General features: G+C 46.6%; 3 protein-coding genes across 5 annotated transcripts; all 3 read left to right on the top strand.

The window, feature by feature from the left end:
* The first annotated feature begins 4077 nt into the window (after nt 1-4077).
* Nucleotides 4078-16728, top strand: LOC116478109 (sialic acid-binding Ig-like lectin 6). 2 transcript variants are annotated; one of them, XM_032169001.2, is made up of 8 exons: nt 4078-4216; nt 4279-4638; nt 4839-5117; nt 5314-5361; nt 5817-6074; nt 7543-7636; nt 7968-8049; nt 15553-16728. In XM_032169001.2, the coding sequence occupies exons 1-8, from the start codon at nt 4183-4185 to the stop codon at nt 15724-15726; spliced, it is 1329 nt and encodes a 442-aa protein (XP_032024892.1). In that variant the 5' UTR covers nt 4078-4182; the 3' UTR covers nt 15727-16728. The 2 variants fall into 2 exon arrangements, with proteins under 2 accessions (XP_032024892.1, XP_032024893.1); XM_032169002.2 differs by having other exon boundaries at nt 4872-5117.
* A 19774-nt stretch (nt 16729-36502) lies between these two features.
* LOC116478108 (sialic acid-binding Ig-like lectin 8) lies at nt 36503-43982 on the top strand. 2 transcript variants are annotated; one of them, XM_032168999.2, is made up of 7 exons: nt 36503-37025; nt 37221-37499; nt 37729-37776; nt 39282-39551; nt 40186-40282; nt 40651-40747; nt 42338-43982. In XM_032168999.2, the coding sequence occupies exons 1-7, from the start codon at nt 36569-36571 to the stop codon at nt 42590-42592; spliced, it is 1503 nt and encodes a 500-aa protein (XP_032024890.1). In that variant the 5' UTR covers nt 36503-36568; the 3' UTR covers nt 42593-43982. The 2 variants fall into 2 exon arrangements, with proteins under 2 accessions (XP_032024890.1, XP_032024891.1); XM_032169000.2 differs by lacking the exon at nt 37221-37499.
* A 19671-nt stretch (nt 43983-63653) lies between these two features.
* Nucleotides 63654-69680, top strand: LOC116479414 (sialic acid-binding Ig-like lectin 13). Its single transcript, XM_032171517.2, has 8 exons — nt 63654-63687; nt 63750-64130; nt 64317-64595; nt 64822-64869; nt 67543-67797; nt 68130-68223; nt 68570-68650; nt 69450-69680. Exons 1-7 carry the CDS (start codon nt 63654-63656, stop codon nt 68625-68627), a joined length of 1149 nt encoding a protein of 382 aa, XP_032027408.1. The 3' UTR covers nt 68628-68650; nt 69450-69680.
* The last annotated feature ends 749 nt before the right edge of the window (nt 69681-70429 follow it).

Below are 70429 nucleotides of genomic sequence, written 5' to 3' on the forward strand. Positions count from 1 at the left end.
CCACAGAATATGCAAAGAAATTATTCTTCGTAAGTAAAAGAGAAATAAATTCATCCCAAGACAAACAAGTGCTGATGGAATTTATTACCACTAGACCAGCCCTGCAAAAAATACTCAAAGGAGTCCTAAACCTGGAAGCAAAAGGATGATTTTATCATCATGAAAACATATGAAAGTAAAAAATTCACTGGTAAAGCAATCATGCAAATGAGAACTAGAAAGGACTCAAATGGTACCACTACAGAAATCCACCAAATCACAAGGACAAACGATAAGATAAAAGGAAAGAAACAATGAATGTTTAAAACAAGAAAATGGTTAATAACCTGACAGAAAGAAAGCCTCACAAATCAATAATAACCATGTATGTAAATGGATTAAAGTATCCTTTTAAAAGATACAGAATGGCTGAATGGATTTTAAAAATGACTCAACCATATGCAGCTTAAAGAAACACACCTTGAGAAAAGACACATATAGACCAAAAGTAAAAGGATGGAGAAAGATATTCCACACAAATGGAAACCAATATTAAGCAGCAGTAACTATACTTAGATAAAACAGACCTTAGGTCAAGAGCAGTAGAAAAAGACAAAGAAGGTCATTACACAATGATGAAGGGATCAACCCAGCAAGAGGATATAACAATTCTGAATATATATGCACCCAGCAATGGAGCAGCCATATCTATAAAGCAAATATTACTAGATCTAAAGAGAGAGACAGAATGCAATACAATAATGGTGAGAAGCTTCAGCACCCTATTCTCAGTATTAGACAGATCATCTAGAAAGAAAATCACAAACAAACATCACATTTAAACCACACTATAGACCAAATGGAACTAACAGACTTTTACAGAACTTCTACCCAACAACTGCAGAATACATATTCTTTTCATCAGTACATGAAACATTCTCCAGGATACACCATATATTTGGCCACAAAATAAGTCTGTATAAATTTTAAAAAATCAATATTATACTAAATGTATACTCAGACCACAATGGAACAAAACAACAAGTCAGCACCAAGAGGAACTCTGGAAACAAGACAAATGCATGGAGATTAAACAATATGCTCTTAATGACCTACCAGGTGAAAATCTATACAGGAAAAACTAAAAAACACTGATGAAAGAAGTTGAAGATGACACAAACAAATGGAAAAACATCCCATACTCATGGACTAGAAGAATTAAGATAGTTAAGAAGACCACATTGGTCTATAGCAATCTAAAGATTTAATGTACTCCATATCAAAATACCAATGTCAGTCTTCACAGAATTGTAAGAAACAATTATAAAATTCATATGGATCCAAAAAGAGCCTGAATAGCCAAAGCTATCCTGAGCAAAAAGAACAAAGCTGGTGGCCTCACATTACCTGACTTCAAAGTATATTACAAGGCTATAATAACCAAAACAGCATGATACTGGTATAAAAATAGATGCACAGACCAATGGAATATAACCCAGAAATAAGGCCACATGTATACAGCCAAATGATTGTCAACAAAACTGACAAGAGCTTATATTGAGGAAAGGACACCTTCTTCGATAAATGGTGCTGGGAAAATTGTATACCCACACACAAAAGAATGAAACTGGATTCTTCTCTCTCACCATATAAAAAAAATCTCAAAATGAATCATAAACTTAAATGTAAGACCCAAAACTATATATATATACACATATATATGTATATATATATATACATATATATATACATATATATATATATGTATATATATATATATACAGCTACAAGAAAATCTAGGGAAAACTCTTTTGAACATTGGTCAGAAGAGTCAGAAATTATGACTAAGTTCTGAAAAGCACAGGCAACAAAAACAAAAATAAACAAATGGGACTTAATAAAACAAAAAGCTTCTGCCAGTAAAAGAAATAATCAGAGTGAAGAAACAACCCATTAAATTGGAGAAAATATTCGCAAACTATTCTTCTGACAGGAGGCTAACATCCAGACTATACAAGGAATTCAAACAACTCAACAGGAAAAAGCAAATAAGCCAAGTAAAAAGTGGGCAAATGACAGGAATAGAGTTCTCAAAAAATACATAAGAACAGCCAATATGAAAAAATGGTCAGCATCACTGATCGTCAGAGAAGTGCATATTGAAACCACAATGAGATACCATCTTACCCGGTCAGAATGACTATTACTAAAAAAACCAAAAAATAACAGATTTTGGCAAGGATGAGGAGAAAGATAACTCTTCTGTACTGTTGGTGGGAATTTAAAACTAGTACAGCCACTTTGGAAAACACTACAGACATTTCTCAGAAACTAAAAATAGAATTACTATTTGATCACGCAAGCAATCCCACTACTGGGTATCTACCCGAAGGGAAAGAAAGAAATACATCAAAGAGATACCTGCATTCACATGATTTTTGCTGCACTATTCACAATATCAAAGATATGGAATCAACCTAAGTGTCAATTAACAGATGAATGGATAAAGAAAATATGGTATATATACTATTTGGCCATTAAAAAGAATGAAATCGTGTCATTTGCAGCAACACGGGTGGAACTAGAATTCATTATCTAAATTGAAATAAGTCAGATACAAAAAGACAAATATTGCATGTTCTCACATGTGGGAGCTAAAAAAATATTATCACATGGAGGTAGATAGTAGAAAGACAACAGAGACTGGAAAGGGTCAGATAGGGGGAGGACGGAAGATAAAGAGCAGTGAGTGAAGTGCTACAAACATACAGTTAAAAGGAATAAATTCAGTGTTAGAAAGCAGAATAGTGTGATTTTAGTTAACAAGAATGTATTGCACTCAGGTGACAGGCACTCTAAATACCCTGAAATAATTACTACGCATTATATACATGCAACAAAATTTTACATCTACTCCTTAAGTTTGTGGAAATAAAAAAATTACAAATATGTAGTGGCAAATTCTAACACCATAGGTATTACAAATATATGGTGGCAAAAAATTACAAATATATGGTGGCAAATTCTAACACCATAGGTATTAAAGATTTGCCAGATGCATACAGCACAGAGGAAAATGGAAAGCCATGTGAGCTAGACCTAAAAATTTTAATTTTGTCTGGATATTCTGCTCATGTTGTCCAGAAATATGTCTTTTGTGCCACATTTAACTGTGAGAAGCAGATTTTTTACAGGAAAGAAATTGCTAATCTCCCTGATGAGAACCGAAAAAAAAATCTCTCCAGTCCACACTGCACTGAGTGGCAACATTAATTCAAAAGAAGTTTCTTCTGCACTGCAGTTCATAAAATATGTGTCCTCCCTTTTGATCTACATGAAGATGCTGCATGGTTCTTATTTTGGAGAAGTCATTGAAATTTTGTAAATCAGCGTACTAGCTGTCAAGGAAAAACCTCCATACTCACGTTTTTAAAAATATCCGGCACTCTACTGTGTCACATGGCAAACTCACCAGTGTCCACAGCTCTAAAGCTAGATAGTGTGGGTGTGTGCTGAGGATGGGAGGCTATGGATGGGGATCATCTCAGGAGTAGGGACCAGGTCCCTGGCATCTCTTCTCCAGCCCCACCTACATACAGATGCTCACTATGTGTTTGGTGAATGAATGAATGAATGAATGAATGAATGAATGAATGAATGAATGAGTGAATGAATGAGTGGCTACCACCCACACTGCACCTGGGACCCTTCTTCCTTTCACTGTCCCAGACACTCCCACAGACCCTGCAGAATCCTATATCCTGCAGGACTGACTTTCTCATGGCTTGGGATGAGGCTGTGACTCTCTGAGGCCAGGAGTGACCAGCTCCCAGGTGTAAACAGTGGTGCACAGAAAAGCACCTCAGCGGGGGACGGCCTTGGACATGGGTGTCACATTCCTCAGATGCCCTCGGAGGCCCTGCTCCAGGCTCTGTTGCTCACAGGAAGCCCCGAGGTGGGAGGCGGGACACAATCTCTGCTCCTCTGCTCTTCTTTGCGCAGGTGTCTGGGTCGCAAGGTTTCCGTCTGCTCTGTGCAGAGGGAGTGGAGCGCCGAGGGCTTGTGGCTTCGCAGTTCCTCTTCTGTGAACAGCCGAGATCACGCGCTCCTCCCCAGCCACCCGTTCCTCCCCGCAGTCCTTCCCCTCCACTCCCTTCCCCTTCTCTGCTCACGCAGGGAGCCCAGGAAGCCTCCGCCTCAGAGATGCTACCGCTGCTGCTGCCCCTGCTGTGGGCAGGTGAGTGGGCCAGGGGAGAGGTGCCCTGGGGCTGGGCCGAGCTGACCCTCATGTCTCCATAGGGGCCCTGGCTCAGGAGTGGAGATTCCAGCTGGAGGGGCCAGAGTCACTGACGGTGCAGGAGGGTCTGTGCGTCCTCCTACCCTGCAGATTGCCCACTACTTCTTCAGCCTGGTACTCTGATTATGGCTACTGGTTCCTGGAAGGGGCTGATGTTCCAGTGGCCACAAATGACCCACATGAAGAAGTGCAGGAGGAGACCCGGGACCGATTCCACCTCCTCTGGGATCCCAGAAGGAAGAACTGCTCCCTGAGCATCAGAGATGCCCGGAGGAGGGACAATGCTGCATACTTCTTTCAGTTGAAGTTGAAACGGACGAAATACGTTTATACATCTTCCAAGCTCTCTGTGCGTGTGATGGGTAAGGAACCAGCTCCAGGACTAGCCACAGGGGAAGGTCATGGGGGCCGTAGGGCAGGGCTGGGATGGGAGCCCCGTCTTGGGAGGTGGGTACCATTAAGCGTGTTGGGCTCAGGGGAGGAGCTGGACCAGAGACTGGGCTTCCCCCTGGGTGAAACCTCAGACCCCCATCCTGATCCTGCGTCCCCATCTCCTCACCAGCCCTGACCCACAGGCCCAACATCTCCATCCCAGGGACCCTGGAGTCTGGCTGTTCCAGGACCCTGACCTGCTCTGTGCCCTGGGCCTGTGAGCAGGGGACGCCCCCTATCTTCTCCTGGATGTCAGCTGCCCCCACCTCCCTGGGCCCCAGGACCACCCAGTCCTCGGTGCTCACAATCACCCCACAGCCCCAGGACCACAGCACCAACCTCACCTGTCAGGTGATGTTCCCTGGAGCCGGTGTGACCGTGGAGAGAACCATCCAGCTCAATGTCTCCTGTGAGTGCTGGGCCAGGACGCCCGGGTCCCTGAGGGTGTGGGGGGACAGGGCAGGGCTGAGCCAGAGCTTAAAGTTGAGGACCTGGTGGCCAAAGAGGAGAGCCCCCTTCCCTGTTTTCATGGCTCCTGAGGGGAAGGCCCCATGCCTACCATCCCTATTCAGGCATGTTGAGGCAGCCACCTCTTTCCACCCCAGATGCTCCACAGAAAGTGGCCGTCAGCATCTTCCAAGGAAACAGCACAGGTAGGAACCAGCCTGTCCTGTTCTCTCCGGGGCCAGATGGAAGCAGAGTGGGGACTAACGGGGATCAATATGAGAAGCCAGGACTAAGGCCTCCATAGACTTCAAAGTCCTGAACTGAGTCTTTGCTCACCCCCAGCCTTTGTCGCCTCATCCGCAGGAGCTGCGACACCCCTCGCACTGCCCCTTCTCTCTTGCTTGTTTTCCTACTGCCGCAGGCATCTCCATGGTCCAGGAATGGCACTTCTCTTCCACGACGCTGTCCACAGCCCCTGCTCCACTCTCTGCAGGACAGCCTGGGCAGCTCCAGGGAAATGGTCTGGGCTTTTCTGAAGACCTGAGGCCCCCACTTTACTAGTCTCCTCCTCAGAGCTAGTGTGGACCCCACAGGAGGAGAGGGACATCAGTGCCTTGCCCCTACACCCCGTCTCTCACTCTCTGCACCTCTCTCCCCAAAGCCTTCAAAATCCTGCAAAACACCTCGTCCCTCCCCGTCCTGGAGGGCCAGGCTCTGAGGCTGCTCTGTGATGCTGACAGCAACCCCCCTGCACACCTGAGCTGGTTCCAGGGCTTCCCCGCCCTGAACGCCACCCCCATCTCCAATACCGGGGTCCTGGAGCTGCCTCAAGTAGGGTCTGCAGAAGAAGGAGATTTCACCTGCCGTGCTCAGCATCCTCTGGGCTCCCTGCAAGTCTCTCTGAGTCTCTTTGTGCATCGTGAGTGTGGGGGAAGGTGTGCGAGAGTGTGGGCAGCTGGGCGAGAACTCCATAGTATTCAGAGAAGAGGCCCCCGCTAAGTCCTGTCCTCCCTCCCCAGACCCCTCACAACTGCTGGGACCCTCCTACCTCTGGGAGGCTTAGAGTCCACACTGCAGTGGCTCCTCCCTGCACTGGCAGCTTGGGGAGGGGATGCTGGAGGGATGGGAACAGCAGCCATGGCTCCTTCACAGTCACCCCCAGCCAGCTGGTCCCTTGGCCAACAGCTCCCTGAGCCTCTGCCAGGGATTCAGCTCAAGTCTCAGGCTCAGCTTTGAGGCCCAGAACATCCCAGAGCAGCTCTGTCCCAGCTGCTGCCAGGTCAGGAGTCTGCTAAGAGGTGACAATTGGGGGAAGAGAAGCCTGGGTCCTTGTATGAGTTTGCTAGGGCTGCCATAACAAAGCACTTCAAAGTGCATGACTTAAACAATAGGGATTTATTGTCTCATGGTTCTCAAGGTCAGAAGTCCAAGACCATGTATGGTGTTAGAGTTGGTTCCTTTCGAGGCTGTGAGGGAGAATCTCTTCCATGCTCCTTCCCTGGCTTCTGGTGGTTTCCTGGGAGTCTTTGGCATTCCTTGGCTTGAAGGAGCCTTGCCTCGACCTCTGACTTAATCTTCACATGGTGGTGTCTGTGTCCACATGTGCGTCTGTGTCCACATTTTCCCTTTTTTTTTTTTGAGAGAGAGAGTTTCACTCTGTTACCAGGTTGGAATGCAATGGTGCGATCTTGGCTCACTGCAACATGGTAATCTGACATGTGCAACCTCCACCTCCCGGGTTCAAAAGATTCTCCTGCCTCAGCCTCCCGAGTAGCTGGCACTACAGGCGCCCACCACCATGCCCAGCTAATTTTTATATTTTGGGTAGAGATGGGGTTTCACCATGTTGGCCAGGATGGTCTCGATCTCCTGACCTCGTGGTCTGCCGGCCCCGGCCTCCCAAAGTGATGGGATTACAGGTGTGAACCACCACACCCTACCCACATTTCCCCCTTTTTATAAGGACAACAGTCATATTGGATTAGGGCTCACCCTGATCCAGGAAGACCTCATTATAACTAATTACATCAGCTATGACCCTTCTCCAAATCAGCTCACGCTCTGAGGTGCTGGGGGTTAGGACTTCAAAATAGGAATTGTAGGGAGACAAAATTCAACCCCTAACTGCTCCAGAGAAATGAAGCTTTGAGAAGATGTTTCCAAGGCCCAGACCAGAGTGGCTGGGGACACAACATCCTCAGTCTTGCGGTTGGGGGAAGGGGGAGTCATGGAGAGAGAAGAGGCGGTTCTGGGTTCACAGGGCAGTGAAATGGTGAGTGACTGAGTCCTGGATGGGGGTGGTCACATTAGTGGAAGGTGAAGAGGAATGGCTGTTGGGAGGATGTCCTGGAATTGGAACTGGAGTTCACTCAAAATTCAAATTATAGGGAAACCAGAAGGCAGGGCTGGTGGTGTCCTGGGAGCAGTCTGGGGAGCTGGCATCACAGCCCTGGTTTTCCTCTGTGTTTGCTTCATCTTCAGGTGAGAGTGGACTCCAGGGAGGCACAGAAAGACTTGATGTGGGAAGGGCACACAGGTGGCAGAATCTCAGAAAACCTGAGTGGAGGAAAATGGGGTGCTTGGGAAAGTCGAGAGTGAGGAAAGGGAGGGTAGTGGTGGTGTGAATTACCCCGTTGACCAGCTGAACCAAGCATGGGGTCTCTTTGAAACCACGGTCCAACTCTTGGGCTCATGTGAGCACCTGGACCTCTTCATTACTTCTGTACTCTCCATAGGGTGTGGGGAGATGGTTCTCTTTTGGGGAAAGAGGCTCCAAATAACCAGGCTGAAAGGCTTAGGGCTGTTTCCTCAGAATGAAGACTAGAAGGAAGAAAGCAGCCCAGCCAGTGCAAAACACGGATGATGTGAACCTCGTCATGGTCTCAGGCTCCAGGGTGAGTGATAGAGACCTTAATTTCCATTCAGCATTATCCCTTTTGAATGCTGCCCTAAGTAAGGACCCTGAGGCATTTCTTCATTAACACCTGACATTCGCTGCAGTTCCACATGTGACTATTTTAAATTTTTGACTCAGTAATAATTTAAAAAGTATTGATTTCAATAATTTAAAATAGTCACATGTGAAACTGAATCTAATAGTTCTGATGAAATATGTAGTCCAGTTAATTTGTTGGGGGTATTTATGCTCCCCATGTGTCAGATTATCATATTTCCTGGAATATTAGCCTTTTCTTATGGCATTGATTATTGAGAAAAAGAAATGAACAAAACTTAGTCTGTGTCAGGTGCATTAAGTACAAGGAATGTGGTAGATACAAGCCCTAGACTAGACAGCCCAAATCAACCCAAAGTCGTTACTGCTCATCACTATTACAATATTACAGGCATCTCTAGCTGCCTGTAATATTTTTTCTTTGGCATTGACCTTGGAGAACCTGATGACTGTGTGTCTTGGGGATGGTTGTCTTATATGTTATCTTACCAAGGTTCTCTGAATTTCCTGAATGTGCATGCTGACCTCTCTAGAGAGGTTGGGGACATTTTTGTGGACAATATCCTCCAATATGTTGTTCAAATTGCCTGCTCTCTCTCCTTCTCTTTCAGGGATGCCAATGAGTTGTAGATTTGGTCTCTTTACATAATCCCACAGGTTTTGGAGGTTTTGTTCATTTTTAAAATTCTTTGTTCTTTTGTCTGCCTGAGTTAATTTGAAGAACCAGTCTTTGGGCTCTGATATTCTTTCCTCAGCTTGGTTTATTCTGCTGTTAATACTTCCGATTGTGTTATGAAATTTTTGTAGTGAGTTATTCAGCTCTATCAGCTCAGTTTGGTTCTTTCTTAAGATGGCTATTTCATCTTTCACCTCTTCAATTGTTTTACTGGATTCCTTCGATTCCCTGGAATGGGTTTCTACTTTCTCCCGAATCTCAATAATCTTGATTGTCATCCAGATTCTGAATTTTTCGTCTGTTATTTTATCCATTTCATTCAGTTTAAGAACTTTTGCTGGGGAACTAGTGTGGTCGTTATGAGGTAAGAAGACACTCTGGCTTTTAGATTTGCCAGAGTTCTTGCACTGGTTCTTTCTCATTTATCTGGGCTCATGTTCCCTTAATTGTGCTGTAATTTGAGTATAGTCAGTTGGCTTTGTTTCTGGATGTTTTCAGAAGGCCAAAGCTTTGTGCACGGTCTTTACTTGTTGCTAAATTATTGTCCTTAGTTTCACAGTGGGGTATATTAGCAAAGTATTTTTGGTGTTGAAGTTTGGATGTGCTTCAATAGATGGTGCTGAAGCACAATGGCTGGCAGGTAGGCTCTTGTTCAGCCACATGAATCCTCTGTATTTCCTCACATTTGCATCCATGCTCCCTCCCAGTGCTCTGAGACTGTGGGCTCCTCTCTCACTCAAGTACTGGCTACAGATCTTGACTTGGCACTCTGGCTGCACACTACAGCCCTGTGGTGAGCCCAGGCATTTTGTTTCCTCCCCAGCTTGGAGCAGCAGGGGCAGGGACCTTGGAAGTGCCAGTGGTAGAGGGCTTTTTCCTTGTCTCTTGGGGCTTCATCCTAGAGGAATGCAGAGCTGCTGCCAATTGGAATAATCACCCCAGGTTGAGGCAGCTGTGCTGTGAGCCCAAGCAGGTGGACTTACCTGGTAAAGAGTAACAGTTGGAGGCTCACAGGGAAGAGAGACTGGGCTCCTCTCTGTAGTGCAGCTGTGGCATGCTGGAGGTTCCACCAAATAAATCAGGCTCTTTGTTCCTTCCCTAGCCTGAGGGCAGCAAGGGCAGCATGGCTGCAGCAGCAATGGCAGAGGGGCTGCCAGCTGCTCTAAGAGCTCCACCCCAGAAAGACACGGAGCCACCGCCAATGGGAACGTTCATCTAGGGGTGGGGCCACTGTGCTGCAGGCCCCAGCCAGGGGCCCCGCCTGGTGAAGAGCAGGGAGTAGGGGGCCCACAGGGAAGCGAGACTGGGCTCCTCTCTGTATGGTGGTTGTAGTGTGTTGGAGGTGCCAGCAAAGTGATCAAGGTCTTTATTCTTTTCCCAGCCTGAAGGCATCAAGGGCAGTACCACTGCAGTGGCAATGGCAAAGAGCCTGTAGGTTGACCCTGGGATATCCTCCTCAGAGAAACACAGAACTGCCACCAACTCAGGTGGAGGCAGGGCAGCTGTGCTCGGGGCCCAGGTCAGGATGTCCTTCTCAGTGAGGAATAACAGGGGCAGGGACCCACACTGATAAAGTCTGGCTTATTTTCCATAAAGCAGCTCTAGTGTGTTGGAGGCCAGTGATAGTCCTTATGCTCTTTTCCCCTTCTCCAGCCTCGGGGGAGTAGGAGTGGGAGCTGTGGCAGCAGAAAAAATGGCAGCCTTGTCTGTTACCTCTGGGAGCCCTGTCCCAGGGAAATGGAGAGCTGCTGCTGGCCCAAGTGCTCAGGCAGGGGTGAGGTGGCTGTGCTGGGGTCCCAGGCCAGTGGGCTTTGTCTGGCGAGCTGTAGCAGAGGTGAGGTCTGCAATCCATCTGCTCCTCAGCACCATAAATGTGGTCCCTACCCTGAGAGCGTGTGAGAGAGCCTGGCCTCTCCCGTTGGTGAAGCTATGACACCTGGTGCCCAGCTGCTCATAGGTCCAAGACCCTTGGGGCTCCACATGGGCCTGAGCAGTGGCTCTGCCCAGACTCCACACAGCTCTCCATGTCAGTCTGGAGGCTTCGGGGGATCTCTCATGCCCAGGATTGCAAAGGTCCATCGCAGAAGTGTGGGTCCTTGGGGGCTGTCGCTCACTCACTGTTTCCCCATGGTGGGGAGCCTCCCTTGGCTCCGTGCCAATCCTGGGTAGGGAGCTGCTTTGTCTCATTCTTCTCTGCTCTCCGGGTCATGTTGCTTCCTTGATGAATTTCAGCGTGTCCTTCTGGATGGTCTAGTTGGCGAGCTAATGTTTACTTGCCACTCTATCTCCTCTGCATTAGAGTAGTGCACACTCTATAGTCAATTTTTTAAAAACTCTTATCTCACTAACTGGTAGTACAAGTACATGAAAAATCAGTCTACCATGGTGAATGTTACATGTGCAATTGCAAAGAATGTGTTTTCTGAAGATACTGGATGTAGTATTTTATAAATGTCAATTAGGTCAAGTTATTTTACACTAGTGTTCAAGCCTTCTATATCCTTAGTGATTTTCTGTCTATTTTTACAATTTACTTTCTTAAATCATGCTCTGTGATTGGTTGCATATGCACTTAGGATTTTTATATCTTTTAGTGAATTGACTTGTTTATCATTATGAAATGTCTTTATTTCTGTTAATATTTCTTTTCCTAAAATACACTGTCTGATTTAATATTGCCACTCTAGTGTTCTTAATATTAGTGCTTGTTATGTATTTTCCCTCCTCTTACTTTTAACACATGTGTGCCTTCATATGTATTGTGTCTGTCTTACAGATATCACAACATTTATTCTACTATTTTATCAAGTCTGCCAATATCTTCCTTTTAATTGGAGTGTTTAGACCACTTATATTTAATGTGATTATTGATTTGGCTCAGTTTAATTCTACCAGGTTGATCTTTGCTTTATATTTATATTTGTCCTCTTATATTTATCTCCCTTTTTTGCCTTTTTGGTAGTTTTAAAATATTACTACTTTTTTTTTTTTTTTTTTTTTTGAGATGGAGTCTCGCTCTGTCACCCAGGCTAGAGTGCAGTGGCGTGATCTCGGCTGGCTGCAAGCTCTGCCTCCTGGGTTCACGCCATTCTTCTGCCTCAGCCTCCTGAGTAGCTGGGACTACAGGTGCCCACCACCGCACCCAGCTAATTTTTTTTGTATTTTTAGTAGAGACAGGGTTTCACCGTGTTAGCCAGGATGGTCTCGATCTCCTGACCTTGTGATCTGCCCACCTTGGCCACCCATAGTGCTGGGATTACAGGCGTGAGCCACTGCGCCCAGCCGACCCTTACTTTTAACCTGTAACCCTTCTTGAGTCCTAACGGAAGGTTTGGGGTGTTTACTGGGCCTCTCATTAACAGACCCAGAACATCAAATTTGGTTTACCCAGTTCCATCAGACTGCTGAGAGGAGAGTTACTACTTTTATCCTCTAGCAGGGGTGTCCAGTCGTCTGGCTTCCCTAGGGCACATTTCTTTTCCTTATTAGTTTTCGGCAATTGGATTATGACATGCCTAGGTGTGGTTTTCTTTGTTTTTATCTTTCTTGGTATTTGCAGATATTCTTAGATATATGACTTGGTATTGTGAAAACATTTTAATCATTATTTTTTCCATAATTTTTCTGCCCCCTTCCCCTTTCTGGGATCTCAGTTGCACCTGTGTCAGAATGCTTGATATTGTCCCACAGGCCAGTGAGGCTGTGCTTATTTATTTTTCGTTTTTGTGTTTTCTTTGTGCTTCAGTTTGGAAAGTTTTTATTGTCTATGTTTTTAAGTTCATTGCTATTTTCTTCTGCCGTACCTAATCTGCTATTAGCTTTTCTTTTTAGATATTGCCATTTTTCATCTCTAGAAATTCAATTCAGTTTATTTTTTTTTTCCTGAGACAGGATCTCACTCTATCACCCAGGCTGGAGTGCAGTGACATGAACATGGCTCACTGCAGCCTCGATCTCCTAGGCTCAAGTGATCCTCCTGCCTCAGCCTTCCAAACAGCTATGACTACAGGCATGCACCACTGTGCCTGGCTAATTTTTTAGACAAATTTTTGTAAAGACAGAGTCTCACCATGTTGCCCAGGCTGGTCTCAAACTCATGGGCTCAAGCAATACTCCTGCCTCAGCTTCCCAAATTGCTGGACTTAATAGGTGTGAGCCACCACACCCAGCCCAGTTCTTCATAGTTTTCATTTCCTTATTATGTTCTGCTTTCCTTTAAGTTTTTGTTGTTATTTTTGAGAGAGGGTTTCACTCTTTTGCCCAGGGTGGAGTGCAATAGCATGTTCTCAGCTCACTGCAACCTCCACTTCCTGGGCTCAAGCAATTCTCCAGCCTCAGACTCCTGAGTAGTTGGGACTACAGGCGTGAGCCACCATATCTGGCTAATTTTTTCATGGGTTGGGGATTAGAGATGGGATTTCACCATGTTGCCCAGGCTGATCTCGAACTCCTGAGCTCAAAGCAATCTGCCCGCCTCAGCCTCCCAAAGTTCTGGGATTACAGGCATGAACAACCATACCTGGCCTAAGTCTTTGAATATGTGTATTTATAGCTGTTTTTAATCTTCTTTTCTGCTAATTCCATCATTTGGTGATATGTTTCTATTTACTGATATGCTTTTCATTGCTTACATTCCACAGCTTCTTCGCATAGGTAGTGATTTTGGTGGCATACTGGATGTCATATTATATTGTTGATTATCTGGATATTTTAATCTTCCTTTAAAAATTGTTGAGCTTTGTTCTCGAATGCAGTTAATTTACTCATGGATTGTCTTGACCCATTCAAAGATTTTTACAAAAGCTTTGGTAGGGTGAGTTTATATTTGCCTTCATTCCAGCTTTCTCATAGCTGTTCCTTCTCCAGAAGCACGTACCCAGGCTTTCAGCCTTTCACTCTGTGCATACAGCTTAGTATTCAGCCAAAGATTCAAGGGGACCTCTATGCATATTTTTTGGAGTTCTTTCTCTGTATAGCTTTTTCTCTCTGTACTCTGCTCTACAAATTCCACCCACATCATTCCCACTCGAACTGCAGTTGCTGCCTCCACAGTTTCATTAAGACTCTTGTGTTCTGCTTGGATTTATCCTCCACGTACTGCAGTTTGGAAATCGTCATTTGATCATGAGACTCACCTCATTGGTTTCCTTTCTTTCAGATGTCACAGTCCTGGATTGCCTGTTTTCCTTGTAAAACACATATTTCACATACTATGTATAGTTTTCTAATTATGCCGGGAGGGTGCCAGTTACTCTTCCATAGACTGAATGAGAACTGACCAAGAATAATTCAAGTCATGATTCCTGTTGTTCAGACCCTCAGGAAAAATTGGTGCTGGGGGAGGTAATACCTAGACTGTCTTCCAAAAGTCTGGGATGTGTGGATGGGGGAAGGTGGCCACGGGAAGCCCAGGGAGAGGCAACTTCCACCTGTCCTTTTCTTCATTCAATAGGGCTTTTGTGCTGATCTGTCATTTCTCCTACAGAAATTCACACCTTTAGTCTCGGACTTTGCCACTGGTTTGTGTAGCAAGAATGCAGGCAGGAAAATATTATCCCAATGATGGAGGAAAGACATGAGCAGAACATAAATCTCATTTCTGTAGCCATTCACCCACTGTCACCAATGCCTCCCTGAACACACACACATACACACACACACACACACACACACACTCCAGTATAAAATATTTTGTTTCCCCAGAGATTTCCCACTTTTTCTTATTTGCTCATTCCATAATTTCTTGTATTGCCTCTTGGTTTATTTGAAGGAATAACACACTTAGTGTGTGTTAAATCCCCACTTTGTTGGGAATCATTACATAATTTCTTTACCATGCTTTACTTTCAAGTTTTCAGGGGCGTTGGAAAGAGAAGGTACAGGAGAGGGCATCCGGTGGCCTGTACTGCAGGACCTGGTCTCTGTTCCATCCTCCAGTACCTGTCTAGGAATCAGATATGCCACTCCTGCCCCTGCTTTATATTTCAAAATATCTGCTATCATGAATTAAAAACGTGATTTTTTTTCCTGTTTTTAACTAACTGCATCTCATAGAAAACCACACTGCCTACTATCTGGGACTGTGTCTGCTTTCTTCATGGCTTAACATCTAGCACATGTCACATGACCTACACAAGAGTAAGCTGGTTCTGAGTCCTGCTCAGTAGTGCATTTATATAGATGTGTGTCTTTAGGCAATATGTGGAGCCTCTCTTAGCCTTAGTGTCCCTGTTTGTAAGATGAATGTAATCATGGAATCCACTCCAAAGCATTTTTTGAGAATAGAATATGACTGCTTAATGTAAACACTCACTAAGGGCTTGCCAATCTTAATTATTAAATATTTTAAAATAAATGAGTGCGGTGGACATGGTGGCTCATGCTTGTAATCCCAGCACTTTGGGAAGCCAAGGTGGGTGGATTCCTTGAGCCCAGGGGTTCAAGACTAGCCTGGGCAACATGGTGAAACTCCATCTCTACAAAAATTAGCCAGGTGTGGTGCATGCCTGTAGTCCCAGCTACACAGGAGGCTGAAGCAGAAGGATCACTCGAACTCAGGTGTTCGAGGCTGCATGAGCTGTGATCATGCCGCTGCACTCCAGCCTGGACAACAGAGACCCCATCTCAAAAATAAAATAAAATAAAATAAAATAATAAATGAATGGATAAATAATAAAGTTCCATCAGTTCTACTCCCTTTCTGATCCTTGGCTGCTTTCTTTGAGAACCGATTGTCCAGCCCTGAATCTTTTCTTTTCTTCCATTCAGGGTCATCAGCACCAGTTCCAGACAGGCATAGTTTCAGACCATCCTGCTGAGGCTGGCCCCATCTCAGAAGATGAGCAGGAGCTCCACTACGCTTTCCTACGCTTCCACAAGGTGCAACTTCAGGAACCAAAGGTCACCGACACTGAGTACTCAGAAATCAAGATACACAAGTGAGGAATTGTCCAAAGCCAAACCTTGATTGGAGAGAACATGGTACCTCTCAGTGTATTGGTTACTAGGGCTGCCACAGCGACGTACCACAAACTGAGTGACGTAAACACAGATCTTTATTTTCTTATAGTTTCAGATGTTAGAGGTCTGAGAACAAGGTGTTATCAGGGTTGGTTCCTTCTAAGGCCTGTCTCGTTGGCTTGTAGATGGCTGTCTCCTCCTTGTGTCTTCACATGGTCTTTCCTCTGAGTGTGTTTGTGTCCTAATCTTCTCTTCTTATAAAGACACTAGTTATATTGGATTAGGGCTTCCCCATGACATAATTTAAATAAATTAACTATTTAAAGACCCTCCAAATACAGTAACCTTCTGAGATATTGAGATTTAGGACTTCCAACATATGAATTTTAGAAGGGAACAACTTAGCCCATAACACTGTGTCCAATTCTTTTAAAATTAATGTTTTTGTTGTCAGTGGACTATATAAATTCCTTCATATATATGGCAGACCACAGGACTTCTGTCCAGGAGAACCGAGTTCAACTCCATCTATGCCAGCTATTGAGCAAGTCACTTTATCTCCCTGCTCTGTAAGGCAGGGAAATAATTTCCATCTAACCAGATTATTGTGAAAGGTCAAAGAAAGCATACAGCTAACATACAGCTTTGTTAGCTGTAAAACAGCTAACATACAGCTTTGTTAGCTGTAAAACAGCTAACATACAGCTTTGTTAGCTGTAAAACAGCTAACAAAGGCCCTGACACAAAGGTTTTCATAAAGTCTGTATATTATTGTAAATAAATGCCTTGTATCTGGCTTTGGTTAGCTTTTTTTTTTTTTTTTTTTTCCTGAGACAGAGTCTTGCTGTATCTCCCAGGCTGGAGTGCAGTGGTGCGATCTCGGCTTACTGCAAACTTTGCCCCCTGGATTCATGCCATTCTCCTGCCTCAGCCTCCCAAGTAGCTGGGACTACAGGCGCCCACCACCACACCCGGCTAATTTTTTGTATTTTTAGTAGAGATGGGGTTTCACCATGTTAGCTGGGATGGTCTTGATCTCCTGACCTGGTGATCCACCCTCCTCAGCCTCCCAAAGTGCTGGGATTACAGGCATGAGCCACCGCGCCTGGCTTTGGTTAGCTGTTTTAACAGACGGTTTCTGCTGGCAATTTTTTCTAAGGCTAAAAAGGAGTAGGCCCAGAGGCCACAGCACCAGGTGTCTGTGTCACCCCCTGTTCAGAACTCTTCATGACTCCCCAAAATAAGGTTTCCATCCATCATCTTTCTGCTCAAGCCTCTCTACATGATCTTGTCCATCCAGATTTCCCCAAATCAATTCCTCACCAGTCACCAATACCCCATGTCCATTTCTGCAGCTTCCTCTTACAAATCCCAGTCTCCACTCTTTCACTGAAACTGAAGAAAGCATTTAATGAAGACCAACTGTTAAGGAAAATTCTTAAGAGTAGCCACGAAAAATAAAAAGACAGATTACACTTAAAAGACCACAGTCAGCAGTGGCTCATGCCTGTAATCCCAGCACTTTGGGAGGCTGAGGTGGGTGGATCACTGGAGGTCAGGAGTTCGAGACTGGTCTGGCCAACATGGTGAAACACCATCTCTACTAAAATACAAAAATTAGCTGGGCATGGTGGTGCTTGCCTGTAATCCCAGGTACTTCAGCAGGCTGAAGCAAGAGAATTGCTTGAACCTGGGAGGTGGAGGTTGAAGTGAGCTGAGACTGCATCACTGCACTCCAGCCTGGGCGACAGAGCGAGACTCCAACTCAGAAAAAAACAAAACAAAACAGACAAACAAGCAAAAAACCACAATTAGACTGACAGCTGACTTTTTTAGGAGCAATATTGGAAGGCTAAATGCAATAGAAAGATGTCTTTGATGCCTTAAGAGAAATAAATGTTGCTTTAGAAAGCCTACTCAATGAAAACCCATTTTAAGACTGAAAGTGAAATATACATATTTTAAGGAAAACCAAAATATGTGAGTGTTAATAAAGAAAATATTTCTCAAATAAATTCTGAAATATATAATTCAGGTATTAGGAAAGTGATCCCAGATTAGATTTTTGAGATCCAAAAAAAAAAAAAAAAAAATGAAAACCTAAGAAAGTAGCAAATATGTGAGCAAAATGAAACAAATACTTGTTGTAAAAATAATGACGGTTTGTAGAGGGGTCAAACATCAAATGTAATATTGAAATACCAATATTATGTAGCCCACAAACTACAATAACATAAAGTTCAGAAGAGTGTAAATAGAACTTCTATTACATAAAGTCTTTATATTATTCCAGAGAAAAGTAAATGTTTTGATGAATGTTACATTTGGATAATTTATTATTGTAATGTCAAGGAAATTTAAAGAATTGAAGCCAAGTTTATCACCTCTGAACTAGAGGAAGTATAAAAGGTGCTAGAGACATTATTCAGTCAAACCAGAGAAGACAAGAAACGAGAGATTAAAGAAAAAAAGAATGAATAGAACATGTAGAATACAAGTATAAGATGCTGTATTTAGACTCCAATACATTCCAAAAATCACATTAAGCACAAGTGAATTAAATGCTACAGTTAAAATACCAGCATAGTAAGACTGGGGGAAAATGTAGCTATACATTGTTTACAAGAGATCTACATAAAAGATAAAGATGGGGAGGTTGTGTATAGAAGGATGAAAAAAGACATACCATGCAAACCCTAACCAAAAGAAACTGATGTAGTCAGTCAAGTTTCCACAGGAAAAAACAAGTCTGTAGGATGTATGTATTGAAAGATTCAGCTATTCACAATAGCAAAGACATGGAATCAACCTAAATGCCCACCAATGATAGAGTGGATAAAGAAAATATGGTACATATACTCAATGAAATACTATGCAGCCATAAAGAAGAATGAGATCATGTCCTTTGCAGGGACATGAATGAAGCTGGAAGCCATTATCCTTAGCAAACTGACACAGGAACAGAAAACCACATACCACATGTTGACACTTCTAAGGGGGAGCTAAATGATGAGAACACATGGACACATAGAGGGGAACAACACACACAGGGCCTTTTGGAGGGTAGAAGGGTGGGAGGAGGGACAGTATCAGGAAAAAATAACTAATGGGTACTAGGCTTAATACCTGGGTGATGAAACAATCTGTACAACAAACCCTCGTGACACAAATTTACCAATGTAACAAACCTACGCTTATACCCCTGAACTTAAAAGTTTTGTAAAAGGAACTTAAAAAAAGAAAGAAAGATTCATTGCAAGAAAATGGCATACGCTTTTGTGGGAGCTGGCTAGGCAAGCCCGAGATCCACAGGGAGGGTCATCGGGAAGTCCAAGCTAGGACTTTGTCATGAGCTCAAGCTGCAATCCACAGGCAGAATTTCTTCTTTCTCAGAGAAGCCTCAGCTCTGAAGGTCTTTCCACGGATTGAATCAGGCTTACCCAGATTATAAAGGATAATCTTCCTTAAACTGATTATAAATCTTAATCAGGTGTACAAAGCACCTTCACAGCAACACCTAGATTAATGTTTCATTGAATATCCCGGAGACTGTTACCTAGACACATTGACACATAAAACTGAATATGTCAATATCAGAAAATATGTCTATTACAAAAAGAAGTATTAATGGAGGTAAAAGGTACCACTTCATAAGGATTTATTTATTTTTTATTTATTTTATTTATTTATTTATTTTTTTTTTGAGACGGAGTCTGGCTCTGTCGCCCAGGCTGGAATGCAGTGGCGCAATCTCGGCTCACTGCAAGCTCCGCCTCCCGGGTTCACGCCATTCTCCTGCCTCAGCCTCTCCGAGTAGCTGGGACTACAGGCGCCCGCCACCACGCCCGGCTAATTTTTTTTGTATTTTTAATAGAGACGGGGTTTCACCGTGGTCTCGATCTCCTGACCTCGTGATCCGCCCGCCTCGGCCTCCCAAAGTGCTGGGATTACAAGCGTGAGCCACCACGCCCGGCCCATAAGGATTAAAGATTCAATCTACTAGGAAGATACATTTGAAATGTACCTGCACATGATAAAATAGCTTCAGAATATATAAGGCAAGAATAGACAAAGTGAAAACAAAATAGCCTAATCCACATTTATGGAGGGCAATTTTTAACACATATTTTACAATAACTGATGGTACACACAAACAAGAGAATTGCTAAGGATATGCAATATAGTATATGTAAATAACATGATTAACAAACTTGGTCTATGGCCATAGGTAGAAAATTGCTCCAAACAACTGCAGAAAACGTATTCTATTTGAGCACACATGGAGTATTGAAAAAATTTTTTTTACCATATACTGGGCCAAAAGTATATTTCAACATATGTCAGAGAAGTGAAACCATAGAGAATATGTTAATTGATTTCAATGTTATTAAGCTCAAAATAAGTAACAAAACATAACTATATGCCAATGTCTATCTAACTGTACATAATTAGTGGAAACTTAGAAAATCCCTTAAAATAAGTCATAGATTAAATAATCAAAACATAAGGCCAGGCGTGGTGGCTCATGCCTGTAATCCCAACACTTTGGGAGGCCGAGGTGGGCAATCATTTGAGGTCAGGATTTCAAGACTAGCCTGGGCAACATGGCGAAACCCTGTCTCTACTAAAAAAAAAAAAAATACAAAACTTAGCTGGGTATGGTGGCATGTGCCTGCAATCCCAGCTACTCAGCAGGCTGAAGCAGGAGAATTGCTTGAATCTGGGAGGCACTGGACTCCAGCCTGGGCAACAGTGAGACTCCATCTTAAAAAAAAAACATCATCATTATCATCATAACACAAATAAGAAATTATTTAAAACTGGATACTGAAAATACTATAAAATTTTAGAGTAAAACTAAAGCATTTATTAGAGGAACTGTATATAACCTTAAATGTATATACTAGGGTGGGAAAAGCTAAAATTTAATAAACTAAGCTTTAATTTCAAGAACTTAGAAAAAGAACAACAAAACCAAAAGGAATCGGAGGGAAGGAAATATCAAATGATAAGAGCACATAGCATAGAAAACATATTCAGTAGAAAGGAACAACATCACGAACTGCTAGTTCTTTGATACAAATAATAAAATGGGCAAACCTCAGTTGCAATTAATCCAGAAATATAGAAGGCAAAAATAACTAGTATGCAGGAATATAAGGGAGAAAACATTACTCAATGTAATGCAAAATAAACAGAAAGTAGTAAGCTGTATGAAAAGTTTTGAATATTTATATAAAATGGACACATTTCTAGGAAAAAATGTGTTAACTGACTCTGTAGGCATGGTTCAGTTTATATCTGTCCTTCTGACCTCTCAGTCTCAAAATGAAAAGCCAAATGTATTTATGAAATTCTGCCACTAGGGGGAGTTCCTTCAGCCCCGCTTTCAGGTTCACTGTAGTTGAGTTTGTCATGATGCAAAAGTCCACTCCTTGCTGTGCCAGTTGATTGAGCAGAACCACTTGAAAACCAAGATGAAATGTTTTCCTCCTCAAGCAATGGCCATAAAGAACTGCTCATGAGGTCACAGGTGTGATTTCATGAACAAATAAGGCAATATCCCAGGAGGAGTTGTAGGAATCTGGGCCACCTGCTCATGTCAATTGGTTGTGATTTCTGGACCTCTTGAAGCCCATCTTGAAGTCAGTTATATCATATCCAAATTCACTTCATAATGGATTATTGCTTCACATGCCCAACTTTTTAGCTTGATGGGTCACAGAGCACCTACTTCATGATGGGCAGTTTGTATCATATATTCATTTCATATCCCATAGTCAGGGGATCAGTCTCTACCAAGGCCTGGTAATAAGTCAGAAGCTCTTTCTCAAGAGATCCATCATGTTCTGAAAAACAGAGCATGGCTTTGCAACAAAAGTCCTAGGGGTCTTCACTCTGGGGCACACCAACATTCTTAATTATTCCAGATACTTCAAGTATAATTTAATCTTGAGTTATAAACCTCAAGTTGTAAAGCTTCTTATGCTACAGCCTGGACCTGCTGCAGAGCCTTTCCTTGAACTGAGAACAACTCCAAACTGGAAGTCTTAAGATTTATGTAGTAAGTGGGTTAGAGCATCCAATCATAGTTGTACATTTCTCCAAAATCCAAAGGTGCCTATCAAGAATTGAGCCTCTTTGGTAGGTGTAGGATGGCCTCTCATTTTGTCTCTGATCCTCTTTAAAGCCAATGCTCTCAACTTATCTCTAGGCATTAAGTAATGACACATTGCCTTTGACAATTCCATCATCCTGATTGAAAGCAGTGTGATTATATCCATTGGAGTATTTCTTTCTGTCATCCCCAATAAACTGATCATAAATCTTTTTTTTTTCTTTCTTGAGATGGAGTCTCGCTGTGTCGCCCAGGCTGGAGTGCAGTGGCGCAATCTGGGCTCACTGCAAGCTCCGCCTCCCGGGTTCACGCCATTCTCCTGCCTCAGCCTCTCCGAGTAGCTGGGACTACAGGCGCCCGCCACCATGCCCGGCTAATTTTTTGTATTTTTAGTAGAGACGGGGTTTCACCGTGGTCTCGATCTCCTGACCTCGTGATCCGCCCACCTCGGCCTCCCAACGTGCTGGGATTACAAGCGTGAGCCACCGCGCCCGGCCAAATAAATCTTAATCATATGTAGAAAGCACCTTCACAGCAACACCTAGATTAATGTTTCATTGAATGTTCTGGGGACTATAACCTAGACACATTGGCACATAAAACTGACCATCATAAGTATGTCAATATCAAAAATATATCTTTTACCAAAAGAAGTGTTAATGGAGATAAAAGGGCCAATTTTATAAGGATTAGATATTCAATATACCAGGAAGATACATTAGAAATTTACCTGCACATGATAAAATAGCTTCAGAATATGTAAGGCAAAAATAGGCAAAGAATGGCTTCAGAATATATAAGGTGAAAAAAAATAGGCTGAACCAGGTTAGTCTTCACAGTGCTTTTCATGGACACCTGTGCTGCCTTTACCAGTATACTACTTGAGGGGTAAGAGCAGGGGAGATGAAGGTACAGTTGAATTTTTGTCATTTTTTACTTTCCAACAGTTTTAACTCTCTAAACCTTTGGGTAATTTTTTCTCCATTATGCCAAGAAAGTTCTGGCATCATCCTCGTTAAATTTGGGTCATGTTGAGTCCATTTTCATTGGAATATAGCGATAATATTGTTTCAATCAAACATGAAGCAAATTCCTTCATCCACCTGAGAGCTTCTTGAGCCAAAACATTATATCTGTAATCTTTTGTTAGTACACCCATATCAACACATTTGGCTAAGCCAGTGTAGTATTTTATCTTTCTTGGTCTAAGATTCCTAGTGTCCACTTTAACATATATTTTTCAGGTATCTTCTCAGAAAAATCAGAGAATCCAATAATTCCTTTAGAATGTAAGATCTTCTCAAGGGTCAGGCATTGCATTTACCCCATAGAAGAGACTTGCATTTTATTCTTGGTCTGGAATGAATAGTGATTGGGATGGGTTTTGAAGAGACTCAGCACCTTCCTGTGCTTGGGCAATCTCTCCAAGCAGAATTATTAGAGTCTTTCAGTAAGGAAAGACTAATCTCTCCAGACCAAGGAAATCAGGCTATATTCTGGTATCCAGAGAGTTTCAAAAAGTCTTGGGGCAAGGGGGGTGAAGATTTTCAAATTTATCCAAAGACCATGCATAGGGGTCATCCACATGTTCTTGGGTACTTGATTTTCATGCAAGACCCCTTTCCAACTCCAAGCCCCTCAGTCCTTTCCAATAACTGCCCTAAATTTCCTATAAGAAGCGCAGGCAGATCTTTAAATTCGAATTATGTCGTAATTCTTCAACAAATACAATTAAATTTGGGGCCTGATTTTTTTTTTCCGCAAGATTGTCCCCCTAGTCGAATGACATGAAATTGTTTAAAGTCATAAGGCACTTCTGTAGTTTACAACCATAACTTGACCTAAGAGGTAAGACCTGAGCTTGGCACTTGCCCTTTGCAGGTTTTCCAGTAGAGTTAGGAGCAGAGAGTTTATCACACAGTCTTTGTGGTCATTAATGCTCACACCGCAGTGAATAGCGTCGCCATTCGATCCTTCAAGGCATTTGCTTAATAGACACTCAATCATAGGTAATTAATTAATCATGATGGCACTGTATATGGAATTCTATGCAACATTTAAAGGAGAAATCATATCAAACTTTCCCAGACTCCCTCAGTAAATAGAGAAGGAGAAAACACTCATTTCATGAGGCAAAATTCAAACCTGATACCAAAGCTTCACGAGGACATTACAAGAAAGAAAATTGCAGATCACTGCACCTCATGAACATAGAAAAGTCTTCATTTAAATATAAGTAAATCCAATCCAACAAATAAAATTGACGTAATACATGATGACCAAGTGGGGTTTCACATCCAAAAATAAATGTAATTCACCACACTAACGGAAAAAAGAGAAACGTCAAATGTGTCTCTTGATTACTCCAGAAATAACATTGGGCAGAATTTAAAACACATTTATAATTTAAAACAATCTCAACAAATTAGGACTGGAAGAGAAAAACTTCGATCTGATTAAGAGCATCTAAAATACCTGCAATTAGCATCATATGTAATAAATAAATATTGAATACTTTTTACCCTAAGATTGGGAGAAAGGAAGGAATATCTGCCCTATTATTTCTATTCGACATTGTAGTATAGATCCTAGCCAGTGAAATTAATTAAGAAATAAAAAATACAAGGCCGGGCACGGTGGCTCATGCCTGTAATCCCAGCACTTTGGGAGGCCAAGGCAGGTGGATCACCAGGTCAGGAGTTTGAGACCAGCCTGATCAACATGGTGAAACCCCATCTCTACTAAATATAAAAAAAAAAATTGACTGGGTGTGGTGGCGTATGCTTGTAATCCCAGCTACTCTGGAGGCACAGGCTGGAGAATCGCTTGAACCCGGGAGGCGCGGGTTGCAGTGAGCCGAGATCCTGCCACTGCACTCCAGCCTGGGTGACAAAGTGAGACTCCATCTCATAAAAAAAAATTAAATAAATAAATAAATACATACATGTGTATATTTTGGAACAAAAACTAGATTCGCAGGTGACATAATTATGCACGTGAAAAAGTATTAAAAATCTACAAAATAAGGAATTTTATATGAATCAAAAGACAAATGTCCAGGTGCAGTAGCTCACACCTGTAATCCCAGGAGAGCCTGACCCTGAACTCCTCCCAGCCCTTGAAACCTGGGGGACTTGAGCTGCCTCGAGTGCACTTCAGGGATGAAGGGGAATTCACCTGCCGAGCTCAGAACTCTCTGGGCTCCCAGCACATCTCCCTGAGGCTCTCCCTGCACAGTGAGCATCAAGGGGCTGCACACCAGACCCCTTCCCTCCCAACGCCCTTCACTCTCAGATTGCAGAGCAAGTTGCCCCCTGGGATCTTCAGGAGGATTAAGAGTGTCCTCAGCTCAGCAGCGAGCCAGAAATGTCCTGGGACCAAGAGCCCCTGCTTACTGTTGGACAGTCTTAGAAGGAGGTGTGATGAGCCCTGGGCTCATGTGTCACCACATCCAGTGACACAGGAAGGACCTGGAGAACCAATGTCCAACTCCTTCTGGCATGGGAAGACAAAGGAGCTTGGTTTAGCAGGTGAATCTGTCTCATCCCACTTTTTGCCAGGAAATCAGGGCCCATGGCGGTGGTGGTTCTGGTGGCCATCGGGGAGGCAGCTGAGAAGATCCTGATTCTCTGTCTCTGCCTCATCCTCCTCAGGTGAGCGCTGCCCCAGGGACCAACGGTAGGTGCGGGAAGAGCAGGGGCCATGACACTGAATTCTGGATCCCTGTGCTGGGGTGACCTGAATGAGTCAAGAGGTCCTGCAGTCAGCAGAGGCTGAGTTGTGGTGAAAATTCCACAGGGGCCCATGTTTATCCATGCCTGATGCTGGCCAAGAGTCCAGGGTCAGAGGTTCCTGCTATCACTGTGGAGGTCTTGGGGGCTAAGCCTGCTGTCTCCATCTCAGCCCCTTAGCAAGGCACAGTGAGATGAGTCTGCTGCCCTCTGCACTGGGATCCAGCCACACTCATGGGCTGTGGTCTCTTGACTCAGTGTCAGGACCCACAGGAGGAAGAAAGCAATCGCAGCAGGCATGGAGGCTGCAGACACCATCCAAAGTTCATCTCGCCAGTGAGTGTCCTCGGAGTCTCACCCTCCAACATCCCACTGAACACATCCCCAAAGGTGACCTCCAGGGCTGCTCTGCTCAGCATGGCCAAAGTTGAGCCACGCATCTTCCTCTCCAAACCCACTTCTCCTCCTGGGATCCCCATCTCACTGATGACACAGAGGCTGCATCTCTAAAACAAGAACCAAGATGTGGGTCTCCACCTTGACCTCCCTCCCTTCTCCAGATGCCATAAACCACTAGCTCTTGTCCCTCCTTCTCCTAAGAAGGGTTCATCTTGGAGCCCTTTTCTTCATCCTGGCCCTGGTTATTCCTAGGACCTCACCTCTTTCCTGGTAACCGAACTCTCCTTGCCTCCTGCCTCCATCTCTCCCCAACACAGACTCCAGGCTGTGCTTCCAGATGCCTCCACGTCCAGTGCCTCCACGGTCTGGGTGGCCCCGCTTCTTCTCCATTGCTGGAAAATGTGGTCCAAATGCAACAGCCTGGACTGAAGGCCGTGCACGGCCTGTCCCCTGCTGGACTCTGCTCCCGAATGGTGTGCAAATGGCAAAAAGCACATGAGAAGATGCTCAGCATCATTAGTCACTTGACAATCACAAAACCAAACTGCAAAGGAGATGCTACTTCACACTCATTAGGAAAGCTGTTAAAAATCAAAAACAAACAAAACCAGGCATACTTAAATATATAAATGCTTGGTATGATGATATTAATAGTTACAACTAAGTAGTTAGTTGCTTACCACCTGCATATAATGAATAGTTTGGATCTCAGAGAGGTAAGAAGAGGCCAGCGTGGTGGCTCACACCTGTAATCCCAGCAGTTTTGGAGGCGAAGGTGGGAGGATCTTTTGAGGTAAGGATTCGAGACCAGCCTGGCCGACATGGTGAAACCCACGTCTCCACTAAAAATACAAAAATTAGCCAAGCATGTGGTGAGTGCCTGTAATCCCAGCTACTGGGGAGGCTAACGCAGGAGAAACACTTGAACCCGGGAGGCAGAGGTTGCAGTGAGCCGAGATCACACCACTGCACTCCAGCCTGGGCAAGACAGTGAGACTCAGTCACAAAAAAAAAAAAAAAAAAACAAAAGTAAGAAGAGAGTCCTACTGTATTGTTGACATTTTCCTTTGTATGACCTTTTGAAGAGGGGCTAACTAGGTATTTTGATATGTGTATATAGAACCATCACAAATGTTAACAGCTACAAGAACAGACAGATACAAGTGTTTTGCATTGCATTTTGAATATCTTGAGTAGAGCAACCATTGATGACCTGTTTTTGAACTGATTTATAACTCTTTGTAAAAGTCTGAGTAAAACCAAACATACTTTTCTCTTGAAGAATAAGAAAGAAATATTACTTGTTTTCAAGGATGTGGACATATGGAACCCCATTTCCACTGCATGTAAGATGCTGTGACCCTGTGGAAAATGCTTTTGGATTCCCTCCAACAGTTAAGCATAGAAAAACCATGCAATTCAGCCATTCCACTCCTAGACATGTTCCCAAAGGAATTGAAAGCCTGGTCTTAAACAGATGTATGTTAACCAATGTTTATAGCCACATTATTTACAGTAGCTAAAGGGTGGAAAAAACTCAAGCATCCAATGACTGAGGAATGGATTGAGAAAAGATTCCATATGCAAAAAATGGGATATTCTCTAGCCTTAAGAAAGGAATGAAAAAAATCTGATACATGCTATAACATGGGTGAACCATGAAACAACCTGCCAAGTGAAAGAAGACACACAAAGTGACAAATAGTGTATGATTCTGCTTGTGTAGCCTTACCCAGCATCAGCAACTTCATAGAGACATACAGTAGAATGGTGGTTGCCAAAACTAGCAGACAGGCTAGGGACAGGGATTGATGATACCACTGGTGGAGAGTGTCTGTTTGGGATGATGAGGAAGTTTAGAAAATACAGTGGTGACATTGCACAACACGGTGAATGTGCTTAATGCCAATGAATCACACCCTACATAATGCTACAAATTGCAAATTATGTGTTACATATATTTTACCAAAATAAAAACAAGAAAACAAAAAATATCTCTGTCATCAAAGTGATGTGATTCTGAAGGCCAGAAGGAAAAAATAAAATGAGAGCATGTGGGATGGTTTTCTGTGGGGGAGGGGGTAAAGTCATGCAGGGAGGGGAGCTTGTAACAGATTGGAGACAGTGTCTCATCTGACAGTGAGAGGAGGTCAGGTCTGAGCAAAGGCGTGAAGGTGCTGAGCAGGCAGGCTCTGTGTCTGAATAGAGAAAAGCAGCCCAGGAAGAGGGAAGGGGAGCAGCAAGTGCATTGCTCAGAGACAGCAGCAGGCCTGGGCACTGTGGAAACAGCAGGAGCCCCATGTCTGAGAGCAGAGCGGGGTGGAGGAGGGAGCAGCAGGGAGGACAGGGCAGCCCACATCGGGCCCTGAGGCCACGCAGGAACCTGGAGCCTTTGGGGAGGGCAGAGGCTCGACTGGACTCTCACTCTAACAGGGCGGCTGGCTGCTCTGGTCAGAGCAGGCCTGCGTGGCTCATGGCAGCCACAGAGAGACTAGGAAGGCGCTGCTGGATCTTCCTGGAGGAGGGATGGAGGCTGACCCAGGAAGGCAGGGTGGGGTGAGGACTTGTGTTTTGAAGACGAAGAGGAAGGAAGAGGAAGAGGAAGATGAAGGAAGAGGAAGAGGAAGATGAAGGAAAGTTTTGTGCATCTTAGAGACCTGTTAAGTGGTTCAGACCAAAATGCTGATAGAAACACAAAGAGTGAAGGCCAGGCTGCTGAAGTGTCAGATGGAAATAATGGGGAATTTACCGGGAACTGGAGCAAAGGTCATACTTCTTGTGCCCTAGCAAAGAATTTAGCTGCCTTGTGTCATGTCCCAGGGCTTTGTGGAAATTTTAAGTTAACAGTAATGTCTTAGGGTACCTAGCAGAAGAAATTTCTCAACAACAAAGTGTTCAAGAAGAACTGTGCCTGCTTCTAACAACCTATGATCAGATATGGGAGCAAAGAAATTAAAGGTAGAAACTATGATTACAAGAGAAGCAGAGCAAAAACATTTGGAAAATCTGCAGTCCAGGCATGGTGGCTCACACTTGTAATCCCAACACTTTCGGAGGACAACATGAGAGTATTGCTTAAGGCTAAAAATTCAAGACCAGCCTGGGCAACATAGTGAGACCCTGTCTCGATTTAAAAAAGGAAAAAAGAAAATATTCAGCCTGACCATGTAGTAGAAAAAGAAGAAGGATTTTAAGCCAAGGAATAGAAGTAAGCTGTGGTGCAACCACCTGCTAGAGAGATTCACCTGACTAAAAAGGAGCCAAATGCTAATAGTCAAGACAATGAGAAGAAAGGCCTCAAAGGCATTTCAGAAGTCTTTGAAGCAGCTTCTCCCATCACAGGCCCAGAGACCTAGGAAGAAAGAATGGTTTCAGGGTTCAGGCCCAGGGAGCTGCTTCCCTGTGCCACCTCAGGAGGCTGCTCCCTGCATCTTGGCAGCTCCGGCTCCAACCTCAGCTCAAAGTCCCCCAGTGCAGCTTGGGCCGCTGGTCCAGAAGTCACAGCCATAAAGCTTGGTGGCTTCTCTGTGGTGTTAAGTCTGCAGGTACACAGAATGCAACAGTGAAGACGACTTGGTAGCTTCCACCTAGATTTCAAAGGATGTATGGGAAAACCCGGGTGCCCAGGCAGAAGCCTAATGGAGCTGCGGAAATGGGATCACTGCCCTCCAGACCCCAGAAGAGTACAGTCATCAACAGCTTGCAACCTCAACATGGGAAAGCTACAGGCACTCAACTCCAACCCATGAGAGCAGCCACATGGCCTACACCTGTCAAAGCCACAGGCAGAACTGCCCACAGACTTGGGAGCTCACCCCTTGCACCAGTGTGCCCAGGATGTGGGACACAAAGTCAAAGATTATTATTAAGCTCTGAGGTTTAATGTCTGCCTGCAGGAATTCGGAGTTGCATGGAGCCTGTTGCCACTTTTTTGGGGGCAATTTCTCCTTTTTGGAATGGGAATGCTTCCGCAGTGCCTGAACCACTAATGTATCTTGGAATTAAATAACTTGTTTCCTATTTCACAGGCTCATAGGTGGGAAAAACTTGCCTTCAGTCTCAGATGAGACTTTGCACTTTCAGTTGATACTGAGAAAAGTTAACATGTTGGAGGACTATTGGGAAGAGATTATTGTATTTTGCAATGTGAGGGAGAGATGAGATTTGAGGAGCCAAGGCAGACTGATACAGTCTTGATGTTTGTCCCCTCCAAATCTCATGATCCCCAGATGGCTGAATCCAAGGATATGGAACAGGTGGATATGGAGGGTGCACTGTATTCATTTGAAATGAGGTCACTTGGATGGGCCCTAGTTCAATATAACTTCTGTCCCTCTAGGAGAGAAGATTAGGACACAGAGACACACAGACCATGAGAGGACACAGAGAGAAGTCAGCAATACAAGCCATGCAAGGAGTTCTCAGAAGGAACCAACTCTGCTGACATGTTCAGCACAAGAACCGTGAGAAAAAAAAAAAATTGTTGTTTTAGCCACTCGGCCTGTGGCACGTTATTATGAGAGCTTGAGTGACTAACAAAGTGGATGAGAGAACAAGGACAAGGCGGGGACAGGAACAGCTAGGGGTCACCTCCTCCAGGAGGCCTCTCTTGACTTTCCTCCATTACGAAGAGCTGACCACTCCCTTCCCAGGTCCTGTCCTGAATATCTGTCCAGCATCTGGGTCCCTTAGGAGCCTCCCAGTGATTTTTTATTTCTTTCTTTTGTTTTTCTTTAGACAGAGTCTTGCTCTATCGCCCCTGCTGGAGTGTGGTGGTGCAATCTCAGCTCACTGCAACCTCCGCTGGGATTACAGGCCTGAGCCACCACACTCCACCCCTAATCACCCCTTCTAATAAAGACACAGCTCATGTAGGATGACAGCCCTCCCTAACAACTTCATTTTAACTTAGTCACCTTTTTATAAGTCCCTGTCTCCAAATATGGTCACATTCTGAGGTGCTGGGGGTTAGGACTTCAGCACAGGAATTTGTAGGGGACACAGTTCATCCCTGACACCCCGTAAGTGTGGACATCCAACGATGCACAGAGCGGGTAAGCCCCTTCCCAAGACAGCACCGTGGGTTTTACAGAGCCCAGCTCAAGCCAGCAGCCATCCAGCTACAGAGCCTTTACCCCTGAACTCTCTCTGCGAGGCCTCAGCTGAGGAAGCCCCAGGGCACCGTGGACCACCAGAAGCTCCTTACTGAGGGCAGGACTCTGAGTGACCCCTGAGGATGGTTAGGGCCAGACACGTGGATGCTCAGGGCCTGCCCAGGGACACAGAACACATTGGCCACGCCTGAGTCTGCAGAGAACGTCGCCTCCTCGTGCTGGGTTCTCCCTCAGGCTGAGGGGTGGGTGCTGTGATCCCTCCAGGGGACAGATGAGGAGACTGAGACTTGGAGGGAGAGGGCCCAGGACCCTCACACTCCAGAGCCAGCGCCTCCCCTAGCATCTGGGGCTCAGCCTTGCTCCCCATGCTGGGCTCACAGGGCCAGGGCTGTACAGTCACCACCAGGCATGCTGGGCAGGGGGCACTGAGAAGGTTAGGAAGGCTGGGGACCACCTGTGGGGCCACACGCTCACAGCACCTCAGAGTCCTGGTCCCGTCCACTCTGCCCGTGTATACCTGAGACCGCACCTTCTAGCTGCACAGGGCCCTCGGGGTTCCACAAGCTCTGCCTGTGTTTCCAGCATCACAGCCCTTACTAACAGGAGCTGGGGTGGCCCAGGGCTCCTCTGCCCCCTCGTTCATTAGGGAACTTCCCAAGGAAGGAGACAGAGTCTGTCACACTCTCCCCTTTGCCTCCACCCCCCTGAAAGGAGGAGCAGCTCCTGGTGTGGTTGTTGTGCTCATTCGTTGAACATCACCTCCCCCGCCTCAGAGGACCCCTCCCCATCTCTCATGCCTCGTGGTTCCTCCGCCAGCCCCTCCTGAGTCCCAGCCCTGGCAGGACTGACCCTCCCGAGCACCTAGAAGCTGTAATGGCCAGACAGTGCCTGCTTCCCTGGTGTGGACAGTGCTGCGGGAGGGAAAGGCTGTGGGCAGAGAACCTGCAGCTGTGGGTCGGGGCCTCTCTGCTGTGTGCAGTCCACACTGAAGACCCATCTGGAAAGTAGAATTGGCCACTCCCCAAGAGCCCTGACAGCTCTGGCAGCGTCGGGGCCAAGGTCCTCTTTTGTGGTCAGTTATTTTTCTGATCTTACCCGCAGGCTTCCTGTGGGGCCCTTCTAGGGCCCTGCGACACCAAGGCTCATCCTAAAGAAGTTCACACTGCAGTAGCTGCTGCCCCTACTGTGGGCAGGACAGTGGGCCTCGAGGAGAGGAACCGTGGGGCTGGGCTGGGCTGATCCTCATTTACCCACAGGGGCTCTGGCTCAGGATATGAGATCCCGGCGGGAAGCCCCAGAGTTGGTGCAGGTGCAGGAGGGTCTCTGTGACCACGCACTGCTCCATCTTCCACCCCCGTGGGTCCCTGTATGGCTCCAGCCCCGTCCAAAGCTACTGTCCCAGAAAGGGGACACTTCCATCAGGATCCTCAAGTGGCTGAAAGCAATCTAGATGGAAAAGAGCAGGAGGAGACCCAGGGCCGATTCCACCTGCTTCAGACCCCGGGCCAGCACCTGCTTTCTGGACGTCAGAGACACACAGAGGCGAGATGCAAGGACAGACCTCTTTAGGGAGAAAAGAGAGATCTATGTGAATGTAATTACAGAAATGCTCTATGTGCATGTGAAGGGTAAGGAATGAGGTTAAGAAAGGACACACGAATGGGGGTTCCCAGGGCAGTGAAGCTGACACATCAAATTAACTGTCACACTGCCCAAGGAGGCAGTGCTCAGCTCATACACAGAAACACACAGGTACACACAGATACTCCCTCTCCCTCACACACAGCGTCTCTCTCTCTCTCTCTCTCAATCACACACACACACACACACACACACACACACACCCAAGCATTGGGCATTCTGGATACTGAGATGCGCTGTGTCCTTCCCTTTGCCCTGGGAAGCTGGGTCTCCCCTGAAAAGGTGAATGGCACTAGTTGTCAGGTCAAAGAGACCCTGGGACATCGTCTTAGGATGAGAGAACTATTTGGGATGCCATTTTATGGATCCCTTGCCTGTCACTGTACATGTCTCTCTGGGCCACCTGTGTCCACGTGGGTCACCAATCCCCATGTCAGGATTCAATGATTCTCTGCTCCCTAAGCCACAGCCTGTGGTGTCCCACATGCCCTCCTTGCCATCCAGCAAGTGAACAGTGAGCGGCTATCGTGTCTCCCTATGAGATGGACCGGTGGTCAGTGTCAATATGTGAGAGCTGCAACAGCTCCTGCCCCTACATGGACCCCTCAGGGCTGCTGCTCCAACTTCCCCCTTCCCTTGTGGTGAACTTTCTCTGGGAAGCAAACAGGGAAGGGGATTCTGGGAATTGTAGTTCCAGCCTGGCTAAGTTGCTGGAGAGCAAGGCCTGCACAGGAGTCTTCACTGAAGGCTTCAATTACCATTTTAATGAAATCCTTTCGATGCAGCAGGCAGAAAATATAGTGAGACAAGTAAGCCTCCAATTTTCCCTTTTCTGTATTAGTTATGATTTGTGTTTGCTCCTGTTTTGGATATCTATCACAGCACATCAAACCACCCAAAACTCAGTGGCCAAAATCATCATTTTTCTCGTCTCATGGTGCTGTAAATGGGCTGGGACCCAGTTAGCCTGTTTCATTCCTAGTTTTTCTCTGGGCTCTTACAGGCAGATGCTCTGAGATGGAGGCCTGGACCAGGGCTGGATGCCTGGCACCTCAGTGTCCCTCCACACAGTGTGTCTCTCCGTAAGAGCACCCAGATTGCTTACACAGAAGCCCAGGGATCCATGAAGCTGAAGTGGATGTTGCCAAGTCTCCTTAATATCTGAGCCACGGAAGTCTCAGAATATCTTGTCTTTCATGCTCTATTGCTCAGAGCTGCCATGGGTCCAATTCAGAGTCAAGAAGAGGAGATAATAATAATAAACAACTCCATCTTGTGATGAGAGGGCACCATGTTTGTATAGGAGGGTGGGTCGTTTGGGGCTGTCTTTGGAGATGAGTTCCTACAGTGACTCCTCTGTCTGACTGTCAGATGCTTCCTCTATCTGATGAGAAGGTTTACCCTCTCAGTCAGGAGTGCTGGAGGATAAGAAGATGGGAACCTGCATGTAGAGGGGCAGCTCAGAACCTTCACCTTCTGTGCTCTTGGAGCAGTGACCACAGCCTGGCCTTGTCCATAGGACATTCAGGAGGGTTGGACAGAAGGACAAGAAACAGAGATCTGTCCCTTCTCTGAGTGCCTCCTCCCAGGTGGACCCGGGTTGTCCCCAGCACACCTGACATCTTGAGTGTCTGACTCTCACCTAGGCCCCCTGCTCTGTATGGTCAGGCCCCTCCACAGGGCTGCAGACATCACCAAAGTCAGGGCTCCACTCTGCATCAGCACCACGGACGTCATCCTCCTCCTTACCTGGGCATCCCCAGAAGAGCCAGATTCAGTCCCCCCACCCATCTTAGAGGTTAAGGTTTCAACATAGAAATTTGGGGGACACACATACATTGTGACCACAGCACTTATCATTCTGAACCCTGGTGTCCTCATCTGCAAATTGAGGAAGTGGAGTTCTGGGGCCTCTCAGGTCTTCTGGGTCATAAGTTGGTCCTAAGTACCTGTTTTACAGAGTTAGATTCTTTGTAGCTTTCCCCTGTCTCTCCTTTCCACGTTTCTCCTTTTCTTTGCAACTTGGGGACCCTGGAAGACATCTGTGCCATGGCTCAGCCCTTCTGACTATTGAGATGCTGCAGCTGTCTCTACTGGGCAAAGATAGGGGGCCCAGGAGGGAGAAGTGGCTGCAGGATGAGATACCAGCTACAAATGCAAGCACTGGTGATGGGGGTGGGAGTCCGCTATGCACACCCAAGCCCTGCATCTTCCCTTCTCAATTCTCACAGCCAAATGATGTACTCCAGGTTATAAGTAACGAGGGGAAGACAGGAGATGGGCAGACCCATGAAGCTGAGTGGAAGAAAGTAGAGTGTGATTTTCTGTGTATACAAAGTCTTCAGAAAAATGTGCAAAAGCTCAGTAAACACAGCCTGCTCAGATAATAAAACTACATAGAAAAGCATTGAGGCAATTTGCACCAAAGTGAGGCGAGGGGATCCTTTGGGTGGGAATGGGGCGTGACCCATAAGAAAGAGAAACAAATGAGCAGCGCTGGGGACTTTGTCAATGTGCCATTTCTAGGAGGAGGCTCATTGGATGTAAATCACTGAGGTCTTCTTTGGGGGTTGTTTTTATCCCTATTTCTTATATTTACCCCCCAAAAAATGTTTCAAGAAAACTGACCTGAGTCAAAGGAGGCTCCACCTCCCAGGATCCCCCTCAACTTCTTCCCAGCCCCCAGCCACACAGTTTAAAGTAATCTGTTGAATTCAGGTGCACATTTCTCCTCTCGTGAAATCCTGCCAGTCGCTGAAGGTGCACACCTCAGGGCTGGTGTTCTCGTTCCATGACTCCTGTTCACCTGGACCCCTGAGAGCAGAGCCTGCAGGGGCAAAACCCTGGGGACGGCAGACCCCACGTGCTGTGGAGTAACCAGGGGAAGTGTGGCTGAGTAAGATATGCGTGGTGAAGAAACCCATTCTGATACCCAGATAGCTGCAACCAAGGGAGAAGTATGTACCCTTTTCAAATTGACCCTTTCCCTTCTGACACTTCCCCTTTCCAAACCCCACACTACAACAGTTGCAACCTCAGTTTCCCAGGCCTCCGTGAGCCAGGCTTCCCACCGCCCCCCATCCTTCGTGTGTATCAACATGCAGAATCCTCACCTCCACAGCCCTGTGTCCCTCTGCTCAGTCCTCCTGAGACTGAACCCCCGACCTAGGGGAGGAAGACCCAACCTTGCCTGTGCCTCCCATGAAGCTCCCATCCTGGGGATCTCAGACGTCAGGAGCCTCCGTGTCTCCCCTCTGCACAGTGACTCCTTGGGGACAGTGTCTGGCTCTGCTGTGTTGACCTTGTTGTGCAAAGAGGAGGTGCCCACTTCGTTGCTGCTGAGAGAGGGAGGAGAGGCTGCCTGCTCACCTCACCTGCACCCCAGTCTCTCATGGCCCTGAGTTCCACCTTTGGCTGGTATGACCTCCACAAACAGTGACAGCCACAGGGGTGATTCAGGGGTCTGGCCAGATGGGACCCAATTTCACCTTGCAGAAAATGTTACCCAAATGGAAGGGCAAGTCCGGGAAGCAAGAAAGAGGGTGGGCCCTGCATAGGGTGGGAATCTGGGTGAGTCTCTCACCCTCTCTGTCCTCAGGGTTCCCAGGAGTGGACATGGGGTGGTGGACAGTGGATCTCCCAGGACTGACCCGGCCCTCACAGTGTCTGTGTGTGAAGTTCCTCCTCTGAGGAGGTCACTGTTCTGACTTCACCCCCAACCTCCTGCGGGACCTCCCCTAAGTCTTGAGCCCTCGGTTTCTGAGAGAAGAACCCTGAGGAACAGATGTTCCCTGGCGGCCCTGGCACCTCCAAACCCAGGCATGCTGCTGCTGCTGCTGCTGCTGCTGCCCCTGCTCTGGGGGACAAAGGGGATGGAGGGAGACAGACAATATGGGGATGGTTACTTGCTGCAAGTGCAGGAGCTGGTGACGGTGCAGGAGGGCCTGTGTGTCCATGTGCCCTGCTCCTTCTCCTACCCCCGAGATGGCTGGACTTCCTCTGACCCAGTTCATGTCTACTGGTTCCGGGCAGGAGACAGACCAAACCAAGACGCTCCAGTGGCCACAAACAACCCAGACAGAGAAGTGCAGGAAGAGACCCAGGGCCGATTTCAACTCCTTGGGGACATTTGGAGCAACGACTGCTCCCTGAGCATCAGAGACGCCAGCAAGAGGGATGAGGGGTCATATTTCTTTCGGCTAGAGAGAGGAAGCATGAAATGGAGTTACACATCACAGTTGAATTACAAAGTTAAGCAGCTGTCTGTGTTTGTGACAGGTAACGCACGGGCTCCAGGACAGAGCAAAGGGGAAGGTCATGGGGGGGCTGAAAGGCAGGGCTGGGATGGGGCCTGGGAGGGGGTTAGGATTGAAGCAAGTCAGGCTCTGGGGAGGAGCTGGACCAGAGCCTGAGCTTCCTCCAGGGCTGCACCTGAAGTACCTCCTCCTGATCCTGTGTCCCCATCTTCACCAGCCCTGACCCATAGGCCTGACATCCTCATCCTAGGGACCCTAGAGTCTGGCCACCCCAGGAACCTGATCTGCTCTGTGCCCTGGGCCTGTAAGCAGGGGACGCCCCCCATGATCTCCTGGATTGGGACCTCCGTGTCCTCCCCGGGCCCCACTACTGCCCGCTCCTCAGTGCTCACCCTTATCCCAAAGCCCCAGGACCACGGCACCAGCCTCGCCTGTCAGGTGACCTTGCCTGGGACAGGTGTGACCACAACCAGTACCATCCGACTCAATGTGTCCTGTGAGTGCTGGACCAAGACGCCCGGGTCCCTCATGGGTTGGGAGGTGTTCCTGAGGGCAAGGGATGGGGTTCAAGCCTGGACACTGGGTTCTGGGTCCCAGAATCTGGGCTGGGAGTGGGGTCAGGAGAATGCCGGCTCCATTTTCCCTGTATTTGCAGCTCCTGGGGAGACAGGGCCAATGTCCCCAGCCCTTATAGTAATGTAGGTCTTCATGTCTTTCTGTCCCAGACCCTCCTTGGAACTTGACGGTGACTGTCTTCCAAGGAGATGCCACAGGTAGGACGGAGCCCCGTCCCTGGGGTTGGGGGAGCAGGGCCTTCAGCTCAGGATGGGTCTGGGTCTCTCCTCACCCTAGACTCACTTTGGGAAACAGAGCTGCCATCGTGCGTGAGCCCAGGGCACAAGAGCCCACATCTCCAGCCCGCGTGGCCATCTGAGCCCCTGTCCCCATCCTGTCTCTGCTCCCCTCAGACTCCTCCACACACCCCCTCCTCGGCCCCACAGCAAGGACAGGGTGACATTCACACAGCCGGACCAGACTCCCGTTTTTTTGGTTTTTGTTCGTTTTTATGTTGGGACCAGACTTTCAAGATTCTTGTCAGGCATCTCCTGAATACTTCCTCTGTCTGATCTTTCTATTTTCCCAGTAGTTTCGATCTAAGTACTTCTGCACAGATGATACAGTCACATGGGCAGAAATTCAAAACGCACAGCAAAGTCTGTCCTCCGATGCCCATCCCCCTCCACGGAATTGACCAGTGTCCGTCCAGGCTGCCCTGAGTCTTGGTTTGTGCACCTGGAGGATCTCAGAGGTGGTTTGACATCGTAGTGAGACTGTCCGCCCCCTCCTCTAGGACCGTGTGTGATTTCGCTGCACAGATGGACTCTGACTTTGTGGCATCCCTTAAGGAAAATCATGGCACAAACATCCTTCCGCAGAAACTGTGCAGTGGATAGTCTTGTATCTACTTCCACAGGAATATCTAAGTGTATGGGATAAATTCCTAAAAGCAAAATATACCAGTGTCGTATGTTGTTTCTAATTTTGAAAGACGCAGTGAAGTTATTCTCAATTAAAAGTGGACAAGTTTACCTTCCCAGCACCGAGCCGTGAGAGTGTGGGTTTTCCAGCACTTCAGTCTATGTCTGTGTGTCAGTCCCTCTCACCAGTCTCTTTCTGTGTCCTTCCTCTGTCTCCGGATCCATTTGTCTCTCTGACCCTCTGTCTCTCTTTTTTTTTTTTTTTATACTTTAAGTTTTAGGATACATGTGCACAACGTGCAGGTTTGTTACATATGTATACATGTGCCATGTTGGTGTGCTGCACCCATTAACTCGTCATTTACCATTAGGTGTATCTCCTAATGCTGTCCCTCCCCCCTCCCCCCACCCCACAACAGTCCTCGGAGTGTGATGTTCCCCTTCCTATGTCCGTGTGTTCTCATTGTTCAATTCCCACCTATGAGTGAGAACATGCGGTGTTTGGTTTTTTGTCCTTGCAATAGTTTGCTGAGAATGATGGTTTCCAGATTCATCCATGTCCCTACAAAGGACATGAACTCATCATTTTTTATGGCTGCATAGTATTCCATGGTGTGTATGTGCCACATTTTCTTAATCCAGTCTATCATTGTTGGACATTTGGGTTGGTTCCAAGTCTTTGCTATTGTGAATAGTGCCACAATAAACATACGTGTGCATGTGTCTTTATAGCAGCATGATTTATAGTCCTTTGGGTATATACCCAGTAATGGGATGACCCGCTGTCTCTTTCTCTGCAGCATCCACAGCCCTGGGAAACGGCTCATCTCTTTCAGTCCTGGAGGGCCAGTCTCTGCGCCTGGTCTGTGCTGTCAACAGCAATCCCCCTGCCAGGCTGAGCTGGACCCGGGGGAGCCTGACCCTGTGCCCTTCACGGTCCTCAAACCCTGGGCTGCTGGAGCTGCCTCGAGTGCACCTGGGGGATGAAGGGGAATTCACCTGCCGAGCTCAGAACCCTCGGGGCTCCCAGCACATTTCCCTGAGCCTCTCCCTGCAGAATGAGGGCACAGGTGGGTAAGGGACGGGCTGGAGGAGAACACACCTGCCCCACCCTCATGGACCACCCACTGCCCCTGAGCTTCACGGGGGAGCTCAGCTCTGGTCTGTGCTCAGCTGTGAGGCCTGGAACTTCCCTGCGACCCAGAGCATCACTGTCCTCTCCCTGCCAGGAAAGGGGTGCGGGGTGGGGAGAGGGGGGGAGTGGGTCTTGGAGGGGAGGAGCTGGGGCCCTGACAGATGTGTTTGGGGGTACAAGCGCCTTGCTTTGCAGTGCTCAGACTAGGATGAGGCACGTGAGGCACTTGCCTTGGCACCAAATTTAAGAAGCCAAAGAAAAATCCAACTCAGAAAGCAAGTAAAGTAACATTGCAATGCCATGATCTTTTGAAAAAAATAAAATTGAATGCAAAATGATTCCACAAGAACACAATATCAAAATTTTAAATAAAGACAAGACAAGCTGCATCCAGCACTCTCATGCGTCACTGGCCTCAGAAGTAGTCTCCCTTCCTCCCTCCCATTCCTGTTCTGTGTCTGGGAAGGAGAAGAGCGGAATGGAAGTCTAGGGCCCTGCAGAGAGTGGGAGGGGAAGAGACCCAGTTCTCCGTGACATAAATCCCCAAAGCAACTCCAATCCATCTGCAGGCACCGCAAGGCTTGTATCAGAAGTGACACTGGCGGCGGTCGGGGGAGCTGGAGCCACAGCCCTGGCCTTCCTGTCGCTCTGCGTCATCTTCATCATGTGAGCATTGACCCTGGGGAGGGAGAGAGAGACCTGGGGCGGGGCAGGCCAGGAACAGAATCCCTGAAGCCAGAGCTGGAAGGACCTGGATGGGTCAAGAGCTTGGGGCAAGAATGAGCTCACGGGTGCACGGTGAGCACTTCACGAGCGTCCTTGTTTGTGGGGCTCCACATCTGTGGCAACCTCGGGCCCCACCATCCAGCAGGCAGGAGCCTCTGTTTTCACCGTTGGGGTCTCTGGAACTAGACCACCCCCGTTGCACCTCGGTCACCCCTCAAGCCCCCAGTAGGAAATACAGGGCAGGGTTTGGTCTGCGAACTGCACCCCGATCTGACCACACTGAAAGGCTCTCTGGTCTCTTCACTCAGAGTGAGGTCCTGCAGGAAGAAACCGGCAAGGCCAGCAGCAGGCGGGGGGGATACAGGCATGGAGGATGCAAAGGCCATCAGGGGCTCGGCCTCTCAGGTGAGTGATGTGGGAGTCTCCACACCCAGCATCCAGCCTGGACACCTCCCACAGGATGGCCCCCAGGATCGCTCTCTTTGGTATGGCCAAAGTCACTTCCTCATCTCCTCCTCCTTCCCACAAGCTGGCTTCTCCTATAGGACTCCCCATTTTGCTGACAGCATGGCAGTCCCTACCCCCAATTTTTCCCAGGCCAGGCACTGAGTAGGAGTTATCTCCTCTCTGTCCTCCTTTTCTTCTCTATAGCCCCGATTCACTATCTCTCCTCCATTTTTCCTCCCCAAGAATAGCTGGCATCTCTTCTCCCTGGCCCCAGCCATCCTGACCCCTCTTATTATTTTTCCTATTGGCGGGACCTGATTTCTTTGACCGGCTTGTCCTCCTTACGCCACTAACCTGTGAGCTTCCCCAGGGCAGGTATCATGTCTCAATCAAGGCCCTGTAATTCTCTCTCATTTACCCTCTTTTTGCCCATCATATCATAATTTACATGTAGATATTCATTTCTTATTTTTATTTTTTTCTCAAGGCAAAGTCTGGCTCTGTCACCTAGGCTGGTGTGCAGTGGGGCAATCTCGGCTCACTGCAACCTCTGCTTCCCAGGTTCAAGCAATTCTCCTGCCTCAGCCTCCCAAGTAGCTGGGATTACAGGCACACGCCACCAGGCCAGGCTAATTTTTATATTTTTAGTAGAGACGGGGTTTCACCATGTTGGCCAGGCTGGTCTTGAACTCCTGACCTCGTGATCCGCCTGCCTCAGCCTCCCAAAGTGTTAGGATTAGGGGCGTGAGCCACCGCACCCAAGCCAATATTCATTTCTTTAACAGTCATTTGTTGCCACCTCCCTCAATTAAAGACTGAGCTGCCACTTTGGGAGGCCAAGGCAGGAGGATCGCTTGAGACCAAGAGTTTGAGACCAGCCTGGGCAACATAATGAGATCCCATCTCTACAAAAAAAATGCAAAACTTAACCAGGCATGGTTGTGAGTTCCTGTAGTCCCAGCTACTTGGGGGGCTGAGATGGAATGATCCCTTGAGCCCAGGAGGTGGAGAGTGCAGTGAGCTGGGATTGCACCACTGCACTCCAGCCTGGGCAACAGAGCCAGACTCTGTCTCAAAAAAAAACAAAAAAACAAAACAAAACAAAACAAAAACAGTGAGCTACAGGAGGTCATGGCCCGCACCTACCTCGTCCATCACAGTTTATCCAGCACCGGCTCAGGGCCTCACACACGGGGGCCTCAGCAGGACTCCAGGCTTTGGGGTCAGAAGGAACAGACTGGATTGGGTCCTGCTGCAACAGCACTTTGGGTGCAGTGCTGACTGTTTCGACCTCAGTTTTCATATTTATAAAGTGGAGATAATGATAATATCTTACTATGGAGTTGTTGCTGGAAGTTAATGGGATTAGTAAACACTAAACAGGTGCTCAGTAAGTGTTAAATATTGGAGGAAAGCGTGAAAGACGCTTCGACAAAAATGCAGATGGGATGAATGGAGGACGGATCTCCCGGGCCTCGTTCCCAGACTCTCCCTGCCTCATCCTGGCCCCACTGCTCTGTTCCGACTCCCCCCTCTCTCTCTGTCCAGGGACCCCTGACTGAATCCTGGAAAGATGGCAGCCCCCCAAAGAAGCCTCCCCCAGCTGTTGCCCCCTCGTCATGGGAGGAAGGAGAGCTCCATTATGCAACCCTCAGCTTCCACAAAGTGAAGCGTCAGGACCCGCAGGGACAGGAGGCCATGGACAGTGAATACTCGGAGATCAAGATCCATAAGCGAGAAACTGCAGAGACTCAGGCCTGTTTGAGGAATCACAACCCCTCCAGCAAAGAAGTCAGAGGCTGATTCTCATAGAACAAGAACCCTCTAGAGCCCCATGCTATGCAGTGGGTCACCACGGCTCCCTCCTCCTGTCTAACCAAAACTTGGACCAACGTCTTCCGTTTCCCCGGCTACCCGGCTACCCGGCACCCATCCCTGCCCCTAGCTTCTACTACCCACCATTCTCCTCTCGACCTCTCTGAGGTTGACTATTTTAGATTCCACATAGAGATGAGGTCATGTGGTACTTGCCTCTCTGTGCCTGGCTCATTTCATACAACAAAATATCCCCTAGGTTCATCCATGATCTCTCAAATGACAGAATCATGCATTGAATATTTTTTTCTTTGAGAGATGGAGTTTCGCTCTGTTACCCAGGCTGGAATGCAGTGGTTCGATCTCTGCTCATTACAACCTCCACCTCCTGGGTTCAAATGATTCTCCTGCCTCAGCTTCCCAAGTAGCTGGGACTACAGGCGTGTGCCACCACTCCCAGCTAATTTTTGTGTTTTTTAGTAGAGACAGGGTTTCACTGTAAGTGGGCCAGGCTAGCCTCAAACTCCTGACCTCAAGTGATCTGCCTGCCTTGGCCTCCCAAAGTGCTGGGACTTCAGGCATGAACCACCACACCCAGCTTGCATTGAATATTTTCAAGGAGCTAAAAGAAGATTTTAAATGGTCTCACAAAAACATATAAATATTTGCGCAGATGGGTGTGCTAATCATTGTGACTTGATGGTTCCACGGTGTATCCGGGTGTGGAAACCTCACTGGGTCTGTCTCAAGGCCACTCGGCTACTCAGGGCAGGGCTGGAATTTAAAGCCCGTCCGATTCTGAGGTCTCTTCTCTCATCTAGCACTGAGTCAAGCAATCTGCAGGCCGGGCACCCCTTGGCCATAAGTTTTCAGGAAATAAATTCCTTCAGAGTATTGACTTTTACAAAAGAGGGAGCAGCAATGGCCTAGAGTCTCAGGAACAACACAGGTGCACTGAGGAGATGAAGGCCGGAACCCCTTGCCCAACTTGTATGGCGGATCTGTACTTATTTTGTTTACCCCCAATTTTTAAAATTTTTTCAAATTGCAGGTTGTTTGTTTGATACGGTTTGGCTGTGTCCCCACCCAAATCTTATCTAGAATTGTAATCAGAATTATAATCCCCGTGTGTTGGGGGAGGGACCTGGTGGGAGGTGATAAGATCATGGGGGTGGTTCCCCCATGCTGTTCCCCTGACAGTGAGTGTGTTATCACGAGATCTGATGGTTTTGTAAGTGGTGGTTTCCCCTGCTCTTCTCTCTTGCCTGCCACCATGTAACATGTGCCTGGTTCCCCTTCCGCCATGATTGTAAGTTTCCTGAGGCCTCCCCAGCCATTGGAACTGTGAGCCAATTAAACCTCTTTCATCTATAAATTACTCAGTCTTGGGTATTTCTTAATAGCAGTGTGAAAATAGGCTAATATATCGTTCTTTGAAATTTAAAAATAGCGTTAGCTTTTCAGTTGCATCACGCAGCTCTTATGTGTGCTGTTCCATGAGTTTTGCCAAACATGCACCCCTGTGTAACCAGCTCCTCAATCAAGGATAGAGAAATTTTCTTTCACTCCAGAAAGATCTTGGTGTCCTTCCTAGTCAATCCCTAGCTCTGAGAGCCACCACTTTCTGATTCCTGTCACCAGATATTACTTTCCATGTCCCTTGAACTTCATATAATTGGCATCACTCAGTGTGTATTCTTGTGTCTTTTGTTTTTCACTCAGTGTCGTGTTGTTGTTGTTGAAGACAGAGTCTCACTCTGTCACCCAGGCTGGAATGCAGTGGCGTGACCTCAGCTCACTGCAGCCTCCACCTCCCGAGTTCAAGTGATTCTCCTGTCTCAGCCTCCTGAGTAGCTGGAACTACAGGCGCACTCCACCACACCCAACTAATTTTTGTATTTTTAGTAGAGACATGGTTTCACCATGTTGGCCAGGATAGTCTCGATCTCCTGACCTTGTGATCCACCCACCTTGGCCTCCCAAAGTGCTGGGATTACAGGCATGAGCCACTGAGCCTGGCCGCATTGCATGTTTTGAGATTCATCCATGTTGTGTGTGTCAGCATCTGTTCCTCTTTATTGCTGAGTAGGATGCCATTGCATTGTATGAGCAAATCACAGTTCATTTACTTACTTTTTCCTGTTCATTGATACTGTTTTGGTTGTGGTGATTATCAAGACAGCTGCTGTGAACATATTTGTATGATAGTGTATTGAGGTGTTTCCATTTCTCTCTAGGATTTGGGGCAGGGCTCAGATAGGAGCAATGAGGTTGGATTCCCATGCTGGCCATTTGAGAGTATCCAGGATGTCCTGTGGAGATGACATTCAGCAGCTCAGGAGGGACAGAGGGAGGGGCTGGAGATGGACAAGGGAAACATCAGAGGGTCCCATCATCCTGATAATGGGGTCGTTGTGGGTTGAATCTTGTCCCCCAAAGAGATATGTTCAAGTCCTAACCCCCAGTATCTATGTCTGTGGCTTTATTTGGAAATAATCTTTGCAGATATAGCCAAGCTAATATTAGGAGGTCATACTGGATGAGGTGGGCCCTAAGTGCCACGACTGGTGTCCTAATGCAATAAGGGAAATTGGACACAAGACACACATAGGGAGGAAGGCCACGTGACAGCAGAGGCAGAGGTTGGGGTTTTGCTGCCATGGCCCCCAGAAGCTAGAAAAGGCCAGGAAGAGTCTTCCCAGCACTTTCCGAGGGAGACAGCCCAATGACACCATGACTTGGGACATTTGGCCTTCATAACATCAAAGAATAAATTTCTGTGGCTTTAAGTCACCAAGTTTGTGGGAATTTGATATGGAAGCCCTAAGAAGCCAACACACCTGACACCAACACACTTGCTGGCACCTGCTGTGCACTGGGAACTGGACCCATCCTGTTTCTGCAGGCCTCAGAGTGACTCTCAAGAGGGCCGGCTCTACCCAGGCCACAGAGGAGCCCGGGTGAGCTGCTCAGCACCACACAGGCCAGCAAGTAGAGGGTCCAGGTCGAATCCAGGCAGCTGCCCCAAGGCACAAAGGGCGCCTTAATCAGGGGAACAGAGGCACCTCTCACCCAGCGCTCACTCTATGTTCCCTTTAGCTTATTATTTATTTACTTATTTTTATATTTGCTTACATTATTTTGACCTGGTTATAAAACAAGCAAGAAAACAAACAAAAACACAAAAATCAAAGCTCACTGTTGGGAAAATTGGGAAATACAGAAAAGCACAGCAAAGCCTTAGATTTCCAGGTGCCCTGTTTCTGCTTTTTTCATTTGGTTTTCCTGCTCAGGACCTCACCTAATTTTTATTTTTATTTTTATTTTTTTTTTGAGAATTGTCATATTGGTTACTTTTATTTCCTATAAAAGTGACATTAAAGGAAGAAGTTGAAGAGTCATGTGTACTGGATTCTCCCATACTTGCCAAGTCACAGGATTCAACCACTTTGATAATTTTTTTTTTACTGATAAACAGGACATGCATATTATGAGCCTCACATTGAAGCCTGATTTCATATGAAAATGATATTGAAAGAAGGGGTTGAAGAGTCAAGTGCAGTGGATTAGCACACATTTATCAACTCACAGGATTCAACCACTTTGATAATTTTTTTTATTGATAAACAGGAAATGCATATCACAAGCCTCACACTGAAGCCTGGAACACAAGTCCAACCCCGACAACAGTGTGCAAATGAATGCGCAAAACGATCTCTGGGAACTCACGTCTCCTGGATCACCTACAATACGAGCTTTGTGTCCCTGGCTGTGACACAGTTCATCCCCTAATAGTGCACACGCTTTTGCAGAGACTGAGTCCATTTCCAAACCTCCTGCAGGTTTGCTCTCCTGGCCAGGATGGCGCCTCAAGCAGGTCCTTTGTGGTTTTCACCGGCAGTGGTAGAAGCCTTGATTCAGAGGGAGTACAGAGCAATTAAAAACAAAACCAAAACAGTTCACAGATAAAGAGAAATTCACAACAGTCCCAGGAGGGAAACACCGACTTTTCTCAGCATGGGAGGCAGGTTGAAAAGAAGACCCTCAGACTTGTCACAGATTGCTTCTTCATGCATCTGGCCAGAAACGTACAAACCAGGCAAGTTTAAGTAAGACAAGTCCCCAAGGAGGAGAACTTTTAGCTTTCTGGCATAATTTTAAGTTCCGCACCAAGGATCCTATTTTATCACTTGGCTGGTGAGTAGAGAAACAAACACAAACGCCAACAAAAAAATCCAACAAGCTGTGCCATCCTGACCATTCCCGGCATGAGTGCTGCCTGCACCGCACCGGCGGCACACACAGTCTCCCCTGCCAGGGGCTGGCTGCCTCGTGTTCCCTGCGCTTTCCCAGAGGTGCCCAAGGGCCAGGCCCTGCTCTCCTATCTTGTGATTGGTATCCCCTCTCTTCCCATACACCACCAGCAGCATTGAGCTGCCCAAAGTATCAGGCTACTGAGACGCTGCTCTTCTCTTACCCAGGTGCTATTTTTACACGGCTAATTTGGCTGGATCAACAACAATAAATCAGTATCAAGACCCTGATGCACCCAAGATTTTCAAAATAAAATTAAAACAGGAGAGCAACCAACTGAGAGGTGAAGCCAGCTGGACTTCCTGGGTCCAGTGGGGATTTGGAGAACTTTTCTGTCTAGCTAAAGGTTTGTAAATGCACCAATCAGCACTCTGTAAAAATGCACCAATCAGTGCTCTGTGTCTAGCTAAAGGTTTGTAAATGCACCAGTCAGCACTCTGTAAAAACAGACCAATCAGCACTCTGTAAAATGGACCAATCAGCACTCTGTAAAATGGACCAATCAGCAGGATGTGGGTGGGGCCAAATAAGGGAATAATCGCTGGCCACCCCAGCCAGTAGCGGCAACCCGCTTGGGTCCCCCTCCACGTTGTGGAATCCTTGTTCTTTCGCTGTTCAGAATAAATCTTGCTGCTGCGTGCTCTTTGGGTCTGCACTACCTTTATGAGCTGTAACACTGTGGAGATCTGCACTACCTTTATGAGCTGTAACACTGTGGAGGTCTGCAGCTTCACTCCTGAAGCCAGCGAGACCACGAACCCACCGGGAGAAACAAAGAATTCCGGATGTGCCACCTTTAAGAGCTGTAACACTCACTGCAAAGATCTGCGGATTCACTCCTGAAGTCAGAGAGACCTTGAACACACCAGAAGGAAGAAACTCCGGACACATCTGAACATCTGAAGGAACAAATTCCGGACACACCATCGTTAAGAACTGTAACACTCACCGTGAGTGTCTGTGGCTTCATTATTGAAGTCAGCGAGACCAGGAACCCACCGGAAGGAACCAATTCTGGACACAAAAGGACCACTCAGGAATGACTATTCTTTGGATCAAGATATTCTCCAATATACCATGCATTCATAGTAACCCACAGGGAGGACCCTGTGGCAGCTCTCCCTCCTCCCTGAAACACTGGCTGCTGGTTTCTAAAAACTAGCTTGTTTGCTGCACACAACTGTGAGATGTTACACTGTCTAAGCAACACTCCCAATTTTGACCAATTTTGACACACACAGGCATGCACATGCACACGTGCACAGACACATACACAGATTTTCTAAAAGGAAAGGATGCCTCTTCCCAGACAGCAGGGAGTGTACTGGAAGTCGCCTTTGCCTTTCAGTATACAGATTTATTGTAATTTCAGTGTCTAGCATTAGAGCTAATCCAGACCAAAGTGTCTTTCTCTGTAAACGTCCCTGCTGTGATCAAGGGAGTGCACTACCGAATCACAGGTTCAACGGGAGCTCCCTGAAATGACTGCCAGGTAAATTCTTGTTCAGTGGATTGACTTTTTTTCCTTCATGATTGAAAAATAACTCAGTACATAGAATTTTAATAACCCATGTAATATCCCAAACAACTTCTTATAAATTGTGAAGTATTCTTAACAAAAACCCTAATTCTACAGGAAGGTAATGACATTTGGCTTCTTTGCATAGCCACACACCTTTCTTTAGTTATACAGGTGGGGACTGAGGAGAGCTTCACCTGATTTGGAAAAGCCAAATTTATATATTTATAAATATATTAAAAACATTGCATTTGTAAATGTTTTATAGATTTATAGATCTATAAAACACGACTTGCTGCAAGCAATTAGTTTGTGTAGGTTCCATTTGCCCCATTGGTCCCAAAAGAGCTGTTGATTCCTTTCAGACTCCATATAAATAAGTGAAAGCCAGTTACCAAGTTCCAGCCTGATGAGAGGGGCCTCGTATGGAGAAACCCAGTCTTCCTTTTCTGGGTTTCATCAGCAGTTGCCTAAACCAGTAGCTGAGGAAGGGATTCATCAGGGGAGTGAGGGGGATCCACAAAAACAGGCTTCAACCTCTCCTACTGCAGCCTCTGGTCCCACATGGGCTTCTCATTTCTCCATCTCTCAATTTCTGTCTTGTCTATTGCATATTGAGTGGATTTAGTTGCCAAACAACCACAGTGAAAGTGAAAAACATAGTATTCCATGGTGTAGATGTGCCACATTTTCTTAATCCAGTCTATCATTGATGGACATTTGGGTTGGTTCCAAGTCTTTGCTATTGTGAATAGTGCCGCAATAAACATACATGTGCGTGTGTCTTTATAGCAGCATGATTTATAATCCTTTGGGTATATACCCAGTAATGGGATGGCTGGGTCAAACGGTATTTCTAGTTCTAGATTCCCGAGGAATCACCACACTGTCTTCTACAATGGTTGAACCAGTTTACAGTCCCACCAACAGTGTAAAAGTGTTCCTATTTCTCCACATCCTCTGCAGCACCTGTTGTTTCCTGTTTTTTTAATGATGGCCATTCTAACTGGTGTGAGATGATATCTCATTGTGGTTTTGGTTTGCATTTCTCTGATGGCCAGTGATGATGAGCATTTTTTCATGTGTCTGTTGGCTGCATAAATGTCTTCTTTTGAGAAGTGTCTGTTCATATCCTTCACCCACTTGTTGATGGAGTTGTTTGGTTTTTCTTGTAAATTTGTTTGAGTTCTTTGTAGATTCTGGATATTAGCCTTTTGTCAGATGAGTAGATTGCAAAAATTTTCTCCCATTCTGTAGGTTGCCTGTTCACTCTGATGGTCATTTCTTTTGCTGTGCAGCAGCTCTTTAGTTTAATTAGATCACATTTTTTTTTTTTTTGTCAATTTTGGCTTTTGTTGCCATTGCTTTTGGTGTTTTACACATGAAGTCCTTCCCCATGCCTATGTCCTGAATGGTATTGCCTAGGTTTTCTTCTAGGGTTTTTATGGTTTTAGGTCAAACATGTAAGTCTTTAATCCATCTTGAATTAATTTTTGTATAAGGTGTAAGGAAGGGATCCAGTTTCAGCTTTCTACATATGGCTAGTCAGTTTTCCCAGCACCATGTATTAAATAGGGAATCCTTTCCCCATTTCTTGTTTTTGTCAAGTTTGTCAAAGATCAGATGGTTGTAGATGTGTGGTATTATTTCTGAGGGCTCTGTTCTGTTCCATTGGTCTATATCTCTGTTTTGGTACCAGTGTCATGCTGTTTTGGTTACTGTAGCCCTGTAGTATAGTTTGAAGTCAGGTAATGTGATGCCTCTATCTTTGTTCTTTTGGCTTAGGATTGTCTTGGCAATGCAGGCTTTTGGTTCCATATGAACTTTAAAGTAGTTTTTTTTCCAATTATGTGAAGAAAGTCATTGGTAGCTTGATGGGGATGGCATCGAATCTATAAATTACCTTGGGCGGTATGGCCATTTTCAAGATATTGATTCTTCCTATCCATGAGCATGGAATGTTCTTCCATTTGTTTGTATCCTCTTTTATTTCCTTGAGCAGTGGTTTGTAGTTCACCTTGAAGAGGTCCTTCACATCCCTTGTAAGTTGGATTCCTAGGTATTTTATTCTCTTTGAAGCAATTGTGAATGGGAGTTCACTCATGATTTGGCTCTCTGTTTGTCTGTTATTGGTGTATAAGAATGCTTGTGATTTTTGCACATTGATTTTGTATCCTGAGACTTTGCTGAAGTTGCTTATCAGCTTAAGGAGATTTTGGGCTGAGACGATGGGGTTTTCTAAATATACAATCATGTCATCTGCAAACAGGGACAATTTGACTTCCTCTTTTCCTAATTGAATACCCCTTATTTCTTTCTCCTGCCTGATTGCCCTGGCCAGAACTTCCAACACTATGTTGAATAGAAGTGGTGACAGAGGGCATTCCTGTCTTGTGCCAGTTTTCAAAGGGAATGCTTCAAGTTTTTGCCCATTCAGTATGATATTGGCTGTGGGTTTGTCATAAATAGCTCTTTATGCCATTTTCGCAGTGCCAATAGTCCCAATAGACCAGTGAGTTCTCTCCAGTAAGTATAATCCTCCCGGGACTTGGGATTTGTGGTTGCCACGTTGCCACTGGTAAGGTTAGAGTTTACACAACAGCCGAGCTGAGCAAATTCTTCCATGGCCCTTAGCGGACACAGAAGAAATCGCGCAGGTCACCTCTGGGTCAGGAACTCATACAGAAGATAATGCTGCCGTGGCTCTTGGCATTGGGGGTTGGGCTGGCCCTTATCTCTGGATGCTTCGAATGAAAAGCATTGGCGACTATCTTAATTGGAAATAAACTTCTCGGGTTCCAGGCCTCCCCTGGCTCTGAGGGCCGTGTACGGGAGACAGCAGCATCTGGGGTGGATGCCTGCTTTACCAAAGATCAGTCTCCAACCTTGAGGGCTGTGCTGCTTATCTGTTGACAGTCGGGGAGCAGATTGCCAAATACAGGTCAAGAGGTGTATATGACCAATTCAAGGGTCTTCTCCTTTTCCAGTTAGGCTGTTCAGGGCTTCAGCTTTATTCAGTTGTTCAATTTTTTTTGTTATTGTTTAACAATTCTGATGTCTAGTCAAAGTTTAGTAATGCATTGGTTTGAGGGAATATGGTCTGAATCACAAATTCATAGAGCTACCAGTATGCAGGGATGGAAAGTGGCTTTTTAATGGAGTTGACTAATGTTTCCTAATATGAATAATTAGTGATATTTACAAGGTAGCTTGAATCCTGATAGGCAGAGCACACTGGTGTTTTTCGTTTTGTTTTCATGGAATGCATAGCATATCATTTCTTTTAAGATTTTATCCTAGTCATCTTTTAGTACTCCATTCAAAATGCAGTTCCTCTGTCCTGGTCCTTGTCCTTCACTGCTCCCCCGAACACCATTTCTAAGACTACTTTATGTCAGTACTATAAATATTGCTGTACATTGGGGTGTACTTGCCTTTCTCTTTTTGTAAGTTGTAAACGCTTGATTTTATTCTTGTGTCTTCAGGGCCTAGTACTTTTTCCTGTTATAATAGATGCTCCATAAATGTCTATTCAATAAATAATTTTATCCTGTGGGGAAAAAAAAAGAAAGTGAAAAACAGGGCAGGGCACGGTGGCTCACACCTGTAATCCCAGCACTTTGGGAGGCTGAGGTGGGCAGATTACGAGGTCAAGAGATTGAGACAATCCTGGCCAACATGGAGAAACCCTGTCTTTACTAAAAATGCAAAAAATTAGCTGGGCGTGGTGGCGTGTGTCTGTAATCTCAGCTACTAGGCTGAGGCAGGAGAATCGCTTGAACCTCGAAGGCGGAGGTTGCAGTGAGCTGGGATAATGCCACTGCACTCCAGCCTGAGTGACAGAGGAAGACTCTGTCAAAAAGAGAGAGAGAGGGAGAGAAAGAAAGGAAAGAAAGAAAGAGAGAGAGAAAGAAAGAAAGGAGAAGGAAAGAAAGAAAGAGAAAGAAAGAAAGAAAGAAAGAGAAAAAAGAAAGACAGAGAGAAAGAGAAAGTGAAAAACAGCCCTCGAGGCACAGGAGGGGCAGCAGGATGACAATTATAGGAGGTAAAAAATCACTGCATTCAGTCCGCTGTCCTCAGACACAGAAGACAAACTGAAATCCACAGATAATCAGAGTGTGGGCTGAAGACGGAGCTGTCTACATAACAGCAAAGAGCATACCAAAAAATTGGATTCTTTTCTCCTACACAACTGCTCACCCACAGGCCGTGGTGACCCGTTTTGCAAGCACATCTTTTGCGAGTATGGCAGTGGTGGGCACGCTCTGGCTTTGTAGCTGGCTACAAAGGAGAACTGTTAGCTTTCTGGCATAATTCTAAGTTCCGCATCAAGGATCCCATTTTATCACTTGGGTGGTGAGTAGAGAAACAAATACAGATGCCAACAAAAAATCCAACAAGCTGGTGCCATCCTGACTATTCCCGGCATGAGTGCTGCCTGCACCGCGGCACACACAGTCTCCCCTGCTATGGCTGGTGGGCCAGTTCCGGTTCTTGACTTTGCCTCAAAAAAAGAATTTGAGAGTGAGTCCAAGGTAAAAGCAAGCAAGAGAGTTAATTGCAAAGTGAAAGTGCACTCTAACAGCTGGTCAGAGCGGCTGCTCAAAGGTGAGACAGCACTGACTGACGCTGGGGAAACTCCCTTTAGGGGAATCTTCTGTGATTACTCATGCGGGGGTGGGACAGTGGTGCTCTTAAGCATGTTCTGGGTGGTCTCTTAGGCCCGCATGCGCAATGGCTGTACATGCCAGTGCACACATCGCTGTCTCAGTAGCACCTTAAGTCTCCACCCGGAAGTGTGTTTTCACTATTATAATGAGCATAGGTCAGCCCAAGGACACTAAGCGTGGGTTTCTGCACTTGCACGAATAAGGGGACTGTCCCTTCTTCCCTTCTACCTCCTTGCTGCAGGATGTTTTGACCACGAGCCCAGGATGCGGTTTATGCGCTGTCGGGGTTTGTGAGCTGTCCGGGGAATTGTTCTCTCTATTTAGCAAGTTTGTTTCCCTTTCAGGGAGGCTGTGAAACGCCTGTCTAACCTACTTCCGCTGCAGCTGCACCAGGGAGCAACACAGGGACTTAACAGGAAAACTGGAAGAAACTACAGACTTTTCTAAAGAAGCGGTGGGCGGCAGCCTACACCATGAGCCATGCAGAAAACTGTGAGTCCCCATAGTGTGAGAAGGGGAGAGACTGACTCAGGGATGTGTATTATTTTGTAGCCTTTCCTTCGGGTTGAAGAGCACTTAGGTTGATTCTGTATCTTTCCAATCATGAATTTTCTCAACTTTTTGCTTTTTCTTCTCCCTCAAGAACACCTATGAGTCTTAGATTTCGGGAGAGTCTACTTGCCCCACTCAGGATGAGATTGCAAATCTCAGTTGGGAGCTTCTCTCAATCCGTGACTGCCTCCTGAGTCAGCTGGCTGGCTTCTGCAAGGTCCCCTGTGAGGTAGCATCGGAAATGGCTTCCCTCTGTCCCTGCTGGAGCCTGGGAGTGCACACCAAGCACATCCCCATGTGGCTCCTTCTTATCTACTCCCCAGCGCTCCATAACTCAGCTCCAGTGCTGGGCAGGGTGAGGGCTTCCCCCTCCTTGGCCTGGACTGCGTGGCACCCCAGTGGGAGTGCACATCCCTGAGTCAGTCTCTCCCCTTCTCACACTGGGGACTCACAGTTTTCTGCCTGGCTCGTGGTGTAGGCTGCTGCCCACGGCTTCTTTAGAAAGGTCTGTGGTTTCTTCCAGTTTTCCTGTTAAGTTCCTGTGTTGGTCCCTGGTAAAAAGTTCACAACATAAATCTTTATACACTGTTTCATCTTTCCAAGGTGGGAGAGGCCTGCTAACAATGCCTGCGATCTGCCATCCTCTCTTTTCAGTTTTGATGTGTTATATACACTCAGGCACATATACATAATGTTTACCAAAGTGGGATCATATTCTTAAATGTCCTTTATTAGGAATTCTGAAACATTAAGGGCAAATTTAATCAGAGGAAGGTGGATATACAGCTCTCGGTGTCTAGCATATATTTACAAAATATCTCAAGTCTTCTGTATCTAGATATAATTACAAAATATCTCTGAAGTCTTCTGTTGTACTCTGAAAGTCCATATGAATGTTTGTGGCCTATGGAAAAACACGTTTCTGTTTGTTTCAATAGGAAAATAATGCATTCATTGTCACTAAAGTTGTTTGATTGACCTGACTCATTGAGTATAAATGGCATCCCCAGAAGACATGCAAAGTGGACCTTCTGCCTTTAGCTCCTCTGAAGCACTTTTCATGCCCTGCCCTTGGGTCCTGGATTCCCACTGGAGAAGCACAGCTCTGCACCACTACTGTTAATTATTCATGGCTGCATAGTATTCCACTGAATTTGATGTGTTTTGACTTATTCAAGCAATACTCTATTTGGGAGCATTAAGCTTTTTTCAATTTGTTTTGAAACAGGGTCTTGCTCTGTTGCCCAGGCTGGAGTGCAGTGGCATGATCATGGTTCACTGCAGCCTCAACCGTCCAGGCTCAGGCAGTCCTCCCACCTCAGCCTCCCGAGTAGCTGGGACCACAAGCATGCACTACCATGCCTAGCTAATTTTTTTTTTTTTTGTAGCGACAGAGTCTGCCTATGTTGCCCAGGCTGATCTTGAACTCATGGACTCAAGCAATCCTCCCACTTCAGCCTCCTTAAGTGCTGAGATGTAGGCTTGAGCCACTGTGCCCAGCCAGTTCTTTCCATTTAAAAAATATATATGGACAATTTTTCCCAGAAGCGTATGATGGGATAGACATAATTTTTAGAGCAGTTTAGGTTCACAGATTGAGCAGAAGGTATAGAGATTCTCCATATACCACCTGCCCCCACACATGCATAACCTCCTCGATTATCAGCATCTCCCACCAGAGTGGTACATTTGTCATACTTGATGAACCTCCATTGATACGTTATTAGCACCCGAAGTCCATCGTTTATATCAGCGTTCACTATTTTGTATACACAGCAGCATGAACAGCTTTTGCCTAGTCCCATCTGTAGATCCGTGATGAATCCCAGCAGCAGACTTGTGTGGGAAACACATGAACCTTGCCCAGAGAGAACTCTGGCCTTCTAGAACACCTCTTCCAAAACCCTGTCTCTTCAGTCAGGAACAGCAGTATCCAGAGCTCACCTGGGGGCAGGAGGCAGCCTGGGGAGCAGACCCAAGGAGCTCTCAATCCATTTCTGGAGCCCAGCTTTGCACCTTCTTATCAAGAGAGCAGAACGTCACAGTCCCTCCCAGGGCAAAGTCCTGCCTGGTGCAGCCAGAGTGGACACTAATGAACAGCCACTCCCCCCCATTTATCAGGCCTGGAGACCAAATGGATTATTAACCTGGGATTTTTGAGGAGCTGTACACCAGATGGGGTTCCCTACCCGCTCCCTACCCGCCTCCTTGGGGCCCTGTCTGGGCAAACCCCATGACCCCAAATGTATCATATCACTAGAGGGAGCCATAGAGTTGCACAATGCATCAACCCTGTTCTTTGTCTACAACCTCTGGTAGGGGTAAGAAGTGGATAGAGAAGGTGAGAAGCAGGACACCCCAAACGGCTTCCAGAGAAAATGGGAATGGGAAAAAAAAGTGACATTAACAATAGCAATAACATTACCAATAACCTCAGATAATAACTACTTCCTGTAGTTACCATTCCTGTTTGGTGAGATTGTAAATCTTTGTTTTTGGGGGTTTGTTTTTTGTTTGTTTAGTTGTGTTTATTTTTCTTCTTCTTCTTTTTTGAGACGGAGTTTTGCTCTCGTTGCCCAGGCTGGAGTGCAATGGCGCGATCTTGGCTCACTGCAACCTCTGACTCTCGGGTTCAAGTGATTCTGTCGCCTCAGCCTCCCAAAATAGCTGGAATTGCAGGCACCCACCACAATGCCCAGCTAATTTTTGTATTTTTAGTAGAGACGGGGGTTTCCCTATGTTGGCCAGGCTGGTCTCGAACTCCTGACCTCAGGTGATCCACCTGCCTCGGGCTCCCAAAGTGCTGAGATTACAGGCGTGAGCCACTGTGCCCGGCGAGATTGTAAATCTTGACATAGGTTAGTCTCTGAGTGACAGGGTGGGCGTCAGGTGTCACGAAGCATTTGGGGGTCAAAAAGGGTGGAGGAGATTGGTGCAGGGATCCCGGCAACTCTCTGGGTGAGCAGCAGGGGGCGCCCTGACCAGGGCAGGGAATGTTGAGTTGGATACACAGACATAAGGGGGTGTCATGGGGCTGTGGGAAGTCCACGGACTCTGCCTCAGAAGGGAAATTACTTGATCTCTGTAGGCCTCAGCGTCCTCATCTGCAAAGTGGACATCAGAGCTCCTACATTTATGAGCCTGAAAACAAAAACCAGGCAGAATAAATGAACAACCACAGGAACAACAACAAACAAGAACAAGAGCCAAAAGCGAACAGAGAGATGAGCCCTTCTATCATCGGATCATGAAATCCAGCCACAGTTAAAACCAGGTCTACCCCTCAGATTTCCCAGACAACAGAAATCAATGCTTTTTTTCATTAAAAGCCCCCAAAAAAGCATGCTATAACGTTGGATAGAAACAACTATGATTTTTAATGTGAACATTAATTATACTTTTGTGGTTCCTGGGCATTGCCTGACGTATGAATTGTGGGAGAGGCAATGAGAGCTGCTACAAAGCCCTATGGAGATGGAGATCACACTGCAAATGGCCAAGGGCCATGAGCCTTAGAAAACCTGTCCTGGGGTCGGGCATGGTGGCTCACGCCTATAATCCCAGCACTTTGGGAGGCTGAGGCGGGTGGATCACAAGGTCAAGAGATGGGGACCATCCTGGCCAACATGGTGAAACCCCTTCTCTACTAAAAATACAAAAATTAGCTGGGCATGGTGGTGCACGCCTGTAGTTTCAGCTACTTGGGAGGCTGAGGCAGGAGAATCGCTTGAGCCGAGGAGGCGGATGTTGAAGTGAGCCGAGATCGCACCACTGCACTCCAGCCTGGGTGACAGAGCAAGACTCCATCTAAAAAAGAAAAAAAAAAAGGAAAAGAAGAAAGAAAGCCATGCACAGTGGCTCATATCTGTAATCCCAGCACTTTGGGGAGTCAAGGCGGGTGGATCATTTGAGCCCAGGAGTTGGAGACCAGCCTGGGCAACATGGCGAAACATCATCTCTAAAAAATAGGAAAAAAGAGAAAACCTGTCCTCATAAATTATGATGGCATCTCTACATGCAAACCGGTCTCCAGAGAAGGCACATTCCCATCCGCTCAATGCAGCTCATCCTCCTTAAGGAATTGAATGAAGCTGGGTGTGATGGCTCACACCTGTAATTCCAGCACTTTGGGAGGCCAAGGTGGGAGGATTACTTGAGGCCAGGAGTTCGAGACCAGCCTGGCCAACAAAGTGAAACCCCATCTCTACCAAAAATTCAAAAAAGTAGTGGGGCGTGGTGGCACATGACTGTAATCCCAGCTAGTTGGGAGGCTGAGGCACAAGAATCTCTTGAACCAAGGAGGTTGAGGCTGCAGTGAGTCAAGATCGTGCCACTGCACTCCTGCCTGGGTGACAGAGAGAGACTCTGTCTTGAAAAAAAGAAAGAAATTGAATGAGTTTTTTGCCCAGTGAGGAAAGATGTCTTGTATGTAAATTCATGCACTCTTCCTTGTTCATCGAAAGTTATTTTCTATACACTTCACATTCTCATTGACTACTAAGAGAAATTCCTTGTACATATCAAGCTTGATTACCTTGCACTCTATGCCCCAACATCCCTATGTGTCTCACCATGGGGTGATTCCCTGGCCACCTTACCTTTTGAGCTTAAATCTTCCTTGGAGAAATCAGAATAACCTCAAATGAGAGCATAATTTCCCACTAATTCCATGTGCAGCCTCATATATTTTCTCTGTTTCAACTTCAAAGTGTTATTTATTTTAGTTCCAAAAGGATGTGTTTCTTCATATTTTCATTTAGAAACAAGGAATAGAATCTAATTGTTGGACAAAAGTCAGAGATGGAAATTCTTATAAAAAATCATACCTTTCTTTGTCAACAAGTCCAATGCACCCTGAGAATCATTCTTATCATGGATATCAAGTGTGGGAATAGGTCAATGGGGAATTGAACCTTGAACTTCTGACGGTTTGAACCCAGAAGTTCAAACTCCAGTCAACCTATTCGCTCATAAAAACATGGAGGAAAGAACTGGATGTGGCTCCTCATGGCTGTCAGGAAGATGCTGTTGGAGCTTCCAGGATGGAGGTGTTGCTCTCCCTGTCAGCTGCAGGAACGGCATGAGCCATGAGCTGGGGAGACCTCACATTGCATGAACATTGCTAGCCGGAGAATGAAGATGGCTCAGGCAGCTGCAGCCCACCATGCAGAGAGCAAGAAACAGCACCCTCAGGGTTACACTGGGTATCAGTGATGTGCTGATCTTGACCTTGAGTTAGGAGATGTTCCCAGATTCCCCAGTGCCTGGGCCAAAAATTAAGCCAACGTGTTTTTTTAATAAAACCTTTCTTTTCCAGATTAAGCTATCAGTTTTCATTTCTGTTCCTTGCAATTTAAAAAAAAATGAGATTATTGAAAAAATTGAGCAGAGGCTTTGCTGTAAGAAATTTCTATATAGATTTTTTTTTCCACATGATTATTTGTTGATCTAAACTCATGGCATGGGAGATGACAAGGTTTCAGTAAAATGCCTGTTATGAACTGCATGTTTATTTTCCCCCAAAATTCATATGTTGAAGCCCTAACCACCAATGTGATGTATTTGGAGATGGGGCTTTTGGTAGGTAATTAGGTTACATGAGGTCATGAGGGTGGGGACCCACTATGGGATTAGTGCCTGATATAGTTTGGCTGTGTCCCCACCCAAATCTCATCATGAATTCCCACGTGTTGTGGGAGAGACCTTGTGGGTGGTAATTGAATCATGGGGGCAGGTCTTTCCTATGCTGTTCTCATGATAGTGAATAATTCTCACGAGGTTGATGGTTTTAAAAAGGGAAGTTTCCCTGCACAAGCTCATCTCTTGTCTGCCGCCATATGAGACATGCCTTTCACCTTCCGCCATGATTGTGAAGCTTCTCCGCCCACGTGAAACTGTAAGTCCATTAAACCTCTTTCTTTGGTAAATTGCCCAGTCTCAGGTATGTCATTACCAGCAGTGTGAAAACGGACTAATACAGTGCCCTTATAAGCAGAGACCCCACAGAACTTGCTGTCTCTCAACCATGTGAGGACACAGTGAGAAGGTGGCATCTATAAGCCAGGAAACAGAGCCTCACGAGAAAAAAAATCATCTGACAACTTGATCTAACCTTGGACTTCTAACCTCCAGAATTGTAAGAAATAAATTTCTGTTGTTTATAGGAGGCTTAATTTATGGTGTTTTGCTATGGCAGCCCAGACGGGCTAACACAATGCCCTAACCACATGTATCCCATGTGGCTACAGTATTCTCTGTACAGTGGCCCAGTATGGTGGCTCATGCCTGTAATCCCAGCACTTTGGGAGGCTGAGGCTGGTGGATCACTCAAGGTCAGGAGTTCGAGACCAGCCTGGCCAACATGGTGAAACCTGGTCTCTACCAAAAATACAAAAGTTAGCTGGGTGTGGTGGCGGGCGCCCGTACTCCCAGCTACTCAGGAGGCTGAGGTAGGAGAATCACTTGAACCGGGGAGGCAGAGGTTGCCGTGAGCTGAGATCGTACCACTGCACTCCAGCCTGGGTGACAGAGTGAGACTGTCTCAAAAAAAAAATTCTACAAAGACACTTTATTTGCAAGGTAATACTTAGAAGTTCAAGTAGCTGAGACTGGATTTCTTTGGGTGGCCATTATTCAGCTTGCTGAGCTGTCCATGTGATCTCTTATGCATTGGAACTCTTGTGCATTGCTAATGGGAAAGTGAAATGGTGAAGATGCTCTAGAGAGTAGTAGTGGCATTCCTCAAAAAAATTAAAAATAGAATGGTCTTATGATTCAGCAGTTTCACTTCTGGGTATATGGCCCAAAAGATCAAAAGCCGGAACTTGAGCATAGTTTTATGCATCTATGTTCACAGAAGCATATTCACAATAGCTAAAAGGGAAAAGCAACCCCAGTATTCCTAAAAAGTGAATGAATAAACAAAGTGTGTTATATACATACAATTGAATATTACTCAGTCTTAAAATAGAAGGAGAAGCTGGGCTGGGGCATGGTGGCTCATGCCTGTAATCCAGCACTTTGGGAGGCCGAGGCGGGCGGATCACTTGAAGTCAGGCGTTCGAGACCAGCCTGGCCAACACGATGAAACCCCCTCTCTGCTAAAAATACAAAAATTAGCCAGGCATGATGACATGTGCCTGTAATCCCAGGTACTTGGGAGACTGAGGCAGGAGAATCGCTTGAACCTGGGAGGCAGAGGTTGCAGTGAGCCTGATCATGCCACTGTGCTGCAGCCTGAGCAACAGAGCAAGACCCTATCTCAAAAAAAAAAAAAAAGAAAACAAAAAACAAAACAAACAAAAAAATCAAGGAGGCAGGCGTGGTGGCTCACACCTGTAATCCCAGCACTTTGGGAGGCCGAGGCAGGTGGATCACCTGAGGTCAGGAGTTCGAGACCCGCCTGGCAAGCATGGTGAAGCCCCATCTCTACTAAAAAAAAAAAAAAGAAAAGAAAAGAAAATACAGGCCGGGCACAGTGGCTCACGCCGGTAATCTCAGCACTTTGGGAGGCTGAGGCGGGCGGATCGCCTGAGGTCAGGAGTTTGAGACCAGCCTGACCAACATGGTGAAACCCTATCTCTACTAAAAATACAAAATTAGCCAGGTGTGGTGGCATGTACCTGTAATCCCAGCTACTCGGGAGGCTGAAGCAGGAGAATTGCTTGAACCTGGGAGGTGGAGGTTGCAGTGAGCCGAGATAACGCCACTGGACTCCAGCCTAGGCAACAAGAGTGAAACTCTGTCTCAAAAAAAAAAAAAAAAAAAAATTAGGCGGGCCTGGTGGCAGGTGCCTGTAATCCCAGCTACTCAGGAGGCTGAGGCAGGAGAATTGCTTGAACCTGGGAGGTGGAGGGTGCAGTGAGCTGAGATCACGCCATTGCACTCCAGCCTGGGCAACAAGAGTGAAACTCCGTCTCAAACAACAACAACAAACAAAAAAAAAAAAAAAAGAAGAAGAAGAAAGAGAAGCTAGCACATGATGCAGCGTGGATGAAATAAATATATTGTGCTAAGTCAGTCACAGCAAGACAAACACTGTGATTCCGCTTATATGAGGTGTGTAGAGTAGGCAAATTCACAGACACAGAAAGTAGAAGCATGCTTGCCAGGGGCTGTGATCAGAAAGAAATAGGGGGTTTTCACCTCTTTGATGCAGTTTCAGTTTGGGAAGATGATGAAGAAACTTTTGGAGATCAATCATGGTGATTCATAACAATGTGAGTGTACTTGGTGCAACTTCTCTAAACACTGAAAAATAGTTAAAACTAATTTTTTTCTTCTGTGTATTTTACCACAATTAAGAAAAAAGCTACTGAAGATTTCATAGCCACCTCACCAAAAAAGAAAAGCAGACGGCAAACAAGGCCATGAAAATATCCTCAATATAATTTGTCATTAGGTAATTATAGAATAGAAGAAGAATGCGGTAGAATTACATACCTAAGAAAAATGACGGAAAAGTACAACAAAGGTAAAAAGAAATTTTAAAATATGTGGATAATATCAAATGCTAGCAAGGATGTGAAGTGATCAGAGCTCATGTCTACTGCTGGTAGGAATACACTTTGGAGAATAGTTTGTCAATTTCGTATAAATTTAAACTTACACTTGACCAAGTGTAAGTTTGGCCAAGCACTTGACTCCTAGGTATTTACTCAAGGGAATTAAAAACTTATGTTCACACACAGAAAGTTGAATGGAATGTTTATAGCAACATTATTTTAGAGTCACTGGAACCTGAAAACAATGTCAATGCTCCTCAAATGGTAAATATATGCAAAATGAGAGACCGTGAAAACAATGGAGAACCAGTCAACAATTAAACTAAAATGACGGATTTATACCCAGCCCCATAGATGAGCCTCAAAGGCATTATGCCAAGTAAATGAAGCCAGATTTTAGAGGATACATTTTGTGTGATTCCATTTATATGACATTCTATAAAAAGGCAAAACAACAGGGATGGAGACTAGATCCGTGTTTTCTCAGGGACTAAGTGTAGAGGGAGGATTGACTACCTAGAGTCAGCAGAGGGAGGGAATGTTCGGGTAATGATCCTTTTCATTGTCTTCACAGCGGTCGTGTATATAACTGTATACATCGGTCAACCCACATAAAATTGCATATGATAAAGAATGAATTCAACCATATTTAACTTTAAATAAATTTTTAAAAATTAAACATAAGATGCCACTGCACTGTCACTAGAACTCTTAAAATATAAAGCATAAGCTGGGCACAGTGGCTCACGCCTATAATCCCAACACTTTGGGAGGCCAAAGAGGAAGAATCGCTTGAGGTCAGGAGTTCAAGACCAGCCAGGGCAACATGGTGAGACCTCATCTCTACAAAAAATACAAAAATTAGCCGGGCATGGCAGTGAGCACCTGTGGTCCCAACTACTTGGGAGGCTGAGGTGGGAGGATTGCTTGAACCAAGGAGGTGGAAGTTGCAGTGAGCCGAGATAGTGCCACCACACTCCAGCCTGGGCGACAGAGTGAAACCCTGACTCAAAAAACATTTTTAATTTAAGTGTATAGCTATACATAAAGCATGGCAATACCAAGCATTGATAAGGGCATGGAGCTACTGGAATTCTGGCACATGGCTGGGAGGAGTGGTAAAAGTCCATGCCATTTTACCAAAGTTAAACATACAGGTAGCCTTTAGCCCAACAATTTCTTTTTTTAGATCTTCATGAGTGTCCCATGGCTTGGATGTCCCCAGAGGTCCTGATCCAGGCTCTGGTAAGAATCAGTTTCTGCTCCATCTCCTCTCCTCTCTGGGCAGGTCGCTGGGTTCTCTGGGCCATGGGGTTTCCGTCCACTCGGTGTGGAGGAGAGGAGTTCTGACTTGTGGGCCTGAGGTTCCTCTTCTGCGTAGGGCTGAATCTCTTCCTCCTCAGCTTTCCGATCAGCCCCAACGCCCTTCCCCTCCACTCCCTTCCCCTTCTCTCCTCACAGGGGGAGCGCAAGGAGGCTCCGCTTCAGAGATGCTGCCGCTGCTGCTTCCCCTGCTGTGGGCAGGTGAGTGGCCCCAGGGAGAGGGGCTGTGGGGATGAGCCGACCTGACCCTCGTGTCTCCACAGGGGCCCTGGCTCTGGAGGGCATATTCCAGCTGGAGGTGCCGGAGTCGGTGACGGTGCAGGAGGGTCTGTGCGTCTTCGTGCCCTGCACTTTCTTCTACCTGAGGCACACCGTCATCAAGATTGGCCCTGCCCATGGCTACTGGTTCCGGGAAGGAGACAATCCTCTACGGGATGCCCCAGTGGCCACAAATGACCCTGCTCGACAAGTGCGGGAGGAGACGCGGGGTCGATTCCACCTCCTGGGTAATCCCAGGGAGAAAAACTGCTCCCTGAGCATCAGAGACGCCAGGAGGAGGGACAGTGGTTCGTACTTCTTTCGTGTGGAGGAAAGAATGATGAAATATAATTACAAAGATCCCCAGCTCTCTGTGCATGTGACGGGTAAGGCACGGGATCCAGGAGCAGCCACAACGGGAAGTCATGGGGGCTGCAAGGCAGGGCCGGGTTGGGAAGGGATAAAGGGCGAAGTGAGTCAGGCACAGGGGAAGACCTGAACCAGAGCCTGCACTCCCCCCGAGCTGCACCTCAGAACCCCTTCCTGATCCTGCATCCCCCTCTCCTCACCAGCCCTGACCCACAGGCCCGACATCCTCATCCCGGGGGCCCTGAAGTCTGGCCGCCCCAGGAACCTGACCTGCTCTGTGCCCTGGGCCTGTGAGCAGGGGACACCCCCCATCTTCTCCTGGATTGGGACTTCTGTGTCCCCACTGAGCTCCACCACAGCCCTCTCCTCGGTGGTCACCCTCATCCCACAGCCCCAGGACCACGGCAGCAGACTCACTTGTCAGGTGACCTTGCCCGGGGCCGGTGTAACCACGACCAGGACCGTCCGACTTGACGTATCCTGTGAGAGCTGGGCCAGGACACCGAGGTCGCTGATGGGGTGGGGTCACTGAGAGCAGGAGATGGGGGTCAGGGCTGGACACGGGTGCTGAGTCCCGGAATTTGGGCTTGGAGTGGGGGGTCAGGAGGACACTGGCTCTGCCTTCCCTGTTTATGCAGCTCCTGGGGAGAGAGGACCGGTGTCCCCAGCTCTCACAGTGATGCGGGTCGCTGTGTCTTTCTGTCCCAGACCCTCCTCAGAACTTGACCTTGACTGTCTTCCAAGGAGACGGCACAGGTAGGATGGTGCTCCCTCCCTGGGGCTGGCGAATCAGGGCCTCCAGCTCAGGGCAGGGCCAGGTGCCTCCTCATCCTGGACTCACCTTGCTGACCTGAGACCCCCATGTGGGTGAACCCAGGGCCTCTCTGCATCCTTAGCCCCAGTGGCCACCTGAGCACCTGTCCCCTCCCCCCACTCCCTTCAGAATCCTGCACACACACACACCTTGGCCCCACTGCAAGGGTAGGGTGACAGTCACGCAGCCCCAGCCCCGAGGCCCCTGATGATCCACTCCCGGAACACACATTCAGCCTCAACTTTTTATTTTCCCCAATAGTTCTGACCTAATCCTTTTGGATAGATGATATTGTCACATGGGCAAAACTTCAAAATGCACAGCAGAGTCTGTCCTTAGAGGCCCGTCCCCCTCACCAGAATTCACCAGTGTCCGTCCAGGCTGCTCTGAGCCTTGGTTTGTGCACATGGAGGATCTCAGAGGTGGTTTGACATCAGTAGTGAGACTGTCCGCCCCCACATCTAGGGCTGTGTGTGATTCCACTGCACAAGATGGACTCTGATTTTGTGGAGTCTCCTAATTCATGATCATGGCACTAACTTATCTGAGCACAGAAATGCTATAGTGATTTATCCTGTATCTCTTTTCACAAGTGTTCATGTGAACGTCTCTAAGTTAAATGCAAAATAGCTGGGTCATTGCGTTTTTTGAATATTGAGAGATATGGCCATGTGGTTCTCCATCTGAAAAGGACAAGCTCACCTTGCCGACAGGAAGAGGTGAAGGCGTGAGTTTCCCCAGCCTCACCGACCCAGTGTGGGATGAGACACTTAGACCTTTGCCAATATTGGGTGAAAATCTGCATCTCCATGACACATTAATTAGAATGTTTCTCTGACTGTGAATGGTATGCAGTTTTTTGTACGTTAAGGAGCCATTTTCTTTCTTTTGTTCTGTGAACTCCCATTTATAGTCTTTTCTCAGCTTTCCAGAGTGATTTTACCTTTATTATTTATTCTTGAGGCTCTCTTCAGTTTGAGAAATTACTGAATATCAGTAATATACATTACAAATACATATCCCAATATGCCATGTGGCTTTTTCTTTCTTTCTTTTGTCCTCCAGGCTGTAATGCAGTGGCACAATCTCGGCTCACTGCAACCCCACCTCCCGGGTTCAAGTGACGCCCCCGCCTCTGCCTCCCGAGTAGCTGGAATTACAGGCACACGCCGCAACTCCCGGCTAATTTTTTGTTGTTGTTGTATTTTTAGTAGAGATGGGGTTTCACCATGTTGGTTGGCCAGGCTGGTCTCGAACTTCTGACCTCAGGTGATCTTCCCACCTCGGCCTCCCAAAGTGCTGGGATTACAGGTGTGAGCCACCATGCCCAGCCCCGTGTGGCTTTTTCTTAGCTGTCCATGATTTTCTCAATGTATAGGAATCGATTTATTCCTGTATTCACACTTCTTGATTTCTTTTATTGATGACAATTACCCCCATGCCAAATTTATTAAAACAAATCTCGGCCAGGTGCAGTGGCTCACGCCTGTAACCAGAACACTTTGGGAGGTCAAGGTGGGTGGACTGTTGAGTCAGGAGCTCGAGACCAGCCTGACCAACATGGTGAAACCCCATCTCTACTAAAAATACAAAAATTAGCTGTGTGTGGCTGTGTGTGGTGGTGCATACCTGTAATCCCAGCTACACGGGAGGCTGAGCCAGGAGAATTGCTTGGGCCCAGGAGGTGGAGGTTGCAGTGAGCCGAGATCAAGCCCCTGCACTCTACCCTGGGTGGCAAAAACAAAACAACAAAAAAACAAAAAAACAACAAAAAAAACCTCCCCACTTTTCCTCTTGTGTCTGAACTCCACCCTCCACCCCAGCCTGTACACCCTGTCTCCCTCCAGCCCTGCAGGTCTATTTGCATTTTCTGGATGTGATCAGGTTTTTGTCATCTTTGCACTTTCTGTTCCTTCTTAATGGAATGCCCTTCCAGCCCTCATTATCTAGCTACCCCTGCTTGTCCTCCATACCCTACTACTTCCTGTGTGAAGTAGGTATGCCTTCTCCAGGAAGCCTTCCTGGATCACATAGTTTACCTGGTCTCATATACATTGACATCCCCAAGGCTGCTGGAGCCTGAGTCACCTCCACCACATGTCACGTGGCCTCATAAGCACCTGTTCCTAAGTCCTGCTACCAACCAGACTCTGAATTTCTGAGAGTGAGAGCCTCTCAGAGGCACAGCGATAAGTCAGTAAACCAGTGTCAGGTAAGGACCCGGATACAGAACAAGAAGGTTCAGGGAGAACCTGGAAGCTGAGGTTTCAGCGAGAGCATTGAAGAGGATGTGGAATATGGGCCTAAACTGACATCTTATTTGGTTGCCCTGTGAAGCTCGAGACCCTCCCTCTGTGATTTCTGGGGCACAAATCCAGCCAAAAAGGGCCCATCAGTGCAGAGACAAATCTAAACCATGCTATATAGAGAAATTGGGGCCTGAGCCGCCCTCTAAGCCCAGGCTCACCCTGCTTTCTGGATCCATCTCACAGAGTCTGTTTCTATCAGTTTTTGCTTCTTGCGAGTCTGAATCTGTTCCTCTATTTGGTCTCCTTAGGTGTCCTTCTTTCTCTCAACCTCTTTGTCACTCTGACCCTCTGTCTCTTTTTCTTCAGCATCCACAACCCTGAGAAATGGATCATCTCTTCAGGTCCTGGAAGGACAGTCCCTGCGCCTGGTCTGTGATGTTGATAGCAATCCTCCCGCCAGGCTGAGCTGGGCCCACGAGAACCTGATTCTAAGCCCCTCACAGCCCAACCCCGGGATGCTGGAGCTGCCTCAAGTGCACCTCACGAATGAAGGAGAATTCACCTGCCGAGCTCGGAACCCTCTGGGTTCCCAGCAAGTCTCCCTGAGGCTCTTTGTGCAGAGTGAGTGTCAAGGGGCTGCACACCAGTTCCTCTCTCCCAGTGACCTTTACTCCCAGGTCTTGAACAAGTAATCCAGCGGGCTCACCAAGAGAATAGGGCTGTGCTCTGCTCAGCTCAGCCTCAGCCTCAGCTGTGAGGCCAGCAATGTCTCAGGGGCCAGAGCCTTCTTTTACTGCTGCTCAGTCTTGGTAGGGGATGAGGTAAGCCCTGGGCTGTTTACTGACATGCAGGGATGCAGGTAGAACTGGTAGAACCTATGTCCAATTGTCAGGAGACAAACAATAAGGAATTGTGGTTTAGCAGATGAATCCACCTCATGCATCTTTTTGCAGGAAAATCAGGGCCCATGGCAGAGGTGGTTCTGGTGGCCATCGGGGAGGCTGCTGTGAAGATCCTGCTTCTCTTCCTCTGCCTCATCATCCTCAGGTGAGCACTGCCCCAGGGAGCAAAGGGAGGTGCGGGGAGGGCAGGGGACACAATGCTGAATTTGAGTCCCAGTGCTGGAGGGTCCTGAACCAGTCAAGAGAACCTGGGCCAACAGACAGAGGCTCAGTTGTGGTGAGAATTTCACCCAAGAAAATGTTTTCTGTACCCAACTTTGCTGTGTGTCCCGGGTGAGAGGTTCCTTCTCTCATCGTGGAGGTCTTGGAGGCTGAACCTGCTCTCTCCACATCAGTCCCCTCCAGCCCCTTAGCAGAGCACAGGGAAGTGAGTCTGCTGGCCCCTGCACCCTGATTTGGCCGCACTCACAGGTCCTTGTCTCTTCACTCAGAGTGAAGTCCCACCGGAGGAAGGCAGCAAAGGCAGCTACAGGTGTGGAGGCTGCATAGGTTGTCAAAGGTTAATCTCTCAGGTGAGTGTTGAGGGCATCTCACCCTCCAACATCCCACTGGGCACCTCCCCCTTGATGGCCCCCATGATTGCTCTGCTCAGCATGGTCCACTCATCTCCCTCCCCAAACCCTTTTCTCCTCCTGGGATCCTCATCCCACTGATGACACAGTGGCCCCGCCTCTTGTCACGGGTAAGTGACTGGGGCCAGTGGCACGGGCAGTGAAAAGAATTTACCAAGACAGTTGTAGGTGTAGAACCACAGATTTATTAGAGAAAGTAGGAAAATATGTTGCAACGGGCAGGCCAGCAAGAGAGGAGCTGACTGCAAAGAGACAAAGGCTTGCCCCAGCAAGGAGCTTGTGGTGCTTGTGCTGGAGAGGGATGCATGGAGTACTGATAATGCCAAGGTTGCAGTGAGCTAACTCGCATTGTTCTATCAGCTGAGGTTCTGGTGGTAGCTGGGCACAGAAAAGTTGTGAGTTATTTGCACAGGAGGGCTACCTGTCCTGAACCATGAAGAAAGGCAGGCTTGTAGCTTATCTGCTTTCTCTCTTTGCTTTCCTCTGCTCCCACCAGCCTGACTCCTTTTCCTTATTAGGGCTCGACACTTCTAAACTCAGAACCAGAATGTGAGTCTCCACCTTGACCTCCCTCCCTCCTCCAGGGCCCATAAATCATTAACTCTTCTTCCTCTTTCTCCTCAGCAGGGCTCATCTTGGAGCCCTTTTCTCCATCCTGACTCTGGTCATGCCTGGGCCTCACTTCTTCCCTGGTCACTGAACCCTCCTCACCTTTTGCCTCCATCTCTCCCCAACACAGGCCTCCAGACTCTGCTTCCAGACGCCTCCTCGTTCAGTGCCTCCACAGTATGAATGGCGGTGCTTCCTCTCCACTGCTGGAGAATGAGGTGGAAACACCACAGCCTGGACTGAAGGCCCTACATGGTCTGTCCCCTGCTGGACTTGGCTCCCAGATGGCGTGCAAACGGCCAAGCAGCACAGGAGAAAATGCTCGGTATTGTTACTCATTTGATGAATGCAAAACCCAACTGCAAAGGAGATACTACTTCACACTTACTAGGAAGGTGTTAAATAAACAAATAAAAATGAACAAACAAAAACAGAAATAAATAAATACTTCGTATGATGATGCTGATAGATACAAGTAAGTAGTTAGTTTCTTATAATGAAGAGTTTGGATCTCAGAGAAGTGAGAAGAGTCCTACTGTATTGTTGATATTTTCCTTTGTATGGCCTTTTGAATAAGGACTAAATAGGTATTTGGTAGCATACGTAGAACGATCACGAATGTAACAGCTGCAAGAACAGACAGATACGAGTGTTTTGCATTGTGTTTTGAATACCTTGAGTACAGCTGCCATTTGCGACATAATTTTTTGAATTGGTTTATAACTGTTTGTAAAGGTCTGAATAAAACCAAACATACACTTCTCTTGAAAAAAAAAAAAAAATACTGGCAAGGCGTGGTGGCTCACGCCTGTAATCCCAGCACTTTGGGAGGCTGAAGTGGGCAGGTCATGAGGTCAAGAGATCGAGACCATCCTGGCCAACATGGTGAAACCCCGTCTCTACTAAAAATACAAAAATTAGCTGGGCATGGTGGTGCACACCTGTAGTCCCAGCTACTCGGGAGGCTGAGGCAGGAGAATCGCTTGAACCCAGGAGGCAAAGGTTGCAGTGAGCCAAGATTGCACCACTGCACGCCAGCCTGGCGAGAGATCCATACTGCGTCTCAAAAGAAAAAAAATACTAATTGTTTGCAAGAATGTGGACAAGTGG

Source organism: Hylobates moloch, unplaced genomic scaffold (assembly GCF_009828535.3).
Source record: "Hylobates moloch isolate HMO894 unplaced genomic scaffold, HMol_V3 SCAFFOLD_12, whole genome shotgun sequence".
Classification (NCBI taxonomy): domain Eukaryota; kingdom Metazoa; phylum Chordata; class Mammalia; order Primates; family Hylobatidae; genus Hylobates; species Hylobates moloch.

What these genes read in the sequence shown, in the direction of transcription:
- LOC116478109 (XM_032169001.2), top strand. Translation starts at nt 4,183, where the DNA reads ATGCTACCGCTGCTGCTGCCCCTGCTGTGGGCAG. An exon ending in GCTCTCTGTGCGTGTGATGG is followed by an intron (nt 4,639 to 4,838) that starts GTAAGGAACCAG and finishes TCTCCTCACCAG; the next exon opens with CCCTGACCCACAGGCCCAAC. An exon ending in CTTCCAAGGAAACAGCACAG is followed by an intron (nt 5,362 to 5,816) that starts GTAGGAACCAGC and finishes CTCTCCCCAAAG; the next exon opens with CCTTCAAAATCCTGCAAAAC.
- LOC116478108 (XM_032168999.2), top strand. Translation starts at nt 36,569, where the DNA reads ATGCTGCTGCTGCTGCTGCTGCTGCTGCCCCTGCTCTGGGGGACAAAG. An exon ending in GCTGTCTGTGTTTGTGACAG is followed by an intron (nt 37,026 to 37,220) that starts GTAACGCACGGG and finishes CATCTTCACCAG; the next exon opens with CCCTGACCCATAGGCCTGAC. An exon ending in CTTCCAAGGAGATGCCACAG is followed by an intron (nt 37,777 to 39,281) that starts GTAGGACGGAGC and finishes CTTTCTCTGCAG; the next exon opens with CATCCACAGCCCTGGGAAAC.
- LOC116479414 (XM_032171517.2), top strand. Translation starts at nt 63,654, where the DNA reads ATGCTGCCGCTGCTGCTTCCCCTGCTGTGGGCAG. An exon ending in GCTTCCCCTGCTGTGGGCAG is followed by an intron (nt 63,688 to 63,749) that starts GTGAGTGGCCCC and finishes GTGTCTCCACAG; the next exon opens with GGGCCCTGGCTCTGGAGGGC. An exon ending in CTCTGCCTCATCATCCTCAG is followed by an intron (nt 68,224 to 68,569) that starts GTGAGCACTGCC and finishes CTCTTCACTCAG; the next exon opens with AGTGAAGTCCCACCGGAGGA.